This window comes from Gossypium raimondii, chromosome 8, assembly GCF_025698545.1.
Source record: "Gossypium raimondii isolate GPD5lz chromosome 8, ASM2569854v1, whole genome shotgun sequence".
Lineage (NCBI taxonomy): Eukaryota > Viridiplantae > Streptophyta > Magnoliopsida > Malvales > Malvaceae > Gossypium > Gossypium raimondii.
In genome coordinates, this window is record NC_068572.1 from 1,429,438 (window position 1) to 1,497,398 (window position 67,961).

At 33.0% G+C, this 67,961-nt stretch overlaps 10 protein-coding genes, 1 long non-coding RNA gene and 3 other non-coding genes across 17 annotated transcripts in view; 7 read left to right on the top strand and 7 right to left on the bottom strand.

Moving 5' to 3' along the window:
- The first annotated feature begins 513 nt into the window (after positions 1-513).
- LOC105790117 (polyadenylate-binding protein RBP47B') lies at positions 514-4,846 on the top strand. 2 transcript variants are annotated; one of them, XM_012617540.2, is made up of 8 exons: positions 514-733; positions 1,726-2,209; positions 2,807-2,886; positions 2,956-3,086; positions 3,360-3,456; positions 3,747-3,905; positions 4,306-4,397; positions 4,492-4,846. In XM_012617540.2, exons 1-8 carry the CDS (start codon positions 590-592, stop codon positions 4,580-4,582), a joined length of 1,278 nt encoding a protein of 425 aa, XP_012472994.1. In that variant the 5' UTR covers positions 514-589; the 3' UTR covers positions 4,583-4,846. The 2 variants fall into 2 exon arrangements, with proteins under 2 accessions (XP_012472994.1, XP_012472995.1); XM_012617541.2 differs by having other exon boundaries at positions 2,810-2,886.
- Positions 4,847-5,462: 616 nt separating this feature from the next.
- Positions 5,463-12,847, bottom strand: LOC105790118 (origin of replication complex subunit 1B). 2 transcript variants are annotated; one of them, XM_012617542.2, is made up of 16 exons: positions 11,547-12,847; positions 11,321-11,456; positions 10,289-10,438; positions 10,048-10,188; positions 9,810-9,961; positions 9,630-9,729; positions 9,368-9,490; positions 9,107-9,268; positions 8,942-8,999; positions 8,659-8,837; positions 8,406-8,517; positions 7,642-7,712; positions 7,296-7,391; positions 6,977-7,053; positions 6,385-6,468; positions 5,463-5,771 (listed from the first exon to the last, which is right to left on the bottom strand). In XM_012617542.2, the coding sequence occupies exons 1-16, from the start codon at positions 12,830-12,832 to the stop codon at positions 5,708-5,710; spliced, it is 2,991 nt and encodes a 996-aa protein (XP_012472996.1). In that variant the 5' UTR covers positions 12,833-12,847; the 3' UTR covers positions 5,463-5,707. The 2 variants fall into 2 exon arrangements, with proteins under 2 accessions (XP_012472996.1, XP_052491340.1); XM_052635380.1 differs by lacking the exon at positions 5,463-5,771 and adding an exon at positions 5,778-5,945.
- On the bottom strand, positions 10,301-10,378 carry LOC128032314 (small nucleolar RNA snoR28). The gene has a single exon (XR_008188441.1). It is a non-coding gene; the product is annotated as a small nucleolar RNA snoR28 (small nucleolar RNA).
- A 1,213-nt stretch (positions 12,848-14,060) lies between the features above and the next one.
- On the bottom strand, positions 14,061-22,673 carry LOC105790119 (uncharacterized). The gene is made up of 12 exons (XM_012617543.2): positions 22,225-22,673; positions 21,580-21,647; positions 20,754-20,837; positions 20,342-20,635; positions 19,203-19,342; positions 18,756-18,843; positions 18,412-18,594; positions 18,044-18,205; positions 16,812-17,005; positions 16,512-16,662; positions 15,395-15,560; positions 14,061-14,503 (listed from the first exon to the last, which is right to left on the bottom strand). The coding sequence occupies exons 1-12, from the start codon at positions 22,595-22,597 to the stop codon at positions 14,436-14,438; spliced, it is 1,971 nt and encodes a 656-aa protein (XP_012472997.1). The 5' UTR covers positions 22,598-22,673; the 3' UTR covers positions 14,061-14,435.
- Positions 22,674-24,893: 2,220 nt separating this feature from the next.
- Positions 24,894-29,947, bottom strand: LOC105790120 (uncharacterized). The gene is made up of 5 exons (XM_012617544.2): positions 29,752-29,947; positions 28,582-28,896; positions 27,492-27,693; positions 26,031-26,259; positions 24,894-25,355 (listed from the first exon to the last, which is right to left on the bottom strand). The coding sequence occupies exons 1-5, from the start codon at positions 29,848-29,850 to the stop codon at positions 25,136-25,138; spliced, it is 1,065 nt and encodes a 354-aa protein (XP_012472998.1). The 5' UTR covers positions 29,851-29,947; the 3' UTR covers positions 24,894-25,135.
- Positions 29,948-31,816: 1,869 nt separating this feature from the next.
- On the bottom strand, positions 31,817-34,447 carry LOC105790121 (uncharacterized). The gene is made up of 8 exons (XM_012617545.2): positions 34,183-34,447; positions 33,950-34,052; positions 33,795-33,854; positions 33,336-33,398; positions 33,049-33,249; positions 32,811-32,922; positions 32,508-32,725; positions 31,817-32,213 (listed from the first exon to the last, which is right to left on the bottom strand). Exons 1-8 carry the CDS (start codon positions 34,281-34,283, stop codon positions 32,121-32,123), a joined length of 951 nt encoding a protein of 316 aa, XP_012472999.1. The 5' UTR covers positions 34,284-34,447; the 3' UTR covers positions 31,817-32,120.
- A 1,978-nt stretch (positions 34,448-36,425) lies between these two features.
- Positions 36,426-40,785, top strand: LOC105790122 (protein sym-1). Its single transcript, XM_012617546.2, has 7 exons — positions 36,426-36,890; positions 37,959-38,046; positions 38,703-38,797; positions 39,151-39,223; positions 39,315-39,407; positions 39,541-39,627; positions 40,541-40,785. The coding sequence occupies exons 1-7, from the start codon at positions 36,532-36,534 to the stop codon at positions 40,619-40,621; spliced, it is 876 nt and encodes a 291-aa protein (XP_012473000.1). The 5' UTR covers positions 36,426-36,531; the 3' UTR covers positions 40,622-40,785.
- Positions 40,786-43,063: 2,278 nt separating this feature from the next.
- On the top strand, positions 43,064-46,059 carry LOC105790124 (uncharacterized). The gene is made up of 4 exons (XM_012617548.2): positions 43,064-43,438; positions 43,586-44,143; positions 44,229-44,324; positions 45,464-46,059. The coding sequence occupies exons 1-4, from the start codon at positions 43,334-43,336 to the stop codon at positions 45,497-45,499; spliced, it is 795 nt and encodes a 264-aa protein (XP_012473002.1). The 5' UTR covers positions 43,064-43,333; the 3' UTR covers positions 45,500-46,059.
- Positions 46,060-47,200: 1,141 nt separating this feature from the next.
- LOC105790125 (glucosidase 2 subunit beta) lies at positions 47,201-53,142 on the bottom strand. The gene is made up of 16 exons (XM_012617549.2): positions 52,923-53,142; positions 52,699-52,815; positions 52,502-52,597; positions 52,172-52,411; positions 50,993-51,225; positions 50,785-50,883; positions 50,585-50,704; positions 49,540-49,864; positions 49,355-49,459; positions 49,169-49,270; positions 49,022-49,079; positions 48,822-48,890; positions 48,151-48,238; positions 47,853-47,914; positions 47,718-47,769; positions 47,201-47,634 (listed from the first exon to the last, which is right to left on the bottom strand). Exons 1-16 carry the CDS (start codon positions 53,029-53,031, stop codon positions 47,572-47,574), a joined length of 1,938 nt encoding a protein of 645 aa, XP_012473003.1. The 5' UTR covers positions 53,032-53,142; the 3' UTR covers positions 47,201-47,571.
- Positions 53,143-56,004: 2,862 nt separating this feature from the next.
- LOC105790127 (uncharacterized) lies at positions 56,005-58,510 on the top strand. Its single transcript, XM_012617552.2, has 7 exons — positions 56,005-56,339; positions 56,432-56,508; positions 57,023-57,157; positions 57,387-57,441; positions 57,651-57,738; positions 57,891-57,989; positions 58,079-58,510. Exons 1-7 carry the CDS (start codon positions 56,059-56,061, stop codon positions 58,220-58,222), a joined length of 879 nt encoding a protein of 292 aa, XP_012473006.1. The 5' UTR covers positions 56,005-56,058; the 3' UTR covers positions 58,223-58,510.
- Positions 58,511-60,230: 1,720 nt separating this feature from the next.
- Positions 60,231-60,309, top strand: LOC128032307 (small nucleolar RNA R12). The gene has a single exon (XR_008188434.1). It is a non-coding gene; the product is annotated as a small nucleolar RNA R12 (small nucleolar RNA).
- Positions 60,310-60,383: 74 nt separating this feature from the next.
- On the top strand, positions 60,384-60,470 carry LOC128032123 (small nucleolar RNA SNORD24). The gene has a single exon (XR_008188253.1). It is a non-coding gene; the product is annotated as a small nucleolar RNA SNORD24 (small nucleolar RNA).
- Positions 60,471-63,528: 3,058 nt separating this feature from the next.
- Positions 63,529-65,721, top strand: LOC105790128 (uncharacterized). Of its 2 annotated transcripts, XR_008198881.1 has the most exons (5): positions 63,529-64,233; positions 64,333-64,846; positions 64,952-65,008; positions 65,305-65,388; positions 65,488-65,721. It is a non-coding gene; the product is annotated as an uncharacterized LOC105790128 (long non-coding RNA). The 2 variants fall into 2 exon arrangements; XR_001132411.2 differs by having other exon boundaries at positions 63,529-64,846.
- A 757-nt stretch (positions 65,722-66,478) lies between these two features.
- LOC105790126 (CRM-domain containing factor CFM3A, chloroplastic/mitochondrial) overlaps positions 66,479-67,961 on the bottom strand; it is a 4,594-nt gene continuing 3,111 nt past the window's right edge. The window contains exons 4-9 of the mRNA XM_012617551.2: positions 67,942-67,961; positions 67,650-67,806; positions 67,267-67,559; positions 67,122-67,181; positions 66,932-67,024; positions 66,479-66,815 (exon numbers count right to left, since the gene is read on the bottom strand). The exon at positions 67,942-67,961 is cut by the window's right edge and continues 331 nt beyond it. Of these exons, the coding sequence (XP_012473005.1) occupies positions 66,696-66,815; positions 66,932-67,024; positions 67,122-67,181; positions 67,267-67,559; positions 67,650-67,806; positions 67,942-67,961 (743 nt within the window). The 3' untranslated portion in view covers positions 66,479-66,695. The remainder of the gene's footprint in view (positions 66,816-66,931; positions 67,025-67,121; positions 67,182-67,266; positions 67,560-67,649; positions 67,807-67,941) is intronic.

Here is a 67,961-nt window from a genome sequence, read left to right on the forward strand (position 1 = left end):
TTTTTTTATTTAAGTCATTGGATTGTTAAGTTTTTTTTAAAGTCCGACCAGTGATTTGGAAACGACGATTTGACGATTGGTAAGGTGGATCAGTACCCATCGACAAGTTGAAGTACATACCTTAGATCCAAGTCAATCTAACAGTTACTGCTGGTGATCGAAGAAGAAAGCTGTTTGGATTTTGATTCATAAATTTGTGATGTTCAAAGCTATTTCATGAAAAAGATTAAACCGCAAAAGAGAAGGGGAATGAGAACTTTCGATTGGTGGAGACGGTGCAAATAGAGAAGGCCATATAACAATGGTTTTAACAACCCAATAAATTAAATGAAAACTTTCGAATAATTCAGTAACTATTTTGTAACTTTTTGAAATTGAGTGACCAAAATGTAATTTATTAATAGTTTAGTGACCTTGACTGTAGTTTACCCTAAAATAAACCATTCAAGTTTAATTGGACGGGCCCGAATCGACCTTCAAAACCTCTGTTCCAAGTCCAAACGCAAAGCTTTTATTTATTTATTTTTGTATTCGAATTGGGGGGAGATCTGTGGAAAATTCGTAAAAGAGCGAAGAGTTTCTTCAAAGAATGGCAACCGTAGCAGCGCCACAGCACCACCATCACCACCACCATCCGGCGTCGCTAGAGGAAGTCCGTACGCTTTGGATAGGAGACCTCCAGTTTTGGGTCGACGAGTCCTACCTTAACTCTTGCTTTGCTCATACCGGCGAGGTTCCCATACTTTTCTCTCTCACTCTTACTTTATATATAATACACAAAATTTATGTATGCTATCCATATTATTTATGGTTTTATGTCTTTCGGGGATTGGAATAGATTTGGGTGTTCATCGTTGCTTAATTTGATTTGAATACTGTACATCGTTGTGGGAACTTTTATGTAATGTACTTCGTTGCTTAATTTTGGGTGTTCATCGTTGCTTAATTGATTTGAAATCCTAATTCGCTAGGGATAGTCTTCTCACTTGAACATAAAACGTTTTATTGAATTTATATGTATAGTTTTTGTGTTTACATAAATACATAATTTCAAATATATAATTTCTGAAGTTTGTGAATTATTATTTTTAATGATTTTATGGTAAACTATAGGCTAATGGGAATAATAGTTTTACTGAAACGGAGTGCTAGTGTTCCCTGTTTCGGAACATGTGTAACAATTTGAAAATGGCAAGAGAGGTTGCAATTTCTGGTAGCAAAGCTTTTATGTTTTAAAAAAAAAAAAAATCTATACGATATATATAAACAAGGATGTTGATGTTGGTGAAGTATTAAGTTTTACCATGTTATTTGAAATTATCCTTTTTCACATAGTTTTAATAGAAAAATTATTACTTGAAAGTATGTCCTATAAGAGCTCGAGTTCTATATCGAATTCTGTCAAATTATAAAATGAGTAGGGGTTATGGTGTATAAAAGCAATTTTGTACGTGTATATATTATATATATTAAGTTGTTTAGACCTCCCTTGTGTGCATTCCAATTGTTGATTCAAGCAATGATCGAACTTGTGAAAGCTCTGGTGATTTTTCAAGCATTGTTGCGAACATTCACCATATTTTGGTAAATTTAAAGGTCGGGTAGTATTCAATTTTATCATATGCTAAAGCTTGACAATGTACTCTTTTTTTGTTTAACTAAAATGTTGTAGAGTTTTATTTGATGTTACATTTGAAATGAGCCATTGTTTCCTAATCTCTGCAGCTAGTCTCGATAAAAATTATACGCAACAAGATCACTGGACTTCCTGAGGGTTATGGATTTGTGGAGTTTGTTTCTCATGCAGCAGCGGAAAGGATATTGCAGACTTACAATGGGACACCAATGCCTGGAACTGAACAAATGTTCAGGTTAAATTGGGCTTCATTTGGTGCAGGAGAAAGACATAATGATCCTGGCCCCGATCATTCTATTTTTGTAGGGGATTTGGCGCCTGATGTTACAGATTATCTATTGCAAGAGACCTTTCGAGCTCATTATCCATCTGTTAGAGGTGCCAAGGTTGTGACTGATCCAAATACTGGACGCTCAAAGGGATATGGGTTTGTTAAATTTTCAGATGAGACTGAGAGAAACCGTGCTATGACCGAGATGAATGGTGTCTATTGCTCAACTAGAGCTATGCGCATTAGTGCAGCAACACCAAAGAAGACCACTGGTTTTCAGCAGCAATATGCTGTGGCGAAAGGTCTTATTCCTTTATTAACTTTGACCTAAAGAAATCCCCAGCCAGATTAATTTATGTATTTCCCATCCTCCAAAATTATGTGCTTATTTTTTATCCATTGCTTTCATGTGGCTGCCCTCTGCTTGAATGTCCTATCCTTTGTTGCCATTTTGAATACAAAGGTGCTTAACAAAAAAGAGACAGAACTTGATAAATTTATCGACTTTTAGAACTGGTATTTGGTTCCTTTTCTTCTAAGGTGGGCTTGATGAAGGAAGTAATATTATTTCGTACACCTTGTAGATCACACCCCTGATATCATTACCTGTTTACAATTGAGTCTCCTTGCAGCTTTCTTGCCAGTTCCATGGCGGTTTAAGATTTTTTATTCATATTCTCCTTGTTTGTTAGTTTAGACGAGATGTGAGCATGACGTAATATCAACAAGGTACTTATTTATGCTGGAGCTTGAATATCTGTGCCTATATCTGCAAGTACATTGCTCTTTGGTACTGTATCTGCTTTAGATATTAGATACATCATACTTGTATGTATTTAGACTTACAAGCATGCAAGAAGGTGAAAAATTCTAAAATGAATTTATTCACGGTTTTTCAGCAGCTGTATATCCAGCTCTCGCATACACAGCAACAACCATGCCGGTGCTTCCACCAGATAATGACCAAACAAATACCACTGTAAGTGAGGCATACACAAGTTGTTTCAGATTATTTCTTTCTTATTGACTAACCATCCTTCCTTTGCAGATTTTTGTTGGCAACTTGGATCTAAATGTCACCGAAGAGGTATTGAAGCAATTTTTCTTGCCATTAGGAGAAATTGTGTGTGTCAAGATTCCTGCCACCAAAGGATGTGGTTATGTACAGTTCGCGAACAGGTAAAGAACAAGTGAAAAACATGATTACGCTAGTGACTTCTTGAAGTGTTCTCCACTTGGTAGTTGGTAGTTTTCAAAGGGTGGGTCTCCACTTATTATATAGCTGACCTGTCAATGTTCTATTTCTCCTTTGACAAGATTTGGCGGACGAATATAAATGATTTAGCAGTAGAAATAGTCATGTTCGACTGCCTTCTTTTCCTCTTATTACCTCTTCCCTTTATCCAATCTAATGCCTAATGTTTTTAACATTTTATTTTTTTCTCTCTGCAGGAATTCTGCTGAAGAAGCCATACGGAGGATGCAGGGGCAAATGATTGGTCAACAAGTTGTCCAAATTACTTGGGGTAGGATCCCAACAGCAAATCAGGTGGTGTTTCTCATATATCAAATTCACACTGCGATCAACGTTTTACGGCTAACTGGTTTTAAAATTTTCATGTCCCAAAGCATAAATTTTGGTTTGAAATGAAAATGGAAGAAATGCTGGTATTTTTTTTGTTAAAAATAGGATGAAATGGACAGTGGATAAATTCATGTAGTAAAAGCTCAATTGTTGTCATGCATGCATGCATGTATGTATTACGTATGTATGTGCTGGATCTTCTTATAGGTAGTTAACATACTTTGCTTGACAATATTTGGCATTACTTATTTTAGGACCTACCTGGTAGCTGGGGCGCACAAATAGATCCTAATCAGTGGAATGCTTATTACGGTTATGGACAAGGCTATGATGCTTACTCTTACGGGGCTACCCAGGATCCCTCTCTGTATGCGTATGGTGCATATGCCGGATATGCACAATATCCTCAACAGGCAAGTGATCTAGGCCTATCAGCATTAGCATTGCATCTAAAATATATTGTTTGTTACATAAAATGTGATATTTCTTTAGACCTTTAGAAACAATTTTGCATTGTAGGTTACTACACTTTCAATCATTATTTTCCGAGTTTGTCCATGTCGGCAATTACATTAGGAATGAGCACTGCTTTATTTACGATATGACATCGTTCAAAATTTTTTCTTTTTCTTTGAGAATCAAGAGACTTTTTCCATTTACATTACCGAGAAGCTTTGTAAGCATATAACGTGACTTGCCAATACTGAATCCGAATTAGGAACTTTCTTCAGCTATCTACTTTTCTAATTCCGAACTTAGAGATGTTACTATAGTTTGAACGAAACCTTAGTCTGCTTACAATGAATTTTACAGGTTGGAGGTTCTCAAGAAATGGCAGCTATGGCTGGTGCTGTAGAACAAAGGGAGGAACCATATGATCCGTTGGCAACACCCGATGTCGATAAGTAAGGTTTCTCACCCCTAGTTCTGTAATAAATTGTGGGTTGAAAATGGTTTCCTGGATAATTAATTTCAAGTCCATGATTTTCATTGCTATAGGTTAAATGCTACCTACCTCTCTGTTCATGGAAGTGCCATATTGGGCAGGCCCTTATGGCAGAGAACTTCCTCTATCACGCCACGAGCTTAACCATCAACTTTCCCGCGGTTGTTGTTCTTGGGTTTAGTTGGTTGAATCTTCCCACAAGAGGTAAAAGAGGAAATGACAGATTTTAAAAGCTTGATGTTTTTCTTCTTACATATATGATACAATTGTAGTGTGCCCTTAGGAATGAATATTATTGACACATAATTTTGATTGTAGCTTTATTTTATATTTTGTTTAGCATTATTGCAGTGTTGGTAGATATAAGCTAATCTTTGCATGGTTGCATATAAGTTATTGTTGATTGAAGTTGGTGTTTCTTTCTTATATAAAACGTTTTAATGTTGCAATGGTTGTACCATCCATTTTCGGTTTAAGAAGAATCATAAAAGGGAAAAGTTGTAAACAAATGATAACAGAAAATTAAAATAAATATTTAAATTAATTTAAATGATTCAAACAGTTTCTTTTACTCGAGTCAATGGATTTTTATTGGTTGGATTAGTTTTATGTCAATTCAATCTTTTTGGTGAAAATTGGTTTAATTTGATTGGTCTAACTCGATTTTGACAATAATAAAAGAATTAAAATAACTTCAGATTTTTAATATAAGAAAACTTATCCCGCCTCAAAATATCGTTTCCTTTGTTCAGCTCAAAATGCAATTCAAATATCCTATTATCAATTACAATTAATTTTAATCAAAATCATTATAAAGAATAATTTAGCTTAAGCTAATCAGTTCAACTAGTTAACTAATCCACATAATTTTTACATGACAAATCAACTTAAAATATCCAAATTTAGCTAAATAAAGAATGAAACCAAGTTTTTACCAAATAAATAAGCAATTCAAACAAATTTCAGTTAATCTAAATCAAGCTTTTAAAAGAAACAAATTCAAACCAAAATTTGAACCTCAGAATTGTCCAAACTATTTTCAGAATGTATATATAAATAAAAACTAGAAAATGTTTCAGTTCATATCAGCATTTTTCATAATGAAAAGTAACAATGCCTCAAATTGGAACAATCTCCTCTTCCAAAGATCATAAGCTAAAACATTGCAACGACTGTGACTTAAATATAAGGAGGATCTTATAATGAAAACTGGGTCAAAACCTGTAGCTATATGTTTAAGAATTGAAATGTAATTGCAGGTTTGTAGAATCATAAGTACTTGGCCAACCATGGCAGATCCTTGCTGCCTTTCAGTGCAAAAGCAACATCATCACTGCCACATAACAAAACGAAATTGGGCTTAGATGACAGGCCGTTATTTGGTCGTGCAATTGCCACATAACAAAACGAAATTGGGCTTAGATGACAGGCCGTTATTTGGTCGTGCAATGTCAGTAAACATTGTCGAAAACTAACTGATGATACGCTAACCGGTTGTCAAAACAGGCTGAAATTGCATCAGATTATGAGGAATAACAAGAGATGCAAATTAGTAAGCCATAAGCAACTTGCTAGAGTGACAGTATGCATATTCAGTTTAAATACTTCATCCAGGATATTTCGGCTAAAGGTAAGCACTACTGTATTATAGAACTACGAAGTCGAGCATTAAAATGGCCAATGAATTTGGTTGCGGGAAAGATATTCTTACTATTGTAAGTACAATCATGTTTAACTATCTAAAAGAAAATACTAGTGATTTGTTTTAACAGTCTTCCAGTGGTGCCTGTGGCTAAACGCTCAAGTAAATAATAACGCCACCATCAAATAATGTTGAGTTGCAGGTTCAAAATGTAGGAAAGATATAATTTGGAAAATTTTCAATGATATTTGATATCAGGAACATGGTCTAATTGCTTTTCATGAAAGTTTGCTAGAGAACTAACCTGGGAAAATTGAGCTGCAACTTCTGCACCATGTGCCTATCACCGGCTTCACACAGAATAATTCTGCATTCTCCGAGCTTGCAGCTGCCATAAAGAAAAAGGGATTAAATATACATATATGTGTATATACATATATATATGTGCATGTGTGTGTGTAAGACTTCAGCGCACAGATTAAGCCATTCTTTATCTTAGTTATTTAAGGACCATACAATATTGCAAAACAGTTGGTACGTGTATTCGACCAAATTCATCAACAAGATTGCTTGTATTGTTAATGGTGGCAAGAGAAACAAAATCATGGTATCGAAAATAAAACAAAATAACTTTCAGAATTTCAACTATCAGGGTTAGAAACAGGCTGCTAAAGCGAATCGTAAATGGTTGCATCAATCTTCCTAAACAAAACCTTAAATGCCATGGCTTACATCATCAATGCTTAATACTTCCTCAAGTATCCCAGAGATGGATATGGAAGTACAAATATTGTCTGGCTAGTCACAGATGTTACAATATAAAGCTACCATTTTATAAACAAAAATACAAACCATATCTCTCTATATGCCTTAACAAGTCAATAGAAGATGCTTACCCAACTTTCAGAAGTGTGTCCCAACCAGGAAACGCTTCTCCATTGCTTGTGCAGAGACATGAAAATGTCATTGCCAACTGCAATATGGAGAAAAATCTTTTAGAAAATTTGCAAACATAGAACTTAACCATTGATCAACTAAGAATAGTGACAGCAGATCAACAGAATTGATGCTAAACCAGCTAGCTATATATACAAACAGTTAGATATGCTGGAGGGTTGAAATTAATGATACTTGCTATACTTGAGGAATGGATATAGAACTACAATATACCAGCACATAAAAACATCACAGGATAAATAAGCTTTAGGCATGGACCTTTTCAAATGTGGTTTCCCCCATCCCTGTTTTGTATAGCTCATAAACCATTGCAGTTAAGAAGATTTTACTCAGTTTAGAACAGCTTTTCATTACCTGCAAAGAAATATGATTTTAAGTTATTTCATAATGATATAAAAACAGTGATGGTATCCATGAATAGAACTTATAATCTCTAAATACTATCTATAACATATATAAATCCACGACGAATTTGGAAAATTTTTTGAACAGGCCAACATACCTCTGTTGTTATATTATTGATTTTGCTATTTTAAATATTTTTTGGACGAGAAACAAAAAGATCACTAAAATTGTAATTTGCAGATGTACAACTGCAACTTACTTGGACATGAGGTGCCTGGAACATTTCCTGAATGGCTGCATCGACATCAGCCATAGTAACAACGTCTTTCACTGGAGAATAGTAAAACATATATTTATTTATTTATCAGATCCACAGCTGTGATAATGCTACTTATGAACTGACATGTAAGCTAAGGGTAAATTTAGTCATTCATCTAGAACAAAAGTTGTGCAGCTGCAAGACTAGCAGAGTATCTACCAATAAGGCAGAAGAATTCATGTAAATATCGAGCAGTAAAAACACCATGATCCTTAAAGGCTAATAGATTTTGCATAAAAAGTTCACATATGGTTCTGCAAGTCTAGAAAGATAAACTATCATCTTTTCATAAATATTAGAATCTGAAAACAGTATAATGAAATTCGCTAATAAATTTTTACATGCCAAGATAAATCTGAAGGTTTCAATTCTCACTACCACCACAGTTCTATGGGATTATGCTCATTTCTATAACCTAGTGACAAAGAACAAACTCGACACTCCAAAGATTTTCTGGTGCTATCAAAATAACTATGTCCACAATCTATCTTCTAACCATTACAAAGCAAAATCATAGGCTGTGAATTTACCTATAGTTGTAGATAAAGGTGATACTTGACCATTAAATATTATTTTCATATGCCATTATATGACTCATATGATTAACTGTAAAATAATCATGTTTGTATGCATGTGTAATAAGTATCCAACACCACAGCAATGGCTTTACATTACAGTTCTAATCTTTCTAGAAAGCTTATTACCTCTAGAAGAATTCACACTTGAAATTTGATTCTTCATATTATAATCTGCAATTTCAGCTGCACGCCTGCATATCTCTAGGGCACGGCGTGCATCCCCTGAAATGGCTGCTACCTGAAATATACATGTAAACTTTAACATCAAACTTACACAAGTACAATATGATTAACGGCAATAATATTTTTGGCATCAATTTTAGTAGATGAAAATAAAGAATGAAATCCAACTTTCATGGGAAAACATATGGCGACTAACCTTTCTTGAAGCAAATTCTACTGCTTGCTTTTCAAACGCATCGATTCCTTTCAAACGACTTGATATAATTTCCTGTAGCTGCTGATAATTGTAGGGACCAAAACAGAGTCTTTGAATACCCATTCGGCTTGAAATGCGAGGAAGTAACTTCTCTGGAAGATCCATTGTATTTGCTATTCCTGAATTCAAAGATCAACAATTCATATTGAGTTTTTATTCTTATCATCACCACTGTAATTGGTATAGGTCATAGTTTCAAATGCCGAAATAGGAAAAACTGTACCTATCACAATTAACTTGGAATGAGGCTTAGTAGGCCAGTCAAGAATGTTGTATAGTACCTGTAATTGAGAGAAATGCATGGTTATGGAGCTGCAACCTTTTTCAATTAAAATGAATATAAACAGAAAAGGAACTGTTAGCTTGTATCATAAGCTGCACAAATTACCGATTGGTTTCTGGTTACAAGAAGATCAAGCTCATCAATAAGTAGAATACAAGGTCGGTCATCCCCCTTAGCAATTTTCTTTCCATCTGAAAACCGTTCATTCAGTAATTGCAGAGCCTTTTTCCAACTAACCCTATGTCCAGTTAAGGCTTCATATATGACCTATAAGAATATAGCATTTAAATATAAAAAAGGCAACCATCAAAACATTTGTATTAAGGTGAAACCATATAACTTCACAGTTAGCATATTTTATATTACTGTGTAAATATTCTCTGGTGCAGCCAACTTTAGACCATTAACCTCCACAAAACAGTAAGGTCTTATGCTTCCTGCATCAACTTCTGACTTTATGTTCCTCATTACTGCCAATACACTCATTGTCTGCAAATTCATGTGGGGGAAAAAAGAAGAAAAGACCAAATAAGTCTCCTATTTAAATAAGCTTCAACGGCAGATCCTATCAGCAAATTTGGAATGAAAAGAGGGAAAATTCTCTATGCACAAAGGCAATGAGCTATACTTTGCCTGTTCCAGGAACACCATGAATATAAAGGCAACGCCCAAGGCACTGATCATCACATATGGCTCCTTTTACAAAAGTTGTTATCTCCTCCATTTCTCTGCACCATAACATCTTTTCTTTTCAATGTATCATAAGAAAAGTAAAAATAGAGCAAGATAGCTAACAAGTTTCACATACTTATTCCTACAAGGTAAAGACTTTGGTAATGTTGCCAACAAAAGTGTTGCTTTTGCCCTTTCCAGCTCAGTCTGCTTGTGGCACCTCACATGCTCTGGGATCATTTTTGTCCCTACTTTTTGAATACCAAAGAAACGGCCCTTCCGAGAGTTCTGTATCAATCAAATAATTGTCTAAGAATCTTGGAAGCTGCCAAACACAAAGTTAAGAAAATGAAATAACTAGAAAATATCCCTACTGCAGCCAATTGATGAGTTGTGGATGGTCTAGCATGTGCATTCCTTTCATTTTCCTCTTCATATTCCATATCTTCATCTGTATCGGAGTCATCTTCCTTGCAAGAATTCCAGTCTTCATCACCGTTGGCACATTCACCATCCTACAAACAGAAAATATACGAATTAATTTCAACAGAATATTGACTCCATTTTAGTAAAGAAAACGCCACTTTATGAAAATTCAGATTTTTGACTGCTTACTTCATCATTATCAATCTCAGCTAGACGCTTGAAACTGTGCCATTGAATATCATATTCATATTCACATAGGAAAACATCATCCCCTTGATCATTGGCCTTGGCGTATTCTTTGGGGCTCATGACATTACAATGCCTAATGATGGATTCCATCTGTTGTGCCAAATGTTAGAAACTTTAATTTAACAAACTCCTTAGCAAGGTTTTAAGAATCATACAGTTTTCAGTTAGCTGGAAATAAAAATCCTAGAGAGAAGCCTAAGAAGAGGATGATCCCATTGAATTAATTAAGATGTAGAACCCTGCAATGAGAAATCTCTTCAATGCTTTCATTTTATGTTTCCCTAAATTTAACTGCAGGCTCTATCTTATTTAACGAACTGTTCAAATCTTAAACCGTAGGCTATTTACTTGATGAATGACCAAAACTAATTGGTATGGCTGCTATCGTATCTGTTGAGGAAATTTAGTACGAGAGAAATCTAGGAGCTGGGTTGAATAATAAGTCTTTAGCAGAAGTCATAGACCTAACTCAACTAAGCCCTTGTGTCAACTTGACTAAACTGGAAATTGGACTGGTCCTATCATATATAAGGAGAGAATTTCATACTTGATTTTGGAAGTTTGATTCCTTGGGTTTGTCAAATTCTAGTTTTACTATAAAGGCAGCTAAGAATATACAACATTGCATACATAGTAGAGGATGACCTTTTTATTGTGGATATTAACACATGATTCTTATCTGCTTTGAAGCAACAACATCTAAACCTTATTGGTAACCAAAATAAGATTATAAGAAGCATGTATATTGATTGAAACACGACTGCAACTCTAAAGTCATACTCAAGTAAGAAATTTCATCAAGAACAAAAGAAAAGGTAGTGATCATTTTTCCTATCATATAATCAAACAGTAAAAGTAAATTCCCAAAAGACATCAAACCATCCACACCTTCCCACATATACAATCATAGATGAACATTTCTACTCTAATAATAAATTAACATTAACAATTCAAACAGATGTTATCCATAACCTCTATGTCGGCAAAATCATTTGTCCGATAAAGCTCCCTTTTCAAATTATGAGGTTGTCTCCCACTTGCAGTCTCTTCTGGTATAATATACCAACGTCCACGTAACCAATAGCTACCATCTACTTCTTTCCACAAACTGCAAACTCCAACGAAAAAAAAATCTACCTGTTTTTATGACAGACATGAATAACCATAAAGATAAAATGCAATATGTTTGTAAACAAACCTTTCAATACGGGCAGCCCATAAATCACTGGCAAGCAGCTTTTCCCTTAAAGTCCTAACCCTCTTCTTCCCCTCCGGGGGCTTCGGAAACTCGACATCTTTGCCTAATTTCCGAGCCTGGCAAAACCCACAAACCCAATCGCCATCAGGAACCTCTTTCAATGGCGGCGTCAAGCACTTCAAGTGAAATCCACCTAGACAATCATCACACTCGATCATCACACCCCTCCCTACCTTGAAGCAAACTCTACACTCCTCCATTTCAGGAACCTCATCATCTGAGCTCGCGTCCTCCCTTCTCTTCACGTACACATCATCTCCCACCTCAAACTCACCCCCATCATACACCACTTTCTTATAATAAACCCGCTTCCTCCCCTTCTTCTCCTCCTTATTTACCTTCTTCAAACTCCTTGTCGCCATAGCTCTAGTTACCGCTCTTTTCTCTTCCCCCTTCTTCCTCTTCTTACTCTCCAACGCCTGAGGTGACACCGGAAAAAACGTAGCCTCACCCAATTTACCCAAATCTGGGATTTCCCTTTCCTCACTGAGCTTACATCTCAAGCTTTTCCGCGTCTTTACACTCTCCTCGTTTCTCAACCCCTTTTTCCTCTTCTCCGGTAACACAACGTCACCATTCCCCTCACCCAATTTACCCAGATCTTCGTTGAGCTTACATTTAGGGCTTTTCCCCATCTTTACACTCCCCTCCTCACTCAATCCCTTTTTCGTCTTCTTACTCTCCAACGCCTCAGGTGACACCGGACAAAACGCATCCTCAACCACACCATTCCCTTCACCCACTTTACCCATTTCTGGGATTTCCCTATCCTCCTCATTGAACTTACATTTCGGGGCTCTAGGCGTCCTTACACTGGATTCCTTTCGATTATTCCCAGAACACTTCCCAATTCCATCCAAATCTTCCAAAGCTTTTCGAGGCGTGCTTAGATCTAGCATTTCATCTACTGTTTTTGAAGTGAAAGGTTGAAGAGACCGACGTGAAGATCTACGAAGGGGAAGTTGTGGGGTTTGAGGGGATAGATGAATCGAAGGAGTGGATGATTGTGATTTGACATTATTAGGGGACTGCTTGGGTTTTTTTGGGGATTGAAATTGCTTTCTAGGAGTTTCGGTTGGCATTTTTGTGTATTGTTGTTTAGTGAAGGTGACAGATTTGGTGGCGATTTTCGATTTTTTTTTCAGGGTTTTGCAGATGGGGAGAGGACGATGGGTGGTTTTTAGAGGGTAAGTGAATTGGCGGGAAACGTTGTCTTTCCCTCCCATTTTTGTATTCACCTTTTTGTCGTTGAAACGGTGCGTTTTGCGTTTCGGCTAGTCGGCTTTGCTTTGGAGATTCCGTTTTGAGTTGTATTATTATTTTAATTAGTTTTGTTGTATTTTGACTAGTTAAGTGTATAGATAAATATATGGTAATAAATTAATACTGAACTAGCTGAGTTTTTTCTTTCTTTGGCTACTATTTCTTAAAATTTCCTTTTGTGTGTATTGTGTTGTTTTTAGAGGTACCCCATAAGTTTAGATAATAATATTTCAAAAAACTTTTCAAGCTAAATTTAGGTCAAATTGGGTCAATTCAGAGACAAAAAAAATCATTTTCTATACTTATACTTAATAGATCACCCATATGGATAAGTTTTAATCACTAGAGATGTCAAATTCAACCCGGTTTTTGAAATTTTAACTATCTTTTATAGCTTTTTGATATTATTTTACAAAATTTCAATTTTTTTCATAAATATTTTAAAAGAAAACAAGAATTTCAGTATTTTAATATAAAACATTTATGTTCATATAATAAAAATTAAAATTAATATAAAACTTAGAATTAATTATATATTAACTCAAATATAAAATTCAATTCAATTTCAATAACCTCAAAACTTACCTTTTATAAATCATTTAACCATTTAAGTTCGAGTTCATTTTAAATTTTTACTAATTATTTCAGACAATCATATTTATTTCACTTATCTTCTTTTTTTTTTAGATAAATTTTAATAGTTGTAATAGCCAGTGTGGTTTTTACGTGGGGAGTTCAAAAGTTAAAACCATCCATTTCTTACTTTTCTTAGTCTCCCTACTAATAAATCCAACCGATATTATCTTTTAAAAAATTCATAATAATTTATTTATAAATGATGGATTTAATTATATTGATTGAACATTAGTTTAGTTCTATACGCCTTTTTTTTTTGGTAAAAAATCACAAGATTTATATTATTTAATCAATTTTGTATTTCACAATATTCACAAACAAATATAAAAAAATAAAATTTCAGACCATAACCAAAACACTCACTAATAGATCTTGTTTTAACAATAATCGACTTAACAAAAAAAAAAAAAACAAACAAAAGAACTCCTGTTGTTTGGTAACCACAAATCCTTGACCAAATCTGAAATCAAACAATATAAGGCTCCAAATTATCCCGATTGTTATTTTTTCATCCATAAATCTCGACCTTAAGACTTTACTTAAAAAAGATTGAGCTGCTTGTTAACTACGTATTGTACCGTCGCATTCTTTCGTAATGAAATATATGCAAAATAGTGAATAATGTATAGCAACAAAGCTAACTCATGAAAACAATAACAATTGACCACAACAATCTCATAATCACTTAGCTTTTAAAATATTGTTTATATAAGATTTACAACAAAATCTGGATGTAAATACCAGCGGGTATTCAGCTCTGCATTCAAGTTTGGAAACTCATGGGGGAGTTGAGAGTTGAGACTATCTCTTATTGCTGCCATAGAGGCAAACGGATTTAGATGCCCTCCGATAACTTCTTCGAACAAAGCTCTCGAATAGATTGAAGGAAAACCCTGTTTATGTTTGAGAGGAAGAATATAATACACCGGTTCATGTTGTTAATGCTACGTTTCCTTCACGTGGAGAGAGATTCGATCTTGTTCTTGTTGCGGCCTTACCTGAAAAACATTCGAGGAAAGTGGGTCAAATCTGTTAGTTACATGATGAACTTGATAAGAAAGATACAGTATTTCAACTCTGTTATATGAACCAGGAGCAGGATCAACCAAATATTTTAATCGATTAATAGAAATCTTCTCGGTGAAACCAGATCAAAGAATTTAGGCTTTGAAAGAAACACATCAGCGTAAATATACCTAGCTTACAACTACAAGATGATAAAATCCACAAAAAAACAGCATAATCCATCTAAAATATGGGACAGTTATTAAATAGTTTAAGAATTTGGTTATCAAGAAACTGTTGATCATGTAGCAGAAACGAAAATAATCAGACTTGTTGCTAGTTGCCGCTGTAAAATAATGACCTCGTTACTGGCTAGATGTCAATAATGGCTTCTTGAACGGAGATTAGTGAGACCTACAACCTGGTTTTAAGAGTGCCTATGGCTGGATTAGGTTTTTAACATATAGAGGTTCCTTTATGGACTCAACCAATCACTAAGGGCCTGGTCTGGGACGGGAAAAGAAATGCTAGAAGAGTTGGAGCCCTTCTTCTTAAAGTCAGCTTTTTAGCTAAGCTCTTCTATAAGTGAGTTCTCTGGGCAAGGCTTTCTAGGCTCACCAAATATAAGACTTGTAATAAAAGCAAGCTAAGTCTACGAAGGCATGCGGGTGACAAAATCGGTCAAAGATATGAGCAAATGCGTGAAATATTATACCAGCAGCTACCATTGTGCCACCAGCCCATGGTCAAAAGTGCACAGCATAGAAACGGCCATTGTAAGAAAACACAATCGTGCAAGAAGGTAATTTAGCAAGCTATGTTGATAAATCATTTAGTCACACATAACCAAACACATCATAACCGTTAATGATAAGAGAACTGACCTTCGTCTTTTTCCACTTTTCTTCTACTTCGCCAAAGAAGTCGGATAGGAGTACCAGCGAACCCAGCATCTGAGCGAAGTTGCTTCTCCATATAACGTCGGTAGGTCTCCGGAAATAGTTTTGCATCATTGACGAAGAAAACAAATGTAGGTGGCCTAATAGCTGCCTGCAAAAGGAGAGATTATTGGATACAAAGTGTCACATAAACTACATTATTCGAGTTAAAGATTTAGAACTGCAGAAGAAAAGAATTGCTCCACCAAGAAAGGGCAAGTATGCTAAACCGAAGTCCAGGGCACAAAAAGTGTCCCTAGGATGTGCTATAGGTGATTGATTGTTATGAACCAAACGGAAAGAGGAATCCGACAAGTGCATCTTCATCTATGTGCTTTTCCCATATTTAATTATAGATACTACAAGTGGTTTAGATTTTATATTATATTTAATATTAAATAAATAAGAACTAGAATTTGGAAAGGAAGAACAACATTTCTAAAAGACCAATTCCCCAATAGTAATGTATAAACGAAGATAGCACTTGCACACAAAGCTGCTTATTGTGATTCACAAACAGGTGCAGTCCTTGCAAACTGATAACAGCCAAAACATATGGAAATTATACAGACTAAGCTCCGTTTAAAGAATGAAGATTTCAGTCTCTTGAAACGTTGAAAGGTTCATTTACACAAACAAATAATAGGCTATCTCATGTTGGCAGCTCCCTAGCATAGAAATGGGCGGCAAAATATTCATATCTAATAGCAGCTAGAAATCAGTTTCAAACAACTTAACAACAAAAAATCCCATGGCATTATGGTTAATGGATGGTTCAATCTGATGTAAGACTGAAACGAAATAGTTTCAAATGTTGACACCAAGAAGAAAAGCTGAGAAAGTGGAAGTTTCTGATAAGGAAATGGTGGCAGACGAAGAGAAGATTCAGGAAAAGAATAGGTTTGTAAATGAAGCAGCTAGCTTTAGGAAAGAATGAACTGCAAAACAGCTCAAATTTGAAGAAGGTGAATCGGCCTTTATAAACATATACAGATAACAACAGAACAATCCCGATAAATAGCACCATGAAATAATTGATTATTTTGCTAAGTAACAAAAATACCTGTGTGCAATAATAAACACGTCCTCTCTTGCCACCTCGTGTCCTAGGAGGGGGTTTGAATGCTATTGCTTCCCGAATCACTTGATTCAATATTGCCGTGCTAAGTCTTCTTGCTCTCTCCTTTTCAACTGTGCTAGCTGCAACAATTACCCTGAATCCAAAAATACAATTAGTGCAAAAAAGATACGAGATAATGGTTAATAATATGGTCTTACAACATCTTAACAAGTTAAGGATCATGATGCTCATAAACTCAGTTGTAACAATAAAATGATAAGATATGGCAGGTCAAACACATACTTTTCAACACTCTGACCGGTGATTGCAGTAGAATAAACAATGGGAGCCCAATCAAGCATGCGCATCTTCTCTCTAACATCTTGCTCGTAGTATGTTGCAGTTTGCTGGTTTTTATTTGGTATTGTATCCCATTTGTTTACAACAATCAGACAACCCTTTCCTTCTTTCTCTATTCTCTCAGCAATTCTAGTATCCTAGGACAAGAAGACAAAATAACACAACCGTTAACAAAATAATCAAGAGGACAATTAGGGGGCAAAAATTCATCAGATTAACAGGTCAAGACACATACCTTGTTTTATTATAGAAATATCAATAAGTTAATATGAAAAATATCTCAAAGTTTGGTTACCACTAAATTTACTTAGTACTGAAGTTCCTAAATCAATATTATCTTCAATCAACTAATAGGCGAACAATTCAATTATTTATAGAAAGATTTGAAGATAAAAGAAATGGAAAAAGCATCCAAAAAGGAGCAAGAATTTCAAATCCAAGCCCATGTATTGTATTCTTCTTTTCATTTTTGCATTTTTTCCCCTTTTGTAAACCTTCAGTAAGAATCCATCAACCTTAATCTTTGAATTAGGAAAGGCTAGCTAGGATTATATTAGTGAATATACCAGGGGTTGTACCAAAAATGAGAAGATGCACAAAGATTGACTCAAATACAAAAACAGAGTATATTCCATGATCTTCCTTGGACTTTTTGCTGAAAATTCAAAATTTCCAATTGGCACCAAGGATTGGTGGCATTATAAATCACTAGACCTTTACCAAGAACTTTCAATTTCAAGAATCAAAGTAAGGCAGCAGCAGCAGCCACAACAATATTCTTTTCCAGTACATATATCACTGATTTGTTAATTTCCACTTTCTTCCAAGGAGAAGTCAATGATTATAGGACTAATTGGATCTTGCTTACGCTTGAATCGTTTATTGAGGAAATCAAAGCTCATGTGTCCAATTGTTGCATTGATCTGCCAGTCATTACCATTAAATGGATGACATTAATTTTCATAAGGTCTCTAAATTGTTACATCTAAATCATCTTGGTATAACTTGATTTACCAAATACAAAAATCTATCATCATATTTCCATTCTATATGTTCAAGCACTGCTTAAGACTGCAATATGGCTAACACCATATGCTGATAAAGGATGACAGACCAAGCATCTTGAATCCATAATATTAGTAACATGGCTTGTCTAGAAATCACTGATATAGTACCTGTTCAGTTATGCAAGCCATGGCCTCAATGACTAGAGCAACGACATCAGACCGACGGATGGCACGGAATGCTCTGTTCACTGATAAAGCCTCAGTGGTACTACCCGATGAAGCTACAGATGCCCTTCTTCTGATCCCAGCAGTATCGATAAGCCGGAACTTCTGCAAAATGATGACCCGGGTATTAAGTTTCAGAAGGAAACTGGAATACAAAAGCAAACAGAGCTGGGGACATTATTTTTTCTTTTCTACTCATTCTTTATCTCCGGTCCCTTCAAGCATAAAAAATTTGATCTCCCACTCATAGAAGCGGAACCAAGACATGCAGGCTATCAGCTGTAATAAAGGTATTTCTGAACTAAAGAAACCTGGCCATCAGGTCCAACAAATTCTGTATCAATTGCATCACGAGTGGTACCACTGATGGGGCTCACAATTGTTCTATCCTCCCCAAGCAAAGAATTTAGAATGCTGCTTTTACCAACATTTGGTCGACCAACAATTGCAATCGAGGGGACATAATTCTCTTCCTCGTCCATATTTTCTACATCCTACAATACAATCAAGAAGCCACGTACTTAGCAGAGAAAGCAATTGAGATTATCATTAAGAAATATAAAAATTAAGAACAGTTCCACAAAGTAAATGGAAAAGTTGAGCACAAGAAATTAAACGAAACTGTTAACAAAGACAAATCATAAAGCCAAATAACCTCAGTCTTTTTAAGCCCTGAACAAACAAGATCAAGAAGCTCCCCAGTTCCAGTCCCAGATAAAGCAGAAATAGGAATCGGAGAGAACCTGGTTTTATGGTTGAACGAATTCATCAAAAGTTAAGCAGAAGGGAAATAAAATAACAGCTTTCCTAGGTCTACCAAAAATAAAAAGAGATAACTTGAGATAACAAACATCTCCAAATAAAAAGCAATAGTCACCAGCCGAATCTTTTTTCTCAGTGGTAAAAGTAGAAAGAAAGAGGAAAATTGGAAGTGGCATGAGGTTGAGGGAGAGAAAGAGAAAGGCAGAGACAGAGCTACTCCAGTAACATCAGAGCTAAGTTTTAATGCCATGCAAACTGTAAGCTACACTCAACGCATAGCCAATAAGCATTGAGTATTGAAAACCAAAAAAATCTCAGCAAAACAGAACTTAAGAATTACCCCAATGACCAAAACTCTGACGCTTGCATGACTCCTTTCCGTGGAGATTCACACTTATTCACTGCAAGGACAATATATTTACTTGAGTAGCTCTTTCGAAGCCAGTCTGCAATCTCCACATCAGCTGCCGTTAGACCAGCCTGTTCAGTATCGTACAAACAAGAACTTGGCAAGTTGAACTCTTCAAAAGATAAAGAAGAATGTATAGTTGGTTTCATTTCATATAACCAAAACAGATTGCCACCAAGATAAACAATTATCAAGGTAGATAAAATATCCTTTAAGTTATCCACCATACTGATGCATAATTTTCCTAGATTTTAATTCCCAAGTTTTTCCCTTCTCAAAGCATCTAATCCTGACATACAGGCAGCCAGCTCTCAAGACTATTTCTTCATAGCTTCTTCAAATTTTAGTTAAGAAATTTTCTTTTATTTTGCACATATATATAACATAAAAGAAAAACAGTATAGCTGCTTGCACTCAGGTCAATGCTTAGGACCTTCCTTGCCTATGCCAGAAGAGATGGAGCAAACATGTAAAAGTTTACAATTCTTTGGCTAGGAAAACAAAGCCATAGTGCCTTTTTTTTGTGCCAATTCAAACAAATTGGCAGTTGGAAAGCCCAACTTCAGTATAAGTCTATGAAAAACTATAACCTTATACGTAAAAACGCACATAATAAACTTCAGTTCTCCAAGGCAGAGTTGTTTCCTAGTCACCTTTAGTGTCTAGTTAAGTTCCTTGATGCCAGCAAGCACTCAAGGCAACACGTGATTCAACTTAAATGTTTATTCTCTGTCTTGTTTATTTTCAAAACATTTTCTAAATAATTATTTAGCCACTCAGTTACTCCAACAACTTGGAATGTTTTCAATGTTCAGTGATTTTATTTCATTAGATTGCAATTTTAAGTAAATTTAAGAATAAAATACTATCATTCCTTTTTCTATTCAGCTTAAAAGAGATCCTAAATCTCTTTTTTTCTTTCTTTCTTTTTTGATAAATCCAAAACTCAATCAAACATCACGAGTAACGTGATTCAAATGTGCTAGATAAACTTTCTCGAACTTTTGTATTATTAGGTCAAAGTTCCAAAAGAAAACAATGATGGCCAACATAAGAAACAGGAAGTATACCTGCCCATCTACAAGGAATATAATGACAGATGCTTCTTCAACAGCTGCAGTAGCTTGCCGTTCAATCATAGAAGGCATCCTTGCAACAGCTGCCTCTCTAGAGAGTAATGAAATCCCATCCATGCCAATAGTTGTTGAAATAGCCAAGTCTTCCATTACATTAGCCTGTGACTTTGACACATTTAGAACTCCTCCAGTATCAACCACCACAAATTCATGATCTCCCCAGAAAGATCTACCATACAACCGATCCCGGGTAACCCCAGGTTCATCCACCACAATCGCCCTGTTTCCCTGTAAACAAAATTCATGAAAGAGTGACATTTTTGACAATCTAAAAGCATACACTTAGTTACACATTGCCGATCATTTGGTCACTCATAAGAATTAAAGAAATATTTGTGGACTATACCCCCACAAGGCGATTAAATAATGCTGATTTCCCAACATTTGGCCTTCCAACTATTGTGACTTTTGGAAGAAGATGGTCAGGAATCTGCAAAAGGATTTAAAATTTTCGGTAAGTAGTAACAAAATTTCTAGTATATCTTAATAAGGAGAGTCCCTATTTACATCCTAAAAGATATTTATTGAACTACAATACATCACAATAATCATTGGTTCAAAAAGCTATTTGTAAATTTAAGTATTTAACAGACACTTCAAAAATGAAACATAAGTTCATATGCCTACGCTCTCAGCTTTTCAATATGTTTCCGCCATACATATTTCCAATCTTTCAAAATTTTAAGCTACAGCATCTCAAAAATTTGAAACTGGTATAAGGCACATAGATAACACAGAGCAACTAAAAACAGCCACGAAATATCTCAGCTTGCAAAACAGTTAAAAGCAACAGACTGGTACAACAATATTCTTTCTAGTAATGTTAAAACAGAAACAAACCAATAAAACCCTTGCATCAGTATTAATGCATTGACAGTATGTACATCATCATAAAATGGAATTCCAACCTAGAACACAAATTTTGCCATGCTACAAATGTTTTTTCTAAGCACTGAATTTCCAAAGAGCTTTAAAACAATTCACTAACAAGTAAAGAAGAAGCAACCCACCGTGACAAAATAGAAAGAAAAAGAAAAATGAAGCAAAGATAATCAGTTCTCTCTTGCAAGTTACAATCATATGGTTTCAAGTCACCCCTTCAGAAACTAATTAGCACGGTAATCATCATAATCAGGAGACAACAATAACTAAAGATAGTACGCTTTACTTACAGTTTTGGTAGCACCTTTACGCCTCTTCTGCTTTCCTTTAAACCCCTTCAGATCATCTGTCTCGTCCTCTGAGAAAAATATATATAACAATAATATAATTTTGGGAAGAATTAAAAATAACAAGCAGTCAAACACAATTACGTGAGAACAGTTGTTATAATTTAACTACTGACTTAATATTTAACCAAATAAAACACCTTATTTAGCAACTTTTCGAAAATAAATAAATAAATAAAAGTCAAGATATATGTTGTCAGGGCTCGTACTTTTTAATTTAAAACTTCTAATCCAATAATAATCAAATTTTACTTACTCCTATATATGCTCACTGAGTTCCTAATAATTTGCTTACTGATTTCGTAATAATTTACTTACTCTGCTCGTTAGTTCATAATAATTTGCTTCTGAAATTACTATATGATTAGATAAATATATTGATATTTAGATTGTCAAAATTTTGGCAGAAAATAAATACTATTGCACTAGGATTCTTAAATCGAAAAGAGAGAGAGAGAGAGAGAGAGAGAGAGAGAAGATTTATTTCTTTAATTCAGGGACTGAATCTCAATTTTGATTAAATGTTAGGCACAGTACAAAAAAGGATAATGAGAAAGGGAAAAAAAGGAGTAACGAGAGGTAAATTACCAATGGTTAATTGGCGAGATAAGGAAGTCGAATAGCTACGAACGGCATCTTTGGCTTCGGATTCAAGTGCTTCCATGTCCAAATCATCGTCCTCATACAATTCTTCTTCGTCTTCCTCCTCCTCCTCCTCCCCCGCCGCCGCAGCTTCTTCTTCTTCGTCGTCTAGAAAACCTATGAATCCGTCGGAGTGAGGAGGCGGAGAAGTGGCAGAGGTGCAGCGGCAGATAAACGGAGAAGGGAGGGAGGAAACCGGCGGAGGAGAGAAATTAGAACGAATAGGTCGAAGAGGAAGAGAGGAAAGTGTGGAAATGGGAGAAAGGAGAGTGAGTGATTTAGCGAAAGGGAGCAATTGGATACTACAAAAACATGCCATTTTTCTTCTTTCGAGCTGTTTCAGACTTTCAGTATTTGAGTGTTCAAAGAAAAAAAACGAAACTTCAGTGGAGGGAGGTTTGGCTTTTGGCGGTTGAGACTTTACAGAGGTTTATCCTTTCTCCCGGTTTAATTGCACCAGACATCCTAAACTATAAACTTCATTTTAAATTGGTCCCTAAATTTCAAAACATTCTAATTAAATCCTAAACTATCAATATTATATCAATCAGGTCCTTCTATTATTAAAACCATTAATTTAACTATTAAATGACACGTAAAATCTTATGTGACTAAAATGAATTTTTCAAAGAAAAGAAAAATGTTTATGCATAACTTTTAAAATTAAAAACTAAAAATAAAGTAATACCGGAAAAATAGAGAGTAAACGATAACTTTTTAAAAGCTTCAAAACTTTAAATCAATAATTTTACAACATTCAGTATTCAAAATATTCATTTCTCTTTAATTTTTTTATTTTAAATCATGCCACAAGAGATTTGACGTTTTATTTAACGATTAAGTTAACGATTTTAATAACAAAATAACTTTTGAGATATCACCGATAATTTGAGTCAATTTTAATTTTAGTCTCTCTTTTCTACTAAAATTAGAGGTTTAATATTTAATCTCTATAAATTGATATAATTTAGTCTCTTTTTTAAATATTGTTGATAATCAATTGAGAAATGGCTAAAAAAAACCATGTCCGAGTAAGTTATATTATTATAAGAATTTTTTTGTCTTTTGTATAAATTTAATAAAAACTCACATACGATAAGATTTAAACCTAATAATTCATAATATTTAAACCAAAACTTCATTTGATTTATACATAAAATTTTAATAAATATATATTTTTAAAATCATTCACATCATGGTATGCTATAATCTAGTATTTGATAATATTATTAGTTGTTGCTATTAAAGTGACTGACATATGAATTTTTTTACAATTATTAGACCACGGGCAAAATGAAAAGCCTAATAAATTGTTTAACTAATTATATTTGTTATTTTTAATGTAATGCCTAGAACTACTCATAGGCCTTCCCAACCCATATATAAGAGGATAATATATTTTTACGTACTCAAATCTAGATCTTCCTACATTGACAACAATACTCATATCAGCCGAGTTAAATAAAAGCTAATCAATCCTATTTTATCCATGATAAATTTGCATTTCACCATACCATCAAACTCAAGTGAAAATTTAATCAAATACATTGGACAGTAATAAATTTATATAACAATTGAATACTGAAAATAACTCTTTATAAAAATAATAATATTAATTTGAATTAAAAAATAAATTATTTTAAATTGAGATTAAAATATCAAATTATATCTATTAAATGATAAAAAATTTGACGCTAAATTCGATACTTCTTTCTCTTATATTAAAAATAATTAAAAATATGACTAAATAAACCATAATTATAACCTTTTAAAATGCGCCAAAAGTTTGAAAAATAAAATGGGAAGTGATTTATTTTGTTTTAAAATAAAATGTTTAGCTTTATCTTTAAACCCACAAACCTTTCTCGTCAATTTTAAACTTGTCCTTTTCTTAAAAAATAAATTGCATTTTTATATGTTTCATCTAATTTATTATTGTGTTGAACAAAAGAAAAACTTCTAATTTATTATTGTGTTATCTTAAATTCAAGTTTGACATACATGGATTTAAATTCATCTTTATAAATTTTATATAAAAATACAAAAAAGTCAGAATATGTGTACTTTGTCAAATTTTAAATTTTAATCCTCACGTGATTAAAATTTATCAAAATTTTAAATTGGAATTTTTTTTTGACATTGTCAAGTTGGAATTTTAATCGATAAATTTTAATAAAAAATACTTACGATATTCGTAAAAAAGTTCTAACTATCCTCATTGATAGGTAAAAAGTAAACATATTAAATTGACAAATTTTGACAAATAAAGACCATAATGATTGGGATTTTCAAATTGAGAAAGTAAATGGATTACATTTTAACTTTAAAAGTAAATAGAACAAACCTCAAATTCTTTACAAGTCCATAGACTAACATCACATTTTAACCAAAACAAAACACTCTTATAATAATAATTGGTACTTTATAAAAGAATCGGGTTTTAATCTTTTCACGACTGAATTGATATCTAATTGACTCGTAACACCAACTCAGCCTTGAACTTTAATATAATAGATATAAATATAGATAGCTATTTCTCATAAATTAATCTAAGATAATTCAATTCAGATTATATGGCTTAGGCCAAAAAATAATTTATAGGCATAATGCATATATAAATGAAAATATGGAATCAATTTTAACCAAAGGTTACCAAAAACATAAAAAAGCAACATCAAATATTTTAATGTATAGTTATAAACCTCTCACATGACTTAAACTGTGCCCTAGAGTTAGTTCTTTTAACCTATATTTCAAAAAAACACAAATTTAATAACCAACCGCCCTTTATTTTTTCTTCAGTTGATATTACACTCATTTAGGAACTATAATCCATCTACCAACATGATCATCGTTATCATATGGTATTATTGGTCTGATGTTGATCGGTTTCGTCGGGATTTTCAGTTTCATCCGGGGGGGTTACAGTTTCAGAGTTTACCTTGCTTTCATTTGAAAATTTGTTGTTATCTTCTGTGGCATTAACTACTGGTTGTTTCTCCATCATCCCGGAGAGAGCTAGGCTAGGAGACCATTCGAGGACGTCGTCGATTATGTTCGACATCCGTTTTTGATATCTGCAAGAGTAGTATAAAAGGGTTTAGATGTATGATGACGAATGATTCCAAGAACACCAGTCCAGAATGATTGAAACTGTTTACGAAACACATGATGTATACACACATATGTAAGTGCTTGAAGACTACAATTGTCCTCATAAATTCTAGATCGAGAGTGAAGATGCCTTTAATGATGGAAATCATGAAGCACTGTATAGGCCTTTTAAAGCACTAATAGATAAAAGTACCATGGTGGCCTTTGTACTAAGAGTAGGATTGCATTTTGCCCCATCTACTAAAAAATATGGGGCAAATTAGTCCCTATACGTTAAATCAAAAAGCAAACTAGTCCTTCAATTAAAAATTTCACCATTTCTATTGTTAAAAACAGATCCCTCTATGTCAGCATGATGTACATGTGGCATGCCACAAATTATTGTCTGGTTATCCCGTTACCTACGCCAGTTTTTAATAGTACAAATAGATGAAATTTTTAATAGAAAGCACCAATATGCTCTTTGAACTAACGTATATGGACTGATTTGCTCATTTTTTGAGTAGACAGGGCAAAATGTAATCCAACTCCTAGTACAAGGGCCTCTGCGGTACTTTTACCGCAATAATATGATCACACTGCTCTCTGGATTAATAAAAAAAAAAAATCTTATGACCAAGAGCAGATTTGGAACTGACCTTGCTCTAGCAGCCTCATCAGGAGCATGATGCCTCAGCAGCAATATAACCAAGACAGCCACAATTGCATAAAACAGTCTAGCTGTCCATTTTGGACGTTCTTCTTCATCTTTTTTGGGCAAAAACCGGAACAATTCTCGCAGCGTTGCTTCCTCAGCAAGGATGTTAGGGAAGAACCAAATACGCTTTCCCAGGACGATCCATGCAGCACCAAATATTGCAGCTCTCACTACAAAGTTTGAAGTTTGAATGAAAATAGAGAAAAGAAAAGCAAACATGCAATAGAAAAAAGGTACAGAAAGAACCGGTGATTTGAACAACTAAAATTGATCATGCAAACAACCTTTTAAAAACCAGGATCACAGCCAGGCAGTTCAAGACACTAATCTGTTTTAACTCAACAGCAATAAGTGCAAACATAAGGGGTTTAGCAAGGTAGTTCCACTTGTCCCTAAATTTGACCGGAAAGTTGGTTCGTCCAACATGTATCTCTGGCTCACTATTTTACTTCCTAAAGGAATTTTTTGGTGATATATTACGCCGTTGGTAATTTAGTTTATGGGGAATATTAGTGGAAAGGAAATTAACATACAACGTTTCCTCTTCCAGTATAAAGTCAGTTATAGCCAATATGAGTTTTGCTATATTTTTGTGTTCCCAAAGACCATAGCTCAGTTCAGTTCCCATGTCATATGCTATTGTTATTTCAGTAGTATACACACACAAGAGAGAAAGAGAGATCGGAGAATATACAATCGCTACCAATTCATAAGTTTTATATTATCAGTGACTAAGACAGATGCTTAATGACAAGACGAATAGAAAGGACACAACCTACATGCACATCTGTCTTGTATGTATCTATCTTATTGGCAAGACGGAAATAACAAATGCACCATCTAGATAGAAAGGGCGCAACCTACATGCACATCTGTATTGTATGTGCAGTAACCCAAGCAAGAGAGAATTAATGTAACTGCTTACATCAAGTGGCATTATTAGGCCAAAAGTTTAGTTGCATTAACCGAAATTTAAACCTGAGCAAAGAATTACACTAACATTAGATAAAACTGTAATGATATAGAATTACAATCTTAGAATAGCACACGTGACAACAGGGTTCAGTGCCTAAAAAACAGGGTTTAAAAGTAATGTAATATTTACTTAGCAAATAAAACCCAAATGGGCAGAAAAACCTTGCTTGATAGGCAAGGAATTGTACCAACATCATTTCAAATGCTGGTCACCAACCCCAAAATCAAACTAACAACTGCTTTCTTCGGCCAGCATTTACAAATGATGTTTCTACTTTAACATAGTAAACAAAGAAAATTTAGTTTTTAATAGCATTAAAATGTTCCTAATATTGGAAAAGAATTAACCAAATTACATAGAAAAGGATACGATGAATATTAATATCAAATAACATCCAGAAAAAGAAATTAATACAGAAAAACTTACATAAAAGCAAGGAGAGAATAAGTAGAAGAAGTCCCGCGCATGAGTAGAGTATTAGTAATTTGCATCGATGTGGATATACAGGAAACAAGCAGATTGCAAGAGTCAATATGGGCCAGAAAAATGAGAGAAGTGTCTGCCATAATGGCCTTCGTTTCACAAACGTCCATGCAAAAAAGGCATCATTTTCAGAGAACACTCGCTCCTGCAAAAAGGGTCAGAACCAGATAAAAGCATTAGTTTGAGGAAGACAGGTGATTCTGCAAAATAACAACATTATGGATAAGAAAACAGAGAAAGCATAAGGCAAATAGCCATAGCCAATTGCAAGAGCAAATGGATGCTGTTTGAAATGCCAATGTCAGCATTCCGAAATGCAATAATTTAGAAGCTTAGTTTCATGTGAAAGCAGACTTTATATTGTCTTCCCAAATAATGGCAATGTGTCTGCTTTGGTTAATAGTGTAATTTTGTAACAATTAAATGGTTTAATGACGAATAAAATGAATAATGCAAGTTTAACCGAACAATAAATGCATATTACTTCAAGAGCAAATATGAAAACAGCACCAGAGCATTGAAGGCACAGAAATTAGGGGGCAGGAGGTGGGGCAGGGACCATAAAATAAACTTTGTACAGAAGCAAATGACAGTGAATGTTTATAACATATAACACCTTTTGTCACAGAAAAGCATCCAAGACCACATGAAACAGAAGTTATCATCTTAATCAGACCAAAAAGAGATTCCAATCCTTGATACATAGAAGACTTCAGGTTAGAGGATAACTCAATAAGATGGAACAAGCCCCTGTGACTTAGGTTGAGAGAACATAGTAGATCAATGTATATAAGTCTAGGCCTAAAGTATTTACAAATTGTAAGCATGAAATCTTCAGGTTTATCCTGAAAAAGTTTGGACAGATCTAGTCTGCATTTTAAGATAACTCTTTGAATATATTAACAAAGTAAACAAGAATACACATTACATATAGAAATTTTTGTATAAGAATCTCAAGCAGCCATACTACCTAAAAGTGAAATAAGTAAATGATTTATCAAATATTTTAATGTTACACAAATAAAATACTTACAGGAAAGATTTCTAAATGTGCAGGCCAGGTAGACAACTTTTTCTTCCCCGGACGAACAGTTTTCACCACACGGTCACACCGCACCAAAAGATTTTTTTGTAACAAATTATTGGCAATATCTTCAGTTTCAAGATCTCTATCTGATTCCAGTATTTCTTTAAGCTCAGGATGATTTTTCATAAAGCTTACAAAATCCTTCCCCCTAAAATATTCGACACGAGTTTCTTGCAAGACAGCCCATCTAGACTCCAAATCTTTATGGTCTCTAACTTTCTCAGCAAACAATTGATATACATCCTGCTTGGCAGCTTGTTTCTGGGTAGAAAGGAAATGTCACAGAAATTAAATAACAATAACATTATAAAATTCACGAATTATTATCACTTATAAAAATTGGCCAGGACAAACACATTGGAACACAAGTAACCCTCAAATTCATGAGACAAGTAACCAAATGTATGGGGATATGACCCTCCAATACATGGAAAACTTGGGAAAAAAATTGAGCATAATCGTATCAAACCCTCGCATTCGAGTAAAATAAGTCCAGTTGGTCGGGCAAACAAGTACAAATCACAAAAGCATCCTAGACAGTCAAGCAAAATATATCATCACAGGTTTTTTAACCATTAGTAAGTTAAAATGCAATCATTTTTCCACCATGGAAACAACTTTTTCCGAATTTGTCTGGCAAACTTATCAAAACTAAGCCATCATAATTTCCACAATTTTACCATATCCTCTACACCGAGCCTTTCCGGAAAAAGCATTAAACGTGATCATAATTTCCCTTCCTCATTTCCCCCCTTTTAATGCTTAATATAATAAAAAAGAACATTTCAAAAGAAATAAACTAGATTAAAAAAAAAAAGATCATAGAATTTCTTGCCTCAATTCCCTCACATGAAAAATGTAATGCAATAATTAAACTAGTCCCAAAAATTAATACAAATCAACATCTTATGTTTTCTTAGCAATGCAAATAAAATTAGATTTTTGTCTTCGTTAAAAAAAAACGATTGTAATATCTACACTAAATTCATAACAAAAATTTCAGATCAAAACCAAACGAAGTTTTTTTTGTAAATCTAAAAAAGAAAAATGTCAATTAACAATTCAAAACAAAAACCCTAGATCGGAAAAAATAAATGAGAAAAGAAAATGACGAACCCTAGGAGGAGTGTCGGAGCTGGGATCTCTGCCAACATTTTGTACGGACGCCGAAGATCTTCGAGCTTTCCTCTTCTCCGCTGCTCCTGATTTCTTCATTTTTCTTTTTCTTTTTCTTTTTCAAATTTTCGGATTTTCTTTCTTATTTATGGGTTTTCTTTTTTCCTTTTCAGTATTCTGTTTCTTTTATATTTATTTTCTCTTTCTATGGGAAACGCCTGTTGAATAAAAATATATATTATAAACTCATGAGACTAATTTTTATGCCCAATAAAGAGTATTTATTAGACTTGAATAATATATTTTTATATTTATAAATGATTAAAATTAAATTAAACCATTCTTTGCCGGGTTAGTTTGAATTTTAAAAGCTATTAATTAATTAAAATAATTGTCCAAATCAAAATCGATTAAACCTTAATTGAGTCGATTATAATCGAAAATTGCTTTTTTATTTGATTCTTTTTTATCCATATGTTGTATTTGGCCAATTTCTTGTGTTGTTGTTGTAGACTTGTAGCCTCTATTGTTTTCAACAACCTATTGATTTAGCTATGTATATGCCGACACTTTATTATTGTAAACTGGCATTTCTCAATATGGGATCCATGGTATATCAAGGCACCTATTTGTATAGGTGCAAAATTAATATAATTTTATATTTTTTTATAATTAATTGTTAAATTTATTAATATAATTGTATTTATTATGTATGTAAAATTTCAAGTTAACTCAATATCTCGATTATATCGATTTAAAATACTGTTTATATTAATATATGTTTAAGGGTTGAAACCATTTTACATAAAACAAATAATTAAAATATTTTTATTTAAAATTGAATGTAACATGAAATTCAATAACTGGATCATAAAAAAGTTATAACATTGTATAAGTAGATCCTTTCTTCAAGGATGTCCATTTGGTTTGTTCGTTTTTAATTAAAAACCAAATAAATATGAGCTGTTTATATTATTAAAATTGAACTTTCTTTTATTCGGTTAGGTCGTTTTTTAAATAATAAATTTATTTATTATAAAATAAAAAAATATTGTTTTAATTGCTAAATTATAAGATTTGTCATTAACAATGTTGATTGATTTTTCGTTTGATCAATTACTAATTTATAAAATAAATAATATGTAAATTAATTTATTGTTTCAATTGGGAGAATGCATTCATGGCTACATTCGAAAACGAATCAAATGGTTACCCTTAAAAATGCACTAATTGAAATGTATTCGAATTCATAACGAATGCATTGCAAGTGTTTGAGAATATGATCCATAGAACTGTTATAACTTGGACTGCCGTCATATCAGCACTGAAATGCATTGCAAGTTGTATGATCGATTTACTTGTTCGAGCCGGTTACCTAGCAGAAGCGCTCGAACTAGTTAGTTGGATGCCATTTCAGCCGAATGTAGCTAAATGGGGTTCTGTTCTTGCTGCATCTAATACTCATGGTGATGCTGAGCTGGGAGAGTTAGCTTTGCTCCATTTGGTACAGTTGGAGCCTTGGAATAGTGGGAACTATGCAATTTTATCCAATATATATGCTTCAGCTGGGAGAATGGATAAGTCTGTAATGGCAAGGAAGATGATGAAAGACAGGTGTTCGAAAGGTGCCAGGTCGGAGTTCCATTCAGGTGAGTAATATAACTCATGAATTCATTGCAGGAGATACATCACACCCTCAGTTTGGTAGAATACATGGAACCCTATTCACCATGAATGAGCAGATGAAAACTGCTCAACATAATCCCGTAAACGAATTCGGTGAGCTTATGATGGAAGTGCAATTCTGATATCGGACCACCATCGGTAAGTGACCGCGCTTCATTTTGATGACGTCCGTGTTCTCAATTCAGAATAGTGAGCAGGTCCACTAAAGGAGTGTGCATCTAAAGCAATGTAGTTAGTACCGTATGAGCTGATGTATCATTTTTGCTTCGATACTGATATGTAACACTTAGAAATGAAACAACCCTTATAAACTTTAGATTACCTCAACACATCAAATAATTCAAAGACCATGATATTTTAAGACTAATATAAGAGACAATTGTTGCCAGAAAAGACTGAACATCATATTATTATTATTACTTCCTAGGACTACAAGATAATTCACATAAACCAAGAAATAAAATTTGGATGGAATCCTTAACATAGATGAATAAACAAACATATGGAACTGAGTTCTTAATCATATTGCAGAAGGAAACTACTTAGCTCTAGATGCCAGGCTTGTGGTGCTTGTTTCAGGTCATGGCTGATCTTGTGCAGTTTCAAAGAACCAATTCGTAGATACCATAAGGACAGAAGCCTTATTACAACATAAAGATGCTAGGTAGTACCAAACAGACAGATCAATTTTCTTGGGGTGCCTCGAATCTTGTTGGAGTATCAATGCCCATCATGCAGCAAAGGCCTGATACTAAGATTAAAAGCAACACAATTCCCTGAAAATCATGCAGTGCGGCCACATAAGGATCCCTCTAGGCATAATATAAGCAATAAGATATGGACTGAAAAGACCAACACTGAAAGAAAAAACACATATTGAAATCCATATGACCACATCACAACACTCGTGACTACAAAAGCATTCTGAATCCAAGAAAGGATTAGTAAACACTGAAACAATAAGAATGCATTTCCAAATCCATATAACCATATCAGAACACTCATAATGGAAAAGCATTGTCGTTAGATTAGAGGTAACAGAAATGTGGAGGGCAAAGACAAAGACTTACAACTAAAACTCCCTCAAGGAGTGATGATTTTAGCTGGCAAACCTCATCGCAGACTTTGGGACTGGCTGAACCATTCTTTGCAGTATCATCAGCAAGAAACCTTTCGAGCTCTCTATAACCGGGATAGTGGATGGACTTAAAAGGATCGGAAACATAAAGGGCTGCATATTTTGCCCCAGATTGCTCCACAGAACTCATGACTTCAGTCAAAATCTCACCTGCATATTTAAATAAAACAACACGTGAATACATTTTAGAGTAATCAGTCTTCACTAAGATAAGAAATGTGCTAATATAGCATACTCTCTGGGAATGGTTGGTCAAGCTCTTTCAGAGACTGAAAGCCTCCATGGCATAGGACAACCAGATCAGTCTCCCCCTTTGTTCTCTTTTCCATCCTCGAAACTAGATGATCCTGTTTATTGTTTATCAGAAAATCGTAAAGGAATTAATAAGATGGAGAAGACAAGGTACTGATCATTTCCATAATACCACATTTTGTATTGATGCATTTAAAATAAAATTTTTGAAGTTGATTTACATGGACCGAATGCAAGTTTGCAAGTTTCTGGAAATCTCCACCCTCTATAGAGCACGATTCCAAAAATGCAACATTAGCAACTCCCAAACCGTTCCCACAGGCTTCCTTAAAACTTGAAACCAACAAATTCTCCATTGTTTCCTCCTCAGAAGTAGCTACATATGGAAACGCCATTGAGAAGTTGGACTTGGTAAAAGAGTCCTGTTCAACAATATGAATCAGTGACGAAGAAACAGGGAACCGGAATCCAAAGTAATTAATACCCCAACTCGGTGAAATCTAGTCACCTTAAGCAAGTTCAAAAGAGTCGGATCTGCATGTTTGTTCCCTGCAACATCTGAAGAGTGCAACTACAAAGAATAAAAGCAAATATCATAAGTCACGTGGACATGAAAGTTAGCACCAATTGCAGCTTACCACAATGCAACAGTGAACTTCAAGAAATGAATAAATATTTATCAACATCATAACACGAACATCAACAAGAATTGTTGTATTCATATGCTAAATAGTTCCAACTCATTGAATTAGATTTTAGATTTCAATAAAATAACATAGCGAATCTATGCCACTGCAGTACCAAAAGAAGTAAACAAATTCACTCTGCAAAATACAACTGAAAAGGGAAAAAGAAGCAGCTAAATACAACTACTATTATTTTTATTTTCCATGTTGTGGGCAGAGGTTTGAAAAAAGGATGCTTAATTGTGAAGCTTATAAAATAATATACAAAATTCCAACATTACCTCTCTACCAACAAAAACAACGGCGAGATCAACAGGGCGCTCATTTTTCCTCTCGGAGCACTAAAATCGAAACGGATAATCGCAATTAATCAACAAAATCAACAAATTTCAAAAACCATGGCTATAATACTGAAGGGGAATAAAGCTCAAATTACCAGTAAGTCAGACCATCCCCCTTGAGAAAGAACAGAGTTAGCTAGATCCTTTGGAGACATGATCTGATAATTTACAGATTCCTTCGATTCAACGCTAGAGAAACTGCAAATCACAAATCAAAGATATTCGAAATAAATGAGATCCCAATTTACAAGAACCCTAAACTAGAAATTTTCAATTCTTTTACAAATTGATTCAATGAAATCAAAACCATGAAGAAAAAAAAACTTACCCAGGAGCCCATAGAAAAGCAGGCACGGTGGATGCTAATGAAATCTGAGCCGCTGCGATGAAACCCACCATCATCGCCACCACAAATATCTTGAAACCCATCGCGATTATTCGTATTGTGTATTTTCAAATCAATCTTTCTTTCTCTGTAATCTCCAAAAAGTTGGATCCAAGAACAATCCAGTCAAAATTCACTAATTTTTTTCTTTTTCCTTTATAATCTGAATAATTTGATCTGATCAATTCATATATGTGAATATGGTGAACCGGATTTTCTTTAGCACTAAAAACAACAAAAAAAGGAAGCTGCAGTTTAACGGTTCAGATGGGCTTGGTTCGGTTTAGTTAAGAGTTTAGACTTTGGGTCATCGGCATTTGGGATTTGGGATTTGGGCCGTCCATTTGTTCGGTTTAGTTTGACCCAATATATATAAAAGATAAAGTATAGGCCTAATTACGAATTTCATCCCTTAAATTATCAAAATTTGGTCCTCCTACTTTAGGAAAAATGTTAATATAGTATTTGGTAATTAAGTTTCACTGTAATGTTCAATTTGATTTGATGCATGAGTTTGACTTAAATATTCAATTTAGTACATGAGTTTTTTTTCTCGTTTAAATGTTCAATTTGGTCCTCCTACTTCAAGAAAAATGTTAATATAGTATTTGGTAATTAAGTTTCACTTTAATGTTTGATGCATGAGTTTGACTTAAATGTTCAATGTAGTACCTAAGTTTTTTTCTCTCGTTAGTACCTAAGTTTAGTTCAATATTCAATTAGGTATCTGGGTTTTTTTTTCCAATTATGTACCTATGTGACTATTTTTTTATTATTTAACTATGGCATACCTTTCAAACATTCATTGGACCAAATGGTGTCATTCAATTTGTGTATCAATTTAAAATTTGAAGCTAAACTCATGTACCAAGTTGAACGTCGATGCTAAACTCTAGTACCAAATGATATATTAACCCTTATTGAGTAACCATGTTAAACCGTACTATTGAGTCATTGTCCTTGATATTAACAATTCAATATAGCGTGTTTACCAATAATTAAACTAACATTACAAATTTCATAAAATATGGTGACTAAATTCGACAAAGTAAAATAAAGATTCTAATTTATTAGCTTTTACAATTTGGATAAAATTCATTATTAGACATAAATTATAAACGAGAAATATAAATCATGAAATTAAAAATGTGATAAACCTTTAAAATTGCCGATAAAATTTGATTTAATATACAATATGGTGTGTGGATTTAAATTTATGTAATTATATATATAATTTTGATTTGATTTAATTATATACGATAAAAGTAAATTTAATTTATTTTTATTTCAAGTAAATATAATTAATTGTATATGTAAGTAGGCAAAAGAGGGTAAATTAGCAATAAATGTCGATTTTGGAATATAATGAGGGAAATAGATCGAAAATAGACTGATTTTAGAGAGAGAAATAGAAAACGCTCGCTGTAGAATGCGTTTTGTTCTGATGTATCTGAACACACAATTTACAAAATGTTTAGATGCTTAAATATTGTTTTAAACTTTCTTTTATAAATTTAATTAATAATTAATAAATATATTATTTTCAAGTTTTTTAATTCATCTTTTTAATTAGTAACTCCTTTATTTATATAAATAAAATAATAAATATGTAATTATATAATAAAAATATTATATATATTATGTTAAAAATAATTTTAATTAATAACTTCTTTATTTATATATATAAATTAATAATTATGTAATTATGTAATGAAATTATATATTTTAATATTTATATTCGTGTTAAATATATATTTTCTTTAAATATATTAAATATTTATTTTTGGTTATGATGATTTTAATATTATAAAATTAAATAATTATGGCATAAATTTTTAAAATACTTATATTATATTAAATTAAATGTATGAAGTTTCTTCAATTGAATCTTCCGATTAAATCAATTGAATAGGGAATCGAATGGATACAATTATTTTAAAAAATTGAACTGCAACGTAACCGAAGCCATGAAGAATTCTAGCATTTACCTTATCAAAACATGGCTTCAAAATTGTTGATGAAATTAATTGAAAAAATTACTCTGAAAATATACGTTTCGAGAAAAATCAAATTATAACAAAATGAACTGAATCAGTAAAAATTGAATTGTACAGGGACCTTTTATAGAATTTAACCATTCTGCTTCAGCTTAAAATGGACTACTGAGGGCACTCCACTTCACTCCAGTTTTGCCCGCCTATCCTTCAACTCATAGCAGAGGCACAGCCATAAAACATAATCCCATAGAACCAAAGTGGTCTGTGAATTGCCAGTGACCAAAAAAAAAAAAAAATGGCTCTAAATTCCGCTATACTTACCCGTAAATTCCCTCACTTGTGCCGTTTTACGGGTTTTTCTTCCCAAAACGCGTGCCTTCCTGCAGGTGGTACTAGGTCTCCCATTAGAGAGTCCAAAGACGGTTCCTATCCATGTCTTTCGAGTTCGAACCATCGAGCTGTTTTTAAGGACTGGGGTGCTCGCAAAACGGGAGCTGGGCAGTTGGGTTTGGATTATTCACGTGTGTCAGCAGTTTCGGACGGTGGGTCCGGTGGAAACGGTGGGTTTGGAGGTTCCGGTGATGGGAATTCTGGTGGCAAAGGTGGTGGGACTGGTAACAATGGAGGAGAAAGTGGTTGGTCCTTGCTTTCATGGTAATGAACTAAAAGCCTTGCCTTGCTTTTTTAAATTTGTAATATCATTTTGCTATTTTTCGAATTTTCTCTGCTGCAAATTGATGGATGTTTTGAATACAATTATCTAAAATGCTTGTCATTAAAGGTTTCGTTATTAGGCTGCTCGATATACATGTTTTATCTGGCTTAAACTCACAATGCACTACATGTAGGATAGCTTGGTTTAGTGACGAATGTCAACAAGCTGTAGAACTAGAATGAAGTAGATTATTACTGCTGTTTCAATGCGATGAAAGTACTCGGTAATGTTTTAGAAGAGAAGAAGAAGAAGAAGAACAATGAGAGGGAATGTTCGATAATAGGGTAAAAGAATTTAGTAAAACTCTAGTCATTTAGATCCTTCATCAGTAAGAAATAGTTGTACCATGTCTGATAACAAAATTGGTGGTACTTCATGTTTCAATTGTTCAGTAGCTTGTTCTAGCTTTGGTTCCCTAAGGAGATAGTATCTACCTATGCTATTGATAGGCTGCATAAAGTTAGTTTGATAAACATACTTGTTTATTTGTTGAATTGAGAATAGTTCTACAGTGGGATGTTATGGAGGTAGATGATTGGAAGATTTTAGATAAAAACTTACAAAATCTGTTTAATTAGTAATTTACATTATTGACTGCCAATCATCTGTGTTTAAAGCCATCATTGAGTTTGCCTATATATACACATACACATACACATACATAAACAAGACTCTAGTTACCTATGTGTATGATTTAGGACACTTGGCATGTTGATTTTACATTCTGTCCGATTTTTGTTCTTAAAGGTGTTGCTTAAAATTGAATAACATGACCATAAGAAACTTTTAAGCTTTGTATTTTCCTTGACAAGATTATGCTGATTGCTTAAAGGTATAATACTTTCTCATTTATGAAGCATTTGTAATGGTTTCTTAGAAAATTTACTTCTTCTTGTGAATGCTGGTTGAGGAGTGTTTGTTATGGTGTTATGGAACTTTCACAGGACTAGTACTCTAAACTACTACTCTGGCTTGGTTCCAAAGTATTTATGTTGCTTATTTAACAGGTATTTGGCTCTTCTAGCAAAACATCCCGTGTTGACAAAAGCAGTGACATCTGCACTTTTGACTTGTGTTGGAGATTTGATTTGCCAAGTAAGTTTCTAAGTTCCATTTAGAATGACAATGCACTATGAGTAATTTCCTCCTTTTTCCTGGTTTTCCATCTGGTTTTCTAGTTTCACTTGATTTTATTTTCTTTGTTGAGTAAACACAACAAAACGATTACTTTTCCTTCTTTTTTTTTTTTTTTTCAATTCAAAGTGCCGTTTTTTGTTAAAAAAATGTATTATTGAGAAGCAGTGTTAAGAGTATAGTTTTATCCATGTCAAAGCCGTTGTTGTTGAATAAAATAGGCAAAATTGGTGATTAGTAAAAAAGAACTTGTGCTATCATCTTGCTGGTTGAAAGCAATGGAAACAGTACTTTAATGTGTCTTCCCTAAGGAATACGATGGTTGTGTTCATGTGCTATTGGTTACGATGTAATGAAATAATAGTTTTAACCATTTGATAAGAATTAAAGCTGAAAATTAATCCGAAAGTGGAGGATATAAATAGCATGAGAATGTTTTCTGCCAAGAGCAAAATAGCAAAATTTTGGGTTTTCCTTGTTTTATTTTATCCTTTATTATTAAGGCAACTGTAGTTTGCTATGTTTGAGATATAAATCTCTCAGTTAAATCATATAGATTATTGTATCTTTTTAATGCAATATTAGGCATGACTTGACATTGAAAATTTTGGTTTCAGCTTGCAATTGATCATGCGCCATCCCTAGACGTGAAAAGGACATTTCTGTTTACACTACTGGGTTTGGTGTTAGTTGGTCCTACATTGCACTTCTGGTAATTTTCATGATCTATTCTTTGTTTGTTTAAAATGAATCTCTAGTGCTTTGTTGTTTTGTTAATGTGGCTTTTGGTTTTTTTACTTATATTGTTTGCTTACATTTCAAAATCGGATGTCTTAATAAATCATCCCCGTTTTTATCGAAGTTATTGTGGAAGAATTTTAATAAGTGGATGACTTGTACTTTCGGGATAACGCATTTTGGGGCATCATATGCAAAGTTCTCTTGTATTTATTATGTTTCTTAGACAGTTCATGATGGAACAATGCTTGTTTTAATTTAAAACGATTCGTTTTTGCATGTGAGATTATTTTTCCGTTTTTCATATATTACTCGGTAATTTTGCAGGTATTTATGTCTAAGTAACTTGGTAAAATTGCCTGGAGCATCAGGTGCTATCTTGCGGCTTTTACTGGATCAGGTAAGCTATCTTTCGTACTAAATCTGCCAAACGTTTCTATTAGTTCCTTTGGTTTAAGCGTTTCTACTAATTCTTATGCAACATAGTGCAGTTTATGTTTTCTCCTATCTTTATCGGAGTTTTCTTATCCACGTTGGTGACACTAGAAGGAAAGCCGTCGCAAGTTATACCCAAACTTCGACAGGTGGTCTTAATACATTGGCACATCTCTAACCTTAAAATATTTATACATTCTTTGAAGTTGGTTTTTGACATTTTCATTTACTCTCCCGGGTTTGCATTCTCTCTCTCACACATATTTAAACTTCACCCTGTAGGAATGGTTTTCTGCTGTTATTGCAAATTGGCAGCTATGGATACCTTTCCAATTTCTCAACTTTCGGTTCGTCCCGCAACAGTTCCAGGTGATCTTTTTTTAAATTGATCAGAATCTATTACTATTATCATTGGAAGAAAAGCTATTGCTATGCTATTTTATCACAACTGTCTAATACAATTTCAATAGGGTTATTAAACTCGCAACTTAACGTGCGTACTTCGTTACATAACTCAAAAAATTAACATGATTTGTGTATTAACTGTTTATAATATAACATCAACCTACTAAATAGCTTCATGTTGTATTAATTGGTGGTAGCATTTAGTTATACTTAAGAAGAGAGCCTTTTAAGCAGTTTGTTATTATCAAACAATTCGTAGATTTTAGTTGTGTTAAACTGGTATCGATGAGTTATGAATCACGATAAACAAGTTTAGGCAATATAATTGTGGTTGTCAATTAGGGTTAATGTGTTGAGAGGTTGATTATATCTAAGCATTTTGAATGCGACTCATGTTAGTGGTTCTCAGTACATACACTTCGAAAACTTTTACTTGATGTGCTCAATTCTTTTTGGTTTGATGTTTAGCTGTCATGTTAGTATTCCATGTTGCTCGGACTCTTCTTTTTCTTTGAAATACCCATGTCCGACCCTCGTGCGAGACACATGGATATGGAGATCTGACCTTCAAGGATCCTCCAAATATATGAAAAAAAGTCTAACCATACAAATGTCTGATACTCACACCTGTGTCCAAGTAACATAGGTAGTATTCATATTGTCCTAAAACAACTGTACTCATTTCGATCTTGATGTCCCATGAAGCTGAATACATTGAATTGACAAATGCTTGTTTGTTCTCTTGGTTTAGGTTCTAGTTTCCTTGATTCATTACTTTAAACCCTATTTTCTAGATTCAGTTTAAACCTCTCTTTTCCGGCCGGTCAATTTCTTTTACATGTTCTAACTGCATTGTCGGTGGTTCGGAAATTTTCAGGTCCTTGCTGCAAATTTTATTGCTTTGGTTTGGAATGTGATTCTCTCATTTAAAGCTCACAAAGAGATATTAACCAAGTAAACTATTGCTTGAGTTACAAGTCATAGCTTATTGTAATGATAGGGTGCATGCAGGAGTTTAGTTTTCATTGTTGCCATGTAATACAGTACTGATTTTCAGTTGTATTATCAATTTTTTTGAGATAATAATTTGGATTGAGCAAGCTGAGTTCGAGTATTTTAATACTTGATTCGAGTGACTCTTGATTGAGTTTTTCTTTTTTTAATATAATTTTATTAAGACCGAAAAATCAATTCAAACTCGAGTATATGTACTTGAGTTTGTTTTTCACAAGTAAATAAGCATGGCTGAGCCTAATTTAATGAGCTCAAATAGTTTGATTTTATCTCAAATTGGATTTCAACTTTAAAATTAACATTTTAAGCAATAATTAAAATACATTATAAGTTTCTATACTCTTCATAATTCAAATTCACCGCAATGTTATTTTGTTAGTTATGTTGTTATTAATTGAGTTTTTTTTAAATGTCACATTAACATTATATTGCTAATTTGCTATCAAGTAAATATTTTTATTTAAAATGTCACGTTGATTAATTAAAAAAATATTTGAATTTGAATTTGAATTTTAAAATTTTGAAAGTACGAAACTAAATTCTTGAAAATAAAAATAAAATATTAAATTCTAAATTTGTGAATAATACAAAACCTATGAAATATTTATATTTGAAATAAATTAATATTTTTAAAATAATTAATATAAATTAAATATTAAAAATACTATACAATGGTTCAAAAAGAATCTTATACAAGCATAATCATTACATATTAGATGTATAGTTAATGTACCATTTTGGTACTTGAATTTAGTTTTAAAGTTAAATTTAGTACCAAATCAAGCAACATCGTGTGGCGTTTAACATTTGTGTTATTATTAAAAAAAAGCTCACGATCAAATTGAATGTCAAAGCCAAAGTTAGAGGAAATCATTTTATAGACCCTTCCTACCACATCATTCATGGTCCCTTTCTAATTTTTCAACGACATTTTAACAATTTATTCTGTGTCATTGATGCATAAATTTGGTAATTTTTTATCCTGAATCTCAAACTCCGAATTCTGAATCTTGAATCCCAAACCTTGAACTTGGAACCCTAAATATCAAACTCCAAACACAAAATCTTGAATCCTGAATCTCGAACTCAAATCCTGTATCATAAATTCTAAACTTTGGGTTCGATGTTCAAGGTTTAATGTTTGGGTTCAATATTCAATGTTCAAAGTTTTGGGTATGGGGTTCTATGTTCGGGATTTAGGTTTAGAATAAAAAATTATCAAAATTATGTGTCAATTACATAAAAAATTGTTGAAATATCATTAAATAATTAGAAAGAGACCATGGATGATATAATGTAAGGGTCCATAAAATATTTTTTTCCAAACTTAGGCACTAATTTGAGGCCTAAAATCCTCAAAGATCAAATTGAAAAAATTCGGATAACAAAATGAATATTGAAACTAAACTTAGATACGGAAAAGAGTAACTTAAATATAAATCATATTTAATATAAAATTTAAAAGTATTAATATCCAATATAAATAGGGTAAATTACACCCATGGTCACTTTTGTTTACTTCAAGTTACGTTTTAGTCACTTATGTTTGAAATGTTACGTTTTAGTCACTTTTGTTATCGTGTTGTAATATTTTAGTCATTGAGCCATTAATTGTCGTTAACAGTATAACGGTAAGCTAATGTGGCGCATTAAATCATCATTTCAAACAAAAAAAATTAGGTTAAATTATACAATTGGTCCCCATAATCTTTTTCATTTTGAGCAATTTAATTTTTTCTTTTATGTTCTTTTAACTTTTTTTTTCATTATTTTCCATTCTTTTCTGCTTCTCCCTCTATTTTCCTACCTTCTCCATTTCTTTCAACATATCAGGAAGTCGAATTGACAGTGAAGAAAAAAACATGGTATGAGTTTATGGGTTTTGGTTATAGGCAATGATGGTTTTCGACTTATTTCTTCACTGCCAATTTGGCTTCTTGATATGTTAAAAGAAATGGAGAAGGTAAGAAAATAGAGGGAGAAACAAAAAATATTGGAAAATAAAGAAAAAAATTAAAGAACATAAAAAAATGCTCAAAATGAAAAAATATGGGGATCGATTGTATAATTTACCTTAAAATTTTTGTTTGAAATGATGATTTAACGTGCCACGTCAACTTACCGTTATACTGTTAGCGACAATTAATAATTCAGTGACTAAAATGTTACAACACGATAATATAAGTGATAAAAATGTAACATTTTAAACATAAGTGACTAAAATGTAACCTAAGATAAACAAAAGTGACCATGGGTGTAGTTTACCTATATAAATATTACAAATGGCATAAACTGCAGCTTTGATTACTTTCTATTTAGATGGCAGATAAAAGAATAAAGAAAATATTAAATAATTAAATAAAGACTGTTCATTGTATCATTCGTCAACCAAAAATCAGAAAAAAAACATAAACAAAATTAATTCCTTAATAAAAAAAGAAAAAAAAAAAAAAGAAAGAAACGAGTTGAATCATTGAGTGTATTTGATCCAAGAAAAAGATAAATTATTTATTTGGTTTCGATGTAGTCCCGCAAAAACCAAAAAAAAAAAAAAAAGGGGGAAAGGAAAACGCAAAAGTTACAATCAGTTTTTATATATTTTTTCGTTTAGAATTTGTTGATTTTGGAGGCAATCAAATTGGATGAATTGCTGCAGATGATGATTTGTTGTTGCTCTCAGAATCTGAGAGATGCGTTTCAAGCTTGTCTTCGTGATTATGATAAGCTTCTTTATGTTGCCGTCATCCTCATTTACATCCAAGTAATTTTCTAACCCTAATTAGCATTTTTAGGGTTTTTTTTTTATAATCTTTGATGGGTTTCTTTTATTTATCTTTTTATAATCTTGGATGGGTTTCTTTTATTCTTTTTCTATAAATATTGGTTGATTTTTTTTTCTATTGATCAGATTGGGTGTGCCTTAACCGGATCCCTCGGCGCATTGTACAACGGTGTGTTATTGGCCAATTTGGGCATCGCCTTGTTTGCTTTGGTTGCCATCGAGAGTGGTAGTCAAAGCTTGGGCCGAGCTTATGCCGTTTTACTCTTTTGCGCCATTTTGCTTGACATTTCATGGTTTATCCTCTTTTCCCATGATATTTGGAACATGTCGAAAGAGACCGACGGCGGCGAAGAAGGGGAGAGCCGTGGAATGTTGTTTATTTTCTCGGTCAGGTTAACACTTGCAATGGAGATGGTGGGGCTTTTCGTGAGATTATGGTCGTCTCTTTTATGGATTCAAATATATAGACTTGGGGTTTCAAATGTAGGCAATCCTTCTGATCTAAGAGACCCTGATTTTGATTTGAAGAATGGTTTTCTAAGCCCTTCAACCCCTTCCAATCCCTTACTTAGACAGTGCTCTCATAATGAATCTGATGATGCTTTAGGAGGTGCCATTTATGATCCTGCTTATTACTATTCTCTCTTTGAAGATCGTCAGCAATGTAATCGAAATTCTTTTACGGTATATTATTAATGTAACCCTTTCTTTGTTTATTCGTTGATTTTTGTCTATCAGTTTTAAGTTTTCACTTTCTCTTCTTTGGCAGGGTCATAATAATGGTGTTGGTGGAAGTGGATCTGCTTCAGGTGCCGAAACTTCTCTGCTAAAGCCATCACCTGTTAGGACTCATCTGGGTATTGATGTAAGCATCTTTCTGTTCGTTTTCTTGGATATTTCTATGACATTGTCACGCGTTAGAACTATTCTATACTCTTTTTTCTAGCCATAGGTCCAGTACATTTGATTGTTATTATGAGTCCTTTTTCTGTGAGGACTATTTAGTTTTTACGTCCTTTCTTGTTAACCAAGGGACTTAAAGTTAAAGATTGACATTCTATTTGGTGAATCCTTATATAGAGAAGTTTTCTACTTATGTGGGTGTGATTGGTGAAAGTTATTGATGTTACCTCTCTTGATTGTCAGTTTGAAAAAGGAACTAGATTTTGTCTACCACAACAATGTAAAAGAAATTTTACAGATTCTGTCATATATCTGATAGGATTTCATTGATTTTTGCCATCTATTCCATACCCGAGGAATGTTTACAGTGTTAGTATAATAGTATTAGTCTGGTGATGCTGGTGATTTTTGCGTGATGACCTTTGTTAAGAACTTTTAGTGGCTTTTTTTTTTTTTTTTTTGGGGGGGGGAGGCAGGGCATTTGTAAGGATGGGAAGGGGAAGGGGAAGGGGAAGGGGTTGTTCGAGATTTGAACCCTACACCTGATGTCAATCGGGACTTGGAACCAACACAAGACCTTTGCCACTACAGCAACGACTCGGTTGACTTAGTGGCTTGTTTAATCCCTTTAGTTTATTTCTATTATGCATCAAGAGAAACCAAAACGTAAATAAATAAAAATCCACTGCTTGGAACCTATCACTAATATTTCTCCATTCCATTCAGGACTGATACACACACACACATTCTAGTTAAATTATGCAGCTCTAACTATTAAATGAGTAATGATCTGTTAAGTTTGGAATGTAGTGAGTTACATGCTTGGATTTTGCACTGCTGTTGCTGCTTTTCTTGTCTGTTTTTCATGGATTTGGCTGTTTGCGGTGCCCTGTCCCATGATCTTTTTAATTTGTTTTCTATGGTGATCCTTAAAAGCTTTTTCATCATCAACTTAAATATGAAAGCTGTTAATTATGGATCAATAGCATGCTTCATCTTTGAATAGCATACTTCATGTGGGTTTTGTATGCCCATTGTTGGTTTCCTAATTACTATTCTGTTAAATCATGTACCTTTACCTGCCAAACTCAACCATTGCAGGAGGAGAATGGTACAAAGTTGCCTCAAACTGTTTGAATCCGGGCATTATATCTGTGAAAAGCTGAGCTTATCACCATCACTCACATGAACAAGTTGTTTCGAGGCATCTTAAATTTTTTCGGCAGGGCAGGAATGGGATTTGTACAGGTTCCTACTTTGTCATTCTTTTCGCAGGATATAGCTGAAGGTCTTTCGAGTTAGAAAAAAGAAGGCGAATGGTGTGTTTAAATCCTGTAAGAAATAGAGTTAAAAAAGGGGGGTTTTTTTTTTTTTTTTTTGAGAAATGTAGTGAATTTGTCATGTTATAGATAGGTTGGTTTCTTAGCACAAAAAGGTATAGAGTTGTTTGTAGGATTGTGATGTCTTTTGAACTTGCTTCTTCTTCTTCTTTCTTTCTTCTTTCTTTCTTCTCTCTCTCTCTCTTCTTCTTCCCCCACCCCACCCCCCCCTTTTTTTTTTTTTGTTTTTTGTTTTGCATATTTGGCTTTTGTTGCCTGCTCTGCTGCTGCTTTAGGCAAATTTTGTTAAACATTCTTGAAGAGCCCAGATTTAGGGTATTATATAATAGTTGGTTCATATTCTTTACAAACCAAAAACCCATTGCAAAAAAAATATGCAAAATATGATATGTGGCCTAAATTTAATGTTACATCGTTTTATATTTTTATATTTATTTTTTTTTAAAAAAGGAAAAATATATTTGGATTTTTTAGTGAGAAAATACTAAAAGAAAAAGTCTCCAAGTTTTATGTTCTTTTAATAAGGTTTATATATATTACATCCAAACAAATGTTAATCATTTGCTATTTTTTTTTGAATCAATTATCATTTGCTTTGTACATAAATTAAGGGTTATTTTAGCTTAAGATGTTAGAGTATAAGTTAAAATTTAAGGGTGAAAAAATACAAAAAGTATTTGATTTGTACTTAAAATGGGCTATTTGATTTGGGCCTTAAGCTTAATGGACTCAGTATAATTGAATATAAACTTAACAATTATTCAATTACAATGCTCTACAGTGTGTGTATATATTTTCATTTTCGGTTAACATTCGACACACCGAGTGTGTCATGTCATCTTTTATATATATATTATGATGTATTATCACGAAAATTCTTTCAAATTTTCACTTGCATTATGCATTTTTTGGCCAGATGCATTATTCATTTAGTACCAAACTTTTTATGCCAACACTTGTGTTCCAAAACTATTCGAGTTCGATTGAACAAAAAAATGTGTCTGGCTCGAATAGCTACTGAGCCTAACGCATTTTACTTTACTCGACTTGACTGCTACTTGTTCTGGTTGTTACTGGCTACTAGCTGAGTAACTACTGATTTTTGGCTGAATACACCATAGAAATGCTCCAATCCTATGTTCCTTCCAACTCCTTATTTTTCTTTTTAAGTATCCATATTTGGCATCCATATCCCATCACGGATAAAGGGACATAATAATCCAAAGACCGCCTAAACATATACAAATACTTGGAACAGATTGAACATATCAATATCTGAACACCGAGAAAACATATCCCCATGTCCTATTTAACCCCATGCTATTACTTGTTTTGCAGTTACTCCCTGCTTGCTAGTTGCTACCCTTAACCCTTTTTCACTCTACTCAAGAACCCTAACCCTACAAATACAACATTCTATTGTTCAAGGTGACTTTGAACCTCGTATTGCTGAAAAATAAAATCAATAATATGGCAATGAGATCATTTAGACAGCAAATGATCAAAGAGAAACCATAGGTCATTCAAATTAATGCCATCTGTTATCATTCTTATTCTTTTATGCAGAAATTCAAATAAGTATTGAGGACCAGTTAATTTTCACCATAGTCAGTTCAGCTCAACCTAACAAATATAATCGTACCTCACTTCATCTATGTGATTGTAATGTGAAGCATACTTCCCTATGAAAATTTTTTTCAGGAGGCTTCCTCAGATTTCAGATATCGCTTGAAAATCTTCTCTACTAGCTCGAAAAGGCCACATTCTACATCGCTTCACAACTAGGATCAAATTGATACGTGTTCTAATGATAGATTTGTTATGGAGTCAACAACCTCTAACCATGTCTGAATCTTCTATCCGGGTTCCTCAAAGTTCATCATGTTCCTGAGGTTGCTCTTTGTTCAACAAATCTAGTTTATGTTGCAGCTCCTATCAAAGTTAAGATTAATCAAACTGTTTAGATTACGGTAGAGTATTACATCACTGAATCCATTACAGAATATATGTATTACCTTCAGCTTATCTTCCAGGCAGACAGCTGGAGTGGCCAATAAAGCAACGTATCTGCCATAACAAACTAATTGTTAGGAGGACATGTACATACATGCATGGATGCACAACACACACATAAAAGGGGAGAGACTTACTCGCAACGGCTTGGTTCATCAACATCGGTGAGCTCATTTTTCAAACCGCATCTTAATTTCACCTAAAAGGAAGAACACGTGTAAAGAATTCTAGAACAACTACATAAATTAGATAATCTTCACAATTCACTCTTGTTCTACTTTTACGTACAACTACTTGTGTAATAGTCCATAATAAAATTGGAAAAATAGAACCATTTAATTAAGCAGTGCATTCATTTGAAAGAAATATATGTGGACATGAGTTCATCAATTAACAACAAATCAGAACATGAAAAAACATGTAATGTAACAGTACCTTCATACTTCGATCTGGACCATTCCAGCACTTATCTCCATTTGAAAATACCATCATCTTGTATGCGTCCTCAAATTTGTCCCAACGCCTAGAAATCCACCCCCAAAAAAAAAAAAAAGAAAAGAAAAGGAAGAAAAGAGTAAATTAAGTGACATGAAACTTCTAAAATTCTGTTGAAAGAAACTATAAAAGGAAAAGAAATGCCTACACGCCGTCATCCATGCACACGGGGACAAGCACAATACATGATAGCTTATAAAACCTATATTACTTGTTGGGGTGAGTGTTAAAAACAAGTATATGTTTGACTTAGGTGGTTTCATTTAATTTTCTGAGTTTTTTCATATATTTGGAGAGTTGGAGCTCAATAATCATGTTTTCATATATTAGTAGGCCAAGGGAACTGCAAGGCAAATGCAATAAACATCTACCAATAGGATAACTAAACAAACAAGAATTCATTCTCCATACACTAGTGGGGAATATGTTATACTCCATAAACAAGATTAAAAAGATAACGGCAGGTGTTTATTTATGAATTAATTATTTTTTTAATATTCATAAATATATCTATTAGAACACTTGCCACCTTCTAAACCTGTTCATGGGGTTCAAAATGTAAGAATTTTCCTTATATCAATTACAGAACAAAATAAATGCAATAAACCTACCCTAAACGGGTTGTCATGTGGCCCTCCTCCTGAGAAGCTTGTTTGTATGGGCAGACTTTGTAAACATACCTGAAGCCAAAAGTCCCGGTCAAAAAAGGTGAAAATAAATTGGAAACTGTTACAGCAATAATTTTGTTTGACAAACTATATAATTGAGTATATGATAACTGGACAAAGTACTACAACAAGGAGTTCGTAACTTGTTCTGCTTGATCTCAAAACAACGATCATAGAATGCATAGAACTCCTTCTCCGGTCCTGTAATATTAAACACAAATTCAGTTTATAGAAGCGAAAGCAAAACAATTCATTTTCACCACTTGACACTGAAACAGTTCACTACATACCAAAATCATGTTTTAGCTTTTGTGTCAAACTTGATATCCTTGATTGTATTTTAGATAACTTTTCACTGGATTCATCATATTCCTTACGTACATGAGCCGCATCTGACAAGTCAAACATAAAAGGTTGCCCATTTCCATATGCTCACTTAAATTTTAAGTGGAAAACAGTGGGAGTTCAGCATGTACCTGATATATTTACTGGAGTTTTGAATATATTAACAGCATCGAGAACGTTCTTAACTGTCTTTTGTATCTTCTCCAACCAAGATGGATCACTTGAGGGACTTGTTTCTAACAACATATTTAACAGTAAGCTCAGTGATCGCAGTAGCCACCTTAAATGAAATATTGACCAGAAAAGAATTGCAAACCTGGCAAGTAAGGTTCATCATCTAAGTCATCTTTGTACGAAGTTGTATCATCGTGATTCTCCTCTTCATAACTCTCATCTGGTTCATCTTCTACATCATCATCTCTATCATCTTCATATTTTGCAGTGTCCTCATCACTATCAGAAGCATAGTTGTCGTATTCTTCTTCATCATGTTCATCCTTGGGCGTTTCTTCATGGATGTCATCAGTATCAGCTTTTGCTCCCCCTTGATTCTCAGTACCTTCTCCAGTCCAACGGGAAGCAACAAGGCGACCTAACTCTTCCCTCGACAGTCCTTCTGTAGTTTCAGATGCGTCACTCTCCTGCAGACACCAGACGGGAATTATGCAGACAAACAAGAAAGTACCTCAGAAACTTGTCAAGTTCATGCATGCCCAAACTTATACGAAATTTCTTGTGCTGCTTCTTATTCTAAAAAATAGACCTGTTTTAATAAATGTACTCAAGTAAAGGCCTTAAGAGAAAACTATAGTTCACAATTCACGTACATTGAAAACCAAAAGTAGAATACCACCAACGGTTTTTTTCATCCTTTCACTCTTAGATCCTTTCTTTTATACCCTAGAACAGAAAATTATAAAAGCTGCTACTTGATATGTAGGAATAAAGAGTCTATAAAATAACCAAACATATTAGCTGATACAATGGATCAGAAATTAACCTGCCTCTAGCCCTCTACTTCAACTCTACCATAGAGACAATTAAAAGAAACAAATTACAAAGCCAGATAACATCTTAATAATTAAAACTGAAACGCCAGCTTAACCTGTTTCAGTGCACCGTCTTTTGTAATATAATTATTGTTAAATTTATTCTATAGTGCAACCATGATCCTTGGTAAGATAGACCAGCCATTCAATCAAATTTTCCAACAACAAGCTTTGATTTCTTATTTTCAAAAAGCAACTTAAGAGGGCTTATCCTCCAAACCCAATCTCATACCCATCGTTTTATTGAACTATAGCCTAATATCATATAAGCTTTTTGGCGAACAAGAAAGCCTAGGGAGTAGAGTAAATTACTGCTTTCTTGTCTTCATCAGGTGATACTTTGCTACCAGCATCTTGATCAATTTCAGTTGAAACAGTGGAATCATCATTATGTCTGGGTGAAGCAGACTCATGCTTATTTTTCACCTCATGCTACAAAACAACATAAGATTATGTCATTGTGGAACTAGAACCAGGTGAAAGAAATGCACCATTATATTGTTTTAGCATACCTCCTCTTCCTTATTAAGAGGAACTGCTTCAGTTTTGGAAGAATCACTTGTTTCAACTTTGCTTGTTGGTTCGCCTTCATTCTCATCTACATTGGGGTCCTGCAAAAGGTTGATAATGACAAAGGCAATGAAAAAACAAACAGAAGAAATAAGATGCGCACTCATGTAAATACACTTCAAGAGAAAATTAAAAAACAACCAACCCAACCTCATTTACAAAAGAATCCTCAATGTTACCAATTTTATCATCATCATCAGTACTTTCTTTGGGTTTGTCTTCACTGTTCGCTTCTTGCTCAACTTTTTCATTTTCCACCTTCCCTTCCTCCTCAGCTTTCCCATTTTCTCTTAAAGCTTCCTCTGCTTTTTGTTTCTCATTTTCTTCCTTCTCTTTTTGCAACCTTTCTTTCTCCTCTGCCTTCTCTATCTGTTCTTTACGTTCTATACAAGGTAAACAAATAAATTATGTTGCAATAAGCTCAAATATTAACAGGTATAAGATCAAGAAAAACATAGGCACAGTTTGTGGACACTTAGGTGAATTTTGAACAGCACATGGATGAAAATTTGATAATTTGAACCCTCAACAGACATACAATTTAAGTGCTATTTAAAACCAAAAATTATATTGTAATAATGTTTGATATACAATTAAGTTCTGTACAAATATTGAATTGGTTTCATGAAAAAGTGATACAGAGTCTCTTTCTATATAGATTGTCATTACAATGGTTTGAAAAGAAAGAATTGAAGATATTTTATTAGTTCAACGGTTTGAAAAAGAAAGAATTGAAGATATTTTATTAGTTCAAAAATATCATGTTGTCAGACAATAGAAAAATTTGACAGCTTCTAACTACTTCACATTTTCAATACCTTTTAACTTAAATTATTCAATTATTCAGTACCCTCGAAATTTAATTTTAATGCATTATACATGTTAAGATTAAGGGTTGAATACTTTGAGTTGATTAGGATTTGGAGCAATTTATAAATGCACATTATAAAACTATATCCGCTTGTATCAAGGACACATAATATTCAAGATTTAGTATTGTCATAACATTTACTATACACACATCCTTGATATCTTTTGCTTAACGGATAGATGAGAAATACAATGAAATAGCCAATGAGTTTTGGGAACAAAATCTTGTTTCGTGTAAGCACATCTCATGCCACATGTGAAACTACTTACCTTCTTCATATAACATTTTACCGTCACTGGTCATGACCATACTCACATTATAGACAACCTCAAGAGAAAAATAAACACAACACTTCAACAAACAAATGCAACCCAAATCAGACTAAGTATAATATTGTCACATCACATCCACAATGATAACACAACGGGTATGAAGGAATCTTCAGAAGTAAGTGTTACCTTTAAGCTCTTCAACAATGCCCTTCAGCAATTTCTCCTCGTTTTGAAGCTTTGTTAGGTCAGCTTCATCTTTAGCTATTGCTATCTTAGCCTGTTCAATTTCCTTAATTCTCAATGTAACCCCCTCCTTATAAGTATTGATTTTTTTCACCAGCCTATCTCTAGCCACTTTACCAGCCTCCCAACATGCATTGGGACACTTCACTCTTCCATCATACTCATCACTCCCATCACAACAATCTGGAAGATATATATACAATCAATGAAAAGTAACTCAAATTGAGGCATATAGAAAAACATCACCCATTTCCACTAATGCAGTTAACTTACCGCATATCCCATCATTGACTCTGGAAGAAAACAAGAACAGTGAAACATGTCCAGCATTTCTGCAGTAAAATTTTGCAGTAGGGCAAGCGGATGTACCTATGAGAAAGCAAATAAAGGTTAATAAGAAGAAGATAGCCCATATAACATTACCCATTAAAACAAAGGTGAACCCAAAGGGGAAGGAACAAAAAAAAAACCAGGTTCATCGGTGCCATCAGGACAATCGCAGAAATCATCATTGAGCTGAGATTTGGTGAATTTCTTGGATCCGTCTTTGCATTTAATGCTATCTGATGATTTGTAGTAATCCTCATCTGGGTATCGTTCATAACAGCAATTGTTAGTATAATTAAGTAAAAGAAAATGAGAATCAGTACTGGAAATTCATTGAAAAGATCATTAAAGAAAGATTGTTAAAGACCTTGAGGAGAAATTCCAAGAAAAGGGTGTTTGGGAGCTGAAGAAGATGATGATCTAATAAATGAAGCTATGCAAAACAAAAGGAGAATGAAAATGGAATATGATCTCATCCTTTTTAGTGATCCAATGCAAAAATGTTCTCAAATCTATCACAAAACCAGTCAGGGAAGCGCCACTGGTCGTCGTTTACAAGTTCCTACTGGGTCTGCTACGTTGGGATTTTGCCAAGGGCTTAAAATTAAAGGAGGTGATTTCCAACTTCAAAACGGCGTCGTTTAGTTCATTAAATCAGATGTTGTCTACCTTGGAAATGATTTAAAATCTAAAGCAATTCCAATTTCTTGATTAAAAAAATGTTTCCAATTTGAAATTAATCCGATAATTTAATTATGTTAAATTAAGGATCTGTTTGATTGATGGAATTGATTATTTCTAACTTTTTCAGCGTTTGATTGGCGGAAAACATTTTCCATTTGGAAAATGAACTCCAAAACAAGGGAAAATGGGTTACATTTTAGGGAAAATGTCTTACCCTTTCAATTTCCGTAAGACATTTTCCATGCTCTCCTCTCTATCGCCTCCTTCATTCCTTCCTTCATTTCCGTAGAAAAGCGCTTCATTTATCGATTTTCCAAGAACTTGTTTTTAAATTATTCAATACTTGTTTTTTAACACAATTACAAATAATTTATTTGATATTAGTTTTTTCAATTTATAACGATTAATATTATAGCTTAATAATTGAGTATTATTATATATAAATCATTGCAACATATGTAAAAATAATTTAAAATATAAAAATTTATTAATATATATTAATATATGTAAAACAACTTTTCCGAAAAATATTTTCAAAAAATTTGCCAAGCAGCAGAAAATATTTTACACAGATTCAATCAAACACCAGAAAATATTTTCCAGTCAATCATTTACAGAAAAGTAAAAAAATTTCCAGAAATTATTTTACGGAAAATATTTTACTGGCAATCAAACAAAAACTAAGTATAATTTTGGTACAAGTCAAAATATTTTATTCCTGTTTGGCAATTGACTGATAGCTGATAGTTGATAGTTGACTGTCCTATTAATTAATTTGACTAATTGATTCTTTTAATTGTTTATTTAATGGTAAACTATAAAAATAGCCACTTAAATCCATTTGGACTGACACGTCAGACTGTCGTTAGGGAGATAATAGAGTTTAATGGTAGAGTGACCATTTTGTAACAAAATGATAATGTAAGTGAGTAACTAAAATATAATATGAGACAAACAAATGTGACTATTTTTATAGTTTAACCTTTATTTAAAAGTATTTGGTAAAACTTGGTTAATAGCTGAAAGTTGATATATAATAATTTATTAATATGCTTAATATAATTCCAAATAGGTTTGAGTAAAAAAATTAAACTTATTTAAAATATAGGGCAAGGTTGAGTTTCACAATTCAAAACCCGAGGTCAGCTCAAGCTGTCCTATTTTGTATGTTTATAATATATTGTTTAACTTATTTTACATAGTATGTAATATATATCCATAAAATTATATATAATATAGAATGCTACAGTGTAAACATTAAAAAATATGTTAGTTGTTTATGTTTAAAATTTTAATAAAAAAATTTATTAAATATTAAGTTAAAAATAATATTTTTTTGTCGGTGGAGTCTTAACTCGATTGGTATGAACATTGTTGCTAATACAGAAAGGCGTGAATTTGAGTGCGTTGAAGCACACTATCCTTCTATTTGAAGATTTGGAATGATAATGAGTAGTCTTAGACACTGTATCAAAAATAACAATTATGATTAGAACTTATAATAATATTGTTTAATATATATATTTAAAAATAATATAAGTAGACTCGATAGGATTTGATTTAGCCATTTACAAATATAAACTAATTTAGATAAATTTTTAAGCTCATATTTTGGCCGGGTCAGATCATGCATAAGCAAATATAAAGTATTTTGATGTCATATGTAAGGTTTAGAGTTTTAGTACAATACGCTTTGATGATATTTTGTAACAAAATATAATTTATGTTGTGTTTTGCTTTAATGAGAACATTATTTCAAAATAATGTATCAAACAATATAAAATATTTTACTCATAATAATCTAAAACACATTTTTTTCTCCAAAATCAATTTATTTTTAAAATAAATTATTCAAAAAGTTTTTAGTTAAAAAAAGCATAACCTAATATTATTCAAATTATTTCTCATATTTTAAATAAATTTTAATTTAAACATTTTATCACACTTCTAGTATGTTTTTAATAAGGAATGGAAATGGACGGTGACCTATGAGATATATTAGATATTTGGGCATAAGCTTAATCTTTAATGCTGAATTGTGGGGTATTATTGACGGATTAGTTCTCATTTAAAACAGGTACTATGATGGTGTGTTGATACAAACAAATAACTTGAAGATGATTAAAGCCATTCAAGATTTCTCTTCGTCGAGTTCGAACTCTGCCATTATTAGACGCGTTCATCACTTGCTACTGGATGTAGGTTTGTAGGATATTCAACATTTTTCTAAAGACCACAATACAATTATTGATTTCTTGGCCAATACGGCTTTTGATTCAAAACAAGGATTGAAGATTTTTGAGGATATTCTGAGAGAGGTGCTTGTAGTTTCTCTCATGACCCAAGCAAGTAACAACACTGCTCATAGGATTATTATGTAGTTAAAGTATTTTGTCTGTTTTACCTTACCAAAATAAAAAGCACAACAATCAAATTATAAATATGCATTCGAGGTATCAACAACTTAAATCTCATGAGTTAAAAACAAATTTTTGAAGGACTATTTCATTTTCTGACATATTATATCCATGTTTCCAAGAAATATTTATAATTTAATCCACGTGTTACAAATCATTCTCAACTTCAGATTGTAGCTAGCAATTAATGCTTGAGCTAATCGATAGTCGAATGATACTTTAAGGATTTAATTTGAATTTTTTAAAGTTTTGGACCAAATTTAAATATTGAATCATAATTTGACCACGTACGATGCAATTAACCCATAAATAAATACAAAGAGAAAAAAAATATCTAAAAGTGTAAACCAAAACCTTCGAAGTAGAAGATAGAAGAGTGAGAGCAGCAAGCAAAAGAGAAACATGGAGGGAATACGGTCTAGCAGCGTTTTAAGCTGTTACTACTCTTCTAAAACCCATTTCAAATTACGCCGTCAACCGTTGGAACATTGCTTTTTGAGCTTGCCGCCACCGCCGCCGCCGCCTCGGCACCCTGCAAGCCGCCCCAAAGTTCGAATTTCACTCCCTTCCATGGCCCTTCAGGTCCAAGACCATCAATCTTTTCATAAATCCAAAGAAATGCTGCCAAAAATAGACAAAAGTGGCCGCTTTTGCAGTCCCAGAGCCGCCCGGGAGCTTGCTTTGTACGCTTTCCTTCTCTTTATTTTTTTTCTAGCTTCTTTATATTATTTTTTCAAATTTCATTGAAATTGAGATTTGGTGTTTGTTTGAGCAGATTAATAGTTTATGCCTCGTGTTTGCAAGGGTCGGACCCTATTAGGCTGTTTGAGAAGCGAATTAATGCAGCCAGAGGTATGTATTATATGGGATACAAGGATTCCTTTGGTAGCTTGGATTTCAAAGTTAGTGTAAATTGTGTGATCAAATACATGGAAATACAAGTATTATGAATTTAAATTTATGAATTTGTTATATATTGGATGCTTATTTAGGGATGAATTTGAAATACATAGATGTTTGTGAATTGAGAAATTATGGCATCTTATCTCTAGCTGAAATTAGTAGTGTATCAAGGATCCACTTGAATTGAATTTAAAATTCTATTTAAGTACCCAAGTTCAAGTCTCACCGTGCGCATTTGTGCATGTGTGGGTTTCAGTCCTTATTGTTTTTGGTTCTTTGTCCGTCTGTGCATTGTAATGATTTGATTCTGCTTTGTAGTTGCTCGGACATGGACTTGTATATGTTAACTAATTTATGCATAAAATGTGTAGTTCATTGTCACTCTTACAAGTTCATCATTTGGAACTTAGCATAACCTCGCTTTAGCATATTTAACACTTTTTGTCTTTGTTTGTATTCAAAGAACCTGGCTATGAATTTGACAAGGCTTCGTTATTGCAATACAACCACATGAGCTTTGGAGGGCCTCCGGTCACTACACATTCTGTTGAAGAAGCAGATGAGCTTTTACGCAGCGATGAGCAGGACTCCGCCATTGGTAATTAACCACCAAATGTGTTATATCTATGTTTTTATAGGTCCTTATGCTTTTCCTTTATGCGAAATGGCAAAATAAGCCCTCACTCTCACTTAAGTCTGTACTCTTTTGGTTGCAACCGGTTAATCACTCTAGCTATTATTTTGATTCACTTAAGCTGAATTTCAATGGATAGTGTTGATATGGCTAACCACCTGGTTTAATTGACAATTTTGCAATTGTATTGCAGAGGCAGAAGTTCTTTCAGCTCCTCCAAAGTTGGTGTATAGCAAGCTTCTTTTGAGGTAAACCATAGACCTCTAATTATCCAATGCATTATCATGTATTCCTCTGATAAAAAAAAATCGAGTTAGTATCCCAGTTCTTCGAAAACTATACTCGACAAAATAATAAAGTATTGGTGCCGGTTATTTGTGTCTGTGTGCCTGCTCATGGTTGCACAAGATCAAGAGAGACTGTGCTTTCTAGTTGACCTCTTGTTCCTTTGGTGTAGTTTCACAAGGAAGCTTTTGGTTGCAACTGTGGACAAATGGGACAATCATGTTCTTGCTATTGATAAAGTTGTGCCATCAAATTGGAAGGTATGCTTACGCAGATGCTGCTTCAATTGTTGATATTTGTGTATATTCTGTAGGCTTTTGGCATGTAAATTCAATGTTTTAAAATGTCCGTAACTCCCCTCGCCCTTTAAATACCCATCGATCTTAAATCCGTACATATTCATTCCTTACAGAATGAGCCAGCTGGTAGGATTTTGGAGCTTAGTATTCTTCACTTAGCAATGTCAGAGATAACCGTTCTCGGAACCCGGCACCCAATCGTCATTAACGAGGTATCTCTCTTTTTCATTCCCCCATTTCCTGATTACTACTTAGGCATTATATTTCATGCTTAAAAACATCCACTGCATGTTCTTCAAAGGCTGTTGATCTTGCGAATCGATTTTGTGATGGGGCGGCTCCACGAATAATCAACGGGTGCCTACGGACCTTTGTGAAGGATCTTGCCGGGACCAGCACGGCTCAGACCTCAAACTCAAAACTGGAAGTGCCACTTCAAGTATGAAAGTTAGTTCATTTAAGGCTATTTCTTGCTTCTTATTGATCTCTGGGTTGCGACATCACTATGGTTTAGTCTCTGAGTAGTGTAATCTTCAGCTCATTTGAGTGCTTCTAAGGTGACTTGAGTTATAGCATAGAAAGATGCAGAGAATTAAAAAAACAGATAAATTGTGGCAATGATCAAAATATTTGACAGCTGAAGAATTTTGTATATGATTATGCTGTAGTTAGAATCTTTATATGTAAAACATAAAATGTTCTGAAATATCATTCTTAAAAATGTTACTCAGAATTATTTCTTATTTATTTATTTAGTCCTTTTAACTCAGTATTGAGTAGTTATGGTTGGACACAACCATAATTTACAAAATTGAAATCTTATGTTATAAAATTAGACAATGTGATCTAACTTTTGAATTGATATTAAAATGAATAAATGTGTATATATATGTAAGTTGCAAAGACTTTTTGAAAACGTTTCAGGTTCAAGACAATTTTTGTTCGGGTCATTCAAGTTTGAGGTTTAACTTTTTGGATCAGTCATTACAAGTTCAAATCATTTCGGATTTTAGTTACCACAGGTTCAAATACGTTCAAGTTATTTGTTTAAGTTATTTTAAGTTCGAGTTCGAATCAGTTTATGTTTATGTTAATTTAGGTTCTGATTCAAAAATTATATAAATTATAATATCATTCGAATTCAAAATTTTACTCTATTATATGAAAAGATAATATATTTTGAAATATTAATCCATGTGTCGTAACGAGTATGAATTACATATATTTTATCAAATAAAATGTTTGAGTTATGAGCGGCTACCAAATAAGTCTGGTTCACAAAGTCGGGAGCATCGTGGTTGATGGACTAAATTGCAAATTGCAAAGATAATTATGAAGTTATTTTGCTAGTTCAAAAATTTCTATAAACTCAAGCTTATATATATATATATATATATATATATATATTATATTATAAATTAATTTAAAACTTAAATCAAAAGAAAATATTTTAAAATTTATTTTAACCCAGTGTCCTTGTAATTTGAGAAAATGCTTTTATTTGATATTTTCAACCCCATCAAATAATAACTATTAAATTCATTCAGTTAAGTTGTATTATTTTCAAAATTTAATGCGAAAAATTCAGTTAATAGATTAATTATTATTATTTGTATCAACTGAAAATTCAAATTTCAAGAGTATACAAATTTAGAATGATTCAATTGGAGAATATAAACTAAAACTACAATTGTACACATAGCACGAGACCATCAATTGGATTTAACTGAATAAATATAACAACTATTGTTTGAGTCAAGATTAAAATTTAAAATTAAAAATATAAAAGCTAAAATTAATCAAATGAAAATACAATTATTAAATTCACAATTTTATAAAGTATAGGAATTAATAATAAAATTTAACCTAAATTAAATAAACTATAAAAAAAAGAAAAAACTTTTAAAAATAATTTTATCTTTAAGCTATTTTGAATTAAATAAAGGAATATTATAGTTTCTCAAAAAAAAAAAAACATATTTTAAAAATCAAGATAAAATTATGCGGCGTCATCCAAGCCCAAACAAAAAGCCCAATCAAAAGATAAGAATAGGGTTCTCTGATTTAAAATTAGGGTTTTCCTTCTCCCTATATAACGCTTATACTCTGGTCATACCTCAACAATTCTTTGAGGGCTCAGCGCCTTGAACAGCTTCTCTCTTCATTTTCGTAATTTTTTTCTTTATTTCAGCCCAAGAATTATACAAAAAGAAAAAACAAATTTCTTGAATAGATTTGTGATGAAAGGCCTAATAATTGCAATCCTTTGATCTTTGTAAATGGGAATGGATCAAAGGATCTATCGTTAGGCCAAAGCGATGGCGTTTAGTATACGCAGCTTTCCTCTGTGTATACTCTCCCTTTAGCTCCGATTATTCTTCTTCCTTTGGGGTTTATCGGTGACAAGGTAGATACATCTTTTTTATTTTTAAAAAAAATGGAGGAAAAAGAAAAGGAGGATGATGAAAACAATCAGACGGATTCCCATTGATTTTTTTTCTATGAGAACATAACCAGCTACTTCTGACTCTTTGAATTTTTCCTCAAATTTTATTCTATTTTTTTGGTGAAAAATATGGTTTTATTAAATAAAAAAAATACAGTATGGCCTGTGATGTAAGAAAATATTTGCTACTCTTGATAGTGGTTTAAACCATTATCTGATGATTATTTCCACCAAGATCTCTGAGGCCTTTTTTTCAATTAATTTTGTTTATTATAGTTGAAATAATTTTTTAATTTTTAATATGGTTTTTGTCGTGTGAAATTAATTTTTATTAGATGATTTGATAATGAAAATGTAATGATGAAATTGAGATAAATTGAATTATTTATTAAATAATTTATATTTTTCTAACAGGTTCCATAAACCCTAAATATTTAAATAGGGTTCAACACTTCAATGGTATCTTTAATCCTTGGAAATTATATTAGATTTTTATTATATATTTTAGGGTTTATAATTAATTTTTCAATAATGAAGAAAGTAGTAGATGTGAAGTGATGTAAAATAAATCAAATTTGATACCTAAGTATTCGGTTTGGTAATTCTTACCAGTTTTGCTTTCGCTTTTGGTAAATCAAAAAGTAATTTCTAACATTGCTAGAGAGGAAATTAGAAAAACCATGAACTCTAATGGTAGATGCTGCAAATTCCATTCCCAATAATCATATTTTGATTAGGGATGTCTATTAGGCGGGTGGGTGTGGGGTGCTTCCTCTGCATCCATCTTTGACAAGAATTTTTATCCCCATTTTGTCCTATGATTCCTTGTGGATACAAAACCTAAAACCATTTTTGCCTCGCGCCTTGCAAAAATAAATCCGTTTGTTTCACCACTTACGTTGGTACCTTGGGCCACCTAATCTTCGGTGGAGATTCTTTGTTATGCTTGTTTGGCGACTAGAGGTGTGTATTGGTTGGACTCAATTAAAAATGTAGGCTTGTTAGGTTGAGTTTGGCCTGAAAAATAGGTTTTAAAATTTTGAATATTAAAATTTAGATTTGACTCTGTCTTTTTATATTAATTTTTGTATAATTTTAAAATATATATAACTTAATAAGTAAATATTTTTAAAATAATAATAAAATTAATAAATGTTTTTAAAATAAAAATAAAATTAATAATAAAATAAATTTTATAGAATATTTAAATAATATCAACAAAATGATAATATAATAGTAAAATAGTAATAAAATAGAGAAAAATAACAATAAAATTATATTAAAAAGTAAATTGCTTTAAGTCTTGGTTGAGTTTGGCTTGAAAAATAGGTTTTAAAATTTTGTTTGGATAAAAATATTAAAATATTAAAATTTGGATTTGATTTGGTCTGTCTATATTAATTTTGTATAAATTTAAAAATATATAATACATTAAAATAAATATTTTTCAAAAATTGAAAATAAATTTTAAAAATATATAACTTAACAAGTAAATATTTTTAAAATAATAATAAAATTAATAAATATCTTTAAAATAATAATAAAATTAATAATAAAATAAATTTTATAGAATATTTAAATAATATCAACAAAATGATAATATAATAGTAAAATAGTAATAAAATTATATTAAAAACTAAATTGCTTTAGTGAATTTAGGTTGAGCTTAAAATGTCTTATCAGAGATTTTAAAATGTTTATTTTGTTTAGATTCTCTTACATTTTGGTTGGGCATTGAGCTGGGCCAGGTAGCCTGACTCATGAGCAGGTCTATTTGTGGTTCACTTTATATAATATATTTTTAAGTAACAGTTAAATAAATATAAATCATATTTTAATTAAAAAGCTTAAAATTTTAATTTTTAGACTCCCATTATGATATTATTTTAATTGTCACTGTTTAAAAAAATTGTTTTGGGAGAAAATAAAATAAAATTCTTACATAATATCTATATGCAAATAATATTTTAAATAAATTATAAATGTCTTCAAATGCAACATAAGTGTAAAAATTAAATATTATTAAATTAATAAAATAATATTAAGATAATTATTAAATTAAAATTTTATAAATGCTTATTTTATAAATATGTTTATTATATTATGCAGAGTGGGTGGGAATGTGACGGGTATAAGGTCATAGTTATGCTTGTCCTATCACCCACGGTAGGTTTAATTTTTGTTTCCATCCTTGCCCTATTACCTTCGAAACTTGTAACCATTTTCGCCAATTGGGTGCAAAGTGGGGCAAGGCCCTATGAAACTTGTGCCATTGACATCTTTAATTTTGACTGTGCCTCAAATATCTTAATTTTATTTAAATTGTTATATAATTGTAAGCAATGATAATATCATTATTTTCATTACTAATTCAAAATTATGAGATTTTCACCACTTATGATTTCTTGTGGGCTATAAATAGATACACTTAAATGCATGTAAATTAAAATTTTAACTTTTAACCTTTACATTATCGAGAGAGAACATGTGAAAGATAATATTAAAAATATTAAAAATATTAAAAATATTCAGATCAAAGAGTTTAATTAACTATTGTTGGTTGAGCACTACCCTTTTGTGAAAGATAATGATTTAGGGACAACAAAGTTGGGTGAAGTGAAGCTGCTGTGAAAGTCACAATTTATAAAGGAGCTGATTAAATATTTGTTAGTTATAAACCAATTTTCTTTAGATCATGAAAAGGAGTAGGGTTACACTTTAATATTATGTAAGTGGTTAAATATAAGTGAGAAAGTATTATGAATTGAATTATATTTGATGGTAATGAATGTCGATAATTTAATTGTTTTGAGTATGGTATATGATAATGGTACGAAATTTTGAGATGTGAACATGTAGATGATGTATAAATGGAACATTGGTTACTCTAATTGTTCGAAAAGAGTCGGATATAGTTGACATGACATAGGATTAGATTGGGTACGAGTTGATACTTTGATTATGTTCCAATGATGCACTAAGTGCCAATATAATATGATAGCGTTGATGCTTATATTACTTTGGTTATATTTTGATGATACACTGATGTGCCAGATTGGTGTGTTGTCACGTTTTGGGCTTTATGGTTTAATCGAAAATGAGCCTATCATGAAGTAATTAATTAGGATGTGAATGTGCTAGTTACGTTTGTAAAATCTTACATGCAAGAGGTAAATAGTTTGGAACATGTATTGCCACAATTGCAATAGACATATAACATCATTTGGGAACTGCCAACAGGGGATTTAATGAAAGTAAATTTCGATGTTGCTTATAACCAGATAACAAAGAAGACAATAGTTGGTATAGCAGTCAGGAATAAGGAGTCGTTATTGATGGCAGCGGGGACTCACCCGTATGTGTGGCAAACTGTTGTGTTTTCACCATATAAGAAATAGAAGACCAATAGAACAGTAATTATGGAAGAAATAATAGACTGGTATTTGATAGAATTTGAACGATTACAAGGAAAATTTGCAGGAAATAGGAGATGAGAGAAGAAAGTTACAGACTTAGGGATGAGAAGAGAGCAGAAACATATTGCTGAAATCTGGTATTTTTCTTCCTTAAAAAAAGGTAGCTGCATGAGGGAAGTGTGAGCCGTTATTCCCTTCCACGTGCAACCAGCTGAGGTGTCACTTGACAAAATCTTTCAGCCATTTGGGAGCCATTCTGGGCCGAGTGCTTCCTCTAGGAGCCTGTGTATTGGTTATTCCAGTAGTCTGCTGCTGCATTGGTGGGTCGTTCATAACACAAACTCAACGGCGGAAGAGGCAAGGGCGTGTCTTAGTGCCGTAGTTTTGGCAGAGAAGTTAGGTTTTCGGGAAGTAATTGTTGAGGGGGATGCGTTGACTGTTATTAAGAAATTTCGATTGGAAAGGGATGTGATTCAAGGAAGAATTCGAATCCAGTAGTCGGAACGAGGACTATGTACAAGGATATGGAAGATTTTCTTTTCAAGATGCTAGGAGAGGAATTTCGATTGGAAAGGGATGCGATTCAAGTTCTCAGTAAACCTTCATACGAAATCATATATCATTGTTAATTGAATTTTAAGTCAATATTACATTTGTTTAACTGCTAATCAAGTTTTATTTTTCAATATGCAGATAGATGTGGATACAACATGCAAAAGGTATGGAACTATGAACAATGTCCTCGTTTTAGAGGATCTTAAAAGTTCGTATTAAACAGATATGCAATTACTAAGCTTTGTTAGTGCAATTTATCGTGCATTATTTGGGCAAATTAAGTTTCTATTGTTATTTTATTTTTGTTCATTAGCCTTTTAATGGTGGTTTACATTGCGAAATATGATAATCCTGAAGGTTTTCTTAACGGTTGTGAATGACATTTCTCCATTTACTATGGTATGTTTGAACTTGTTAGAACTGACGGATATTCCTTTCCTCTCTCTTGTCTTATAAGAGCATGGAGAAGCTTCTTGACCGGTCGATGTTTACTTTATATGTGAATTTTAGTTTACCTTGTTTCGATGTTCACTTGCATATGAAGATGAAGAAGAAGAATAAGACAGTTTCCAGTTTCTTCGAAGATTCGTGAAGGAATATAGGGCTACAATGAAGGAATATTATAAAGCTACAAGTCTTGAGTTTTCAAAATGTCAGTCCTTTGTATCTGCACAATGCCACTTTTCTCAAATGTCCGATGTTGTTTATACGATATCAATCCCTTTTATATTCTTAACTTCTATATGTTCTTTGTCAGGTTGTTGATGCTTTGTTTAAGGGGGATCAAGATCAAGCAAACAAAATTCTCGAACAGGTAACATATATGCATGTTTCATAGATACTCTTTGCTTCCAAAAGGATCGAGATACAAGTTAAATTAGCCTATTTTTCCTAGGAACTTACGGATAAAGTGGATAAAGAGTAGTAAACTGAGTGAAAGGAAGTTTTTCCAATGCTAAGCTTTGGTGTTAGGTGTTCAACTTTGTTAGCAATGCATATCTAGCTGTAGGAGGTTTGTTTTTTAATTTAAACTTAAAAATATGAGTTTCGATAGGCATTCAGTGTTAGGTAATTGGGTGCTAATATATAAGTTAAATGGCTCTAATAAAGGATTTTGGTGTGGCATGGACAAACTTTTCAAGAAAAGGCTCACCAAGCAGATGAAGAATCCAATTACAAGAGTTTTGAAACTCGGTTAGCTTCTTGTTCTTCGACCATGTTTGCAGAAGAACCTTGTTGGTTCTTTCATTCGCTCTCACTCTCTATTATCGTTTTCTCGATTGTATTTTTCAGGAACACCGAGATAGAAGAAGAAATGTTGCTCGAGTTGCACGATCATGACATAAGGGACGCAATCCAACTTTTGAAGTATCACTTATCTTTACTAGCCAGCATCCTATGTAACTTTTTGATGCTGTAAAATTTAACATATAGATTATGACGTATAAGTTGATGACATCATGTCACTTTTTGTTAATGTACGAAATTATGTTTGGATATAAAATATAATTCTCAAATTATTTATTACTTCTAATCTTTTACTTTTTAGTTCAGAGGATAATTAAATTATTTGTTTCGCTAATAATATTCTAGCACATTAGATATGCATTGCACTTTAAAAATAATAATGTGAGTTGTATATTATATTAAAATATAATTAAATTTTGTTGAGAGTACTTCGATCATTTAAACTTTTTTTACTTATACTATTACAACATCTATTCCATTTAACCAAACATAAGAATTTTATTACAGCTCTATTCTATTTCATTCAACCAAACAATTGAATTACTGATTACAGCTCTATTCAATTAGAACCCTATTCCATTACAGTGAACCAAACGTACCCTAAGGGCCCCTAAGAAAGATAAGTCGACCATTAACGTCTTGATAAAGTAAGTTAGGATAAGGGCTAATAATTTTCAGTCAATAGAGTTTAGGTTTGTACCCCACCAAGGGAATCATATGGCGCACACACTAGCAAAGGAGGGAAGGAGGTTCGACGAGCCTCGTGTTTGGGCAGAGGAAGCTCTGAGGTAGGTGGAAGTAGCGGTAGGAGGGATCAGAAGGCCATGCAAGTTCGGGACTGAGGTGGGTTTTTTGACGCTAGAGAAATGGTTCATCTTTGGGACTCTGAGGCGGCTAGATTAGCAAGAGCACGATAATCGTTGAGATGCCATCGTCGGTGAGGATGGGGAGAGAGATGCTACTCGTTTTTTCAAACTGGTGGTGATTGTTTGTAGATTTAGTGGGGAGCCGTTTCATATAATTTATGACACCGATATGCTTGACCAATGGGTTGCTTCGGTGGGTAGGTGTAATTATTTATTTAAAAAAAATTGTAATAATTACCACGACAACTTTACCCTTAAATAGATTACATAAAAATATAACCCCAAAACTCACTTTACTTTTAACCATATTACATTCTTGATTGTTGCTCTTTGACACCTGTTTTCACTGCTTCACCGGTTTGTCTCTTAGGGAACAGCGGATTCCATTCAAGACTCCTGGTGTTGGTTATGGAAAGGGAAATTTGTTTCTAAATGAAGATCATCATTTTCTTCTTCTCCATCATTTTCACCGTCATATGTCCCAAGATATGCCTCATCTCCTTCCTCCTGTAAACCGCAGAATATTTTTTTTGTAAGAAAAACAAAGCATTAGATCGACTATCTTACATCAATATACAGCAGCAGAAGAAGGCAGAGAGAGAGAAAAAAAAAAAATTAAAGACCTCGGTGTCATCATCATCATCACTAGGATAGGAAGAATCTAATCTGTCGTAGAATTCCTCGTCTCCTCGGGCATCCATACTGTGCATTTGATCCTATCAAAGCGCATGCAAGGTTAATGCATATGTATTCATGGTCACACTACTGAACCAAAGAAGAGAAAAAGCTAATATGCTACATAAGAAAACATACTATTTCAGATCTTAGTTTCTCCACTTTAGCCTGCAGAGCTGAAATATGCTTTACAAGAGCCTGTTGACAGAATGAGTCCCTTTTACAGGTGTCTGCAAATTTAGAAGGTAAAGGTGGAATATCAAAAGCGTAAGGAACATGGTACCTCGCGTCTTTGAAGCTCAATTGAACGTGCCAAAGCCCTCCTCTTCGTTAAAAGATTCTTTGGCCTTATTGTAGAAGGTCGCTCATAATCCTTTCCTCGGTAAACAATTATGGCATATCCTTTGGAGATTTTATCAACTGAAACCAAAACTCCACCACTTTCAGCTTCGAGTGCTATTGCAACCTTTTTTACCTGATCAAAATTTTTAGCCTTCATGATGATCTTTACCAATTCCCTGTATTTCCAGTGCAAGTGCATGTTTTCTATAGTACCATCGAAAACTCCACGTCTACCTGAAGCAAAAAATTCAATTCCCATAAGAATCTTAAATTCTAAACAGGAAGACTATGAAACAGTGATAAATGTAGCTGAATGAGAGATACCAAGAAGTAAGAAAGCTTTCATCCTTAACCCGAGCTTGCGAAACATAAACCTTTCCTCATCAGTTATACTTTCTGGATCTGCCTGCCGGTCAGCTGGTTTTAAATAATCCTCAACCTTAGATAAAGCTCGTTCAGCTTTCAATAGCTTTCGCTCAGCCTGAAAGGCAAATATTCTTCATTCAAACCTATTTACCATTTAAATATACAAATTACAAGTAATGGTAGTACTCAAGAGTATAAATCTAAGAAAAAATGCACCAAAACATAGTGACTGAAGATTCAAGGAACTCACAAAAGCCAGGTTCTTTTCAA

Coding starts and splice junctions, on each gene's coding strand:
- LOC105790117 (XM_012617540.2), top strand. CDS start 590: ATGGCAACCGTAGCAGCGCCACAGCACCACCATCACCACCACCATCCG. Junction 3,087..3,359: donor TATGTACAGTTCGCGAACAG/GTAAAGAACAAG, acceptor TTCTCTCTGCAG/GAATTCTGCTGAAGAAGCCA. Junction 4,398..4,491: donor GCAACACCCGATGTCGATAA/GTAAGGTTTCTC, acceptor TCATTGCTATAG/GTTAAATGCTACCTACCTCT.
- LOC105790118 (XM_012617542.2), bottom strand. CDS start 12,832: ATGGGAGGGAAAGACAACGTTTCCCGCCAATTCACTTACCCTCTAAAA. Junction 10,439..11,320: donor ATGATTTTGCCGACATAGAG/GTTATGGATAAC, acceptor TTGGCACAACAG/ATGGAATCCATCATTAGGCA. Junction 10,189..10,288: donor CTGAGATTGATAATGATGAA/GTAAGCAGTCAA, acceptor TTCTGTTTGTAG/GATGGTGAATGTGCCAACGG.
- LOC105790119 (XM_012617543.2), bottom strand. CDS start 22,597: ATGGCATGTTTTTGTAGTATCCAATTGCTCCCTTTCGCTAAATCACTC. Junction 21,648..22,224: donor ATCTCGCCAATTAACCATTG/GTAATTTACCTC, acceptor TATTTTTCTCAG/AGGACGAGACAGATGATCTG. Junction 19,343..20,341: donor TATTCCTTGTAGATGGGCAG/GTATACTTCCTG, acceptor GATACTGAACAG/GCTGGTCTAACGGCAGCTGA.
- LOC105790120 (XM_012617544.2), bottom strand. CDS start 29,850: ATGAAGAAATCAGGAGCAGCGGAGAAGAGGAAAGCTCGAAGATCTTCG. Junction 28,897..29,751: donor GCTCCGACACTCCTCCTAGG/GTTCGTCATTTT, acceptor CTTTCTACCCAG/AAACAAGCTGCCAAGCAGGA. Junction 25,356..26,030: donor GATGAGGCTGCTAGAGCAAG/GTCAGTTCCAAA, acceptor CTACTCTTGCAG/ATATCAAAAACGGATGTCGA.
- LOC105790121 (XM_012617545.2), bottom strand. CDS start 34,283: ATGGGTTTCAAGATATTTGTGGTGGCGATGATGGTGGGTTTCATCGCA. Junction 33,399..33,794: donor TTGTTTTTGTTGGTAGAGAG/GTAATGTTGGAA, acceptor TATTCTTTGTAG/TTGCACTCTTCAGATGTTGC. Junction 32,923..33,048: donor CAAACTTGCATTCGGTCCAT/GTAAATCAACTT, acceptor AACAATAAACAG/GATCATCTAGTTTCGAGGAT.
- LOC105790122 (XM_012617546.2), top strand. CDS start 36,532: ATGGCTCTAAATTCCGCTATACTTACCCGTAAATTCCCTCACTTGTGC. Junction 38,798..39,150: donor GGTCCTACATTGCACTTCTG/GTAATTTTCATG, acceptor GTAATTTTGCAG/GTATTTATGTCTAAGTAACT. Junction 39,628..40,540: donor TCGTCCCGCAACAGTTCCAG/GTGATCTTTTTT, acceptor GGAAATTTTCAG/GTCCTTGCTGCAAATTTTAT.
- LOC105790124 (XM_012617548.2), top strand. CDS start 43,334: ATGATGATTTGTTGTTGCTCTCAGAATCTGAGAGATGCGTTTCAAGCT. Junction 44,144..44,228: donor GTAATCGAAATTCTTTTACG/GTATATTATTAA, acceptor CTTCTTTGGCAG/GGTCATAATAATGGTGTTGG. Junction 44,325..45,463: donor GGACTCATCTGGGTATTGAT/GTAAGCATCTTT, acceptor CAACCATTGCAG/GAGGAGAATGGTACAAAGTT.
- LOC105790125 (XM_012617549.2), bottom strand. CDS start 53,031: ATGAGATCATATTCCATTTTCATTCTCCTTTTGTTTTGCATAGCTTCA. Junction 49,460..49,539: donor TGATGAACCTTACTTGCCAG/GTTTGCAATTCT, acceptor ATATGTTGTTAG/AAACAAGTCCCTCAAGTGAT. Junction 47,770..47,852: donor GATGAACCAAGCCGTTGCGA/GTAAGTCTCTCC, acceptor TTGTTATGGCAG/ATACGTTGCTTTATTGGCCA.
- LOC105790127 (XM_012617552.2), top strand. CDS start 56,059: ATGGAGGGAATACGGTCTAGCAGCGTTTTAAGCTGTTACTACTCTTCT. Junction 56,340..56,431: donor GCCGCCCGGGAGCTTGCTTT/GTACGCTTTCCT, acceptor TTGTTTGAGCAG/ATTAATAGTTTATGCCTCGT. Junction 57,990..58,078: donor ACCCAATCGTCATTAACGAG/GTATCTCTCTTT, acceptor TGTTCTTCAAAG/GCTGTTGATCTTGCGAATCG.